The sequence below is a fragment of the Brachyhypopomus gauderio genome, unplaced genomic scaffold, assembly GCF_052324685.1.
Source record: "Brachyhypopomus gauderio isolate BG-103 unplaced genomic scaffold, BGAUD_0.2 sc34, whole genome shotgun sequence".
Lineage (NCBI taxonomy): Eukaryota > Metazoa > Chordata > Actinopteri > Gymnotiformes > Hypopomidae > Brachyhypopomus > Brachyhypopomus gauderio.
The window spans coordinates 2,775,149-2,847,237 of NW_027506866.1; the positions used below are offsets into that span (position 1 = coordinate 2,775,149).

General features: G+C 41.9%; 2 protein-coding genes across 4 annotated transcripts; one reads left to right on the plus strand and one right to left on the minus strand.

The window, feature by feature from the left end:
• Positions 1-14,135: 14,135 nt before the first annotated feature.
• On the minus strand, positions 14,136-47,245 carry yes1 (YES proto-oncogene 1, Src family tyrosine kinase). 2 transcript variants are annotated; one of them, XM_076984735.1, is made up of 12 exons: positions 46,738-47,245; positions 33,609-33,899; positions 31,742-31,841; positions 29,709-29,807; positions 28,791-28,894; positions 26,873-27,022; positions 24,228-24,383; positions 22,708-22,887; positions 22,113-22,189; positions 20,068-20,221; positions 19,396-19,527; positions 14,136-16,549 (listed from the first exon to the last, which is right to left on the minus strand). In XM_076984735.1, exons 2-12 carry the CDS (start codon positions 33,889-33,891, stop codon positions 16,341-16,343), a joined length of 1,644 nt encoding a protein of 547 aa, XP_076840850.1. In that variant the 5' UTR covers positions 33,892-33,899; positions 46,738-47,245; the 3' UTR covers positions 14,136-16,340. The 2 variants fall into 2 exon arrangements, with proteins under 2 accessions (XP_076840850.1, XP_076840849.1); XM_076984734.1 differs by having other exon boundaries at positions 46,745-47,244.
• A 7,003-nt stretch (positions 47,246-54,248) lies between these two features.
• Positions 54,249-60,185, plus strand: adcyap1b (adenylate cyclase activating polypeptide 1b). 2 transcript variants are annotated; one of them, XM_076984830.1, is made up of 5 exons: positions 54,249-54,608; positions 55,007-55,111; positions 56,070-56,204; positions 56,645-56,749; positions 57,263-60,185. In XM_076984830.1, the coding sequence occupies exons 2-5, from the start codon at positions 55,008-55,010 to the stop codon at positions 57,444-57,446; spliced, it is 528 nt and encodes a 175-aa protein (XP_076840945.1). In that variant the 5' UTR covers positions 54,249-54,608; position 55,007; the 3' UTR covers positions 57,447-60,185. The 2 variants fall into 2 exon arrangements, with proteins under 2 accessions (XP_076840945.1, XP_076840947.1); XM_076984832.1 differs by lacking the exon at positions 56,645-56,749 and having other exon boundaries at positions 54,257-54,608.
• Positions 60,186-72,089: the final 11,904 nt, after the last annotated feature.

The following is a 72,089-nucleotide window of genomic DNA, read 5'->3' on the forward strand; positions in this document are numbered from 1 at the left end:
AAATAGTTTTTTTGCTGTGTTGGTAAATGTAAGTATAAGAGTAGCAGTTGGCAGGAATTAATGAGGTGAAGAATGACTGAGACTGTGTAAGTTAAATGCAGTGATTTCTTTTCGTGTCTCACTGAAGACTAAAGCATTTATATTTACATCCCGCTCTGTAAATATGGGGCGGGGCGTCAGCGGCAGCTTTGGGCATGCTCAGTTCATTTGCAGTGTGGACGTGGAGCGGTGAGGGTCTGCTCTGAGTGTGAGACTGCACTGAGTGTTGTGGGTGGGGCTCACGGCAGCACCCGCCCCAGAGGACAGCAACTGAAGAGCATGTGTGTTCAGAGTCTCCAAATGTCTCTAATAACACCACAAAAAGTCGCTAGATTTGTTGCTAGTCGCTTTTTACTACAAAAAGTCTCTAGAGGGTCTGAAAAGTCGCTAAATATAGCGACAAAGTCGCTAAGTTGGCAACACTGACACGGTCCCAGTGTCTACGTCACCGATGGCTCTATGCGTGTAAGATCTGTGACGCGTTTCCGCTACACACTATACCGGCAGCCCAGTTTCCAGGGGGGTATTCCAAGAAGCGGGGTTCACAAACTCTAAACTTAACCCTGAACTCGGAGTTGTCTTACCCCGATCTGACATACTCAGAGTTTTCGGTTCCAAAACGGCGGATCGGAGTTAAAGTAATCAGGGTCGCTCAACTCTAAGTAGGTTGACCCAGACAGAAGCGCGTTCACGCGTAACTATGAAAGGCATTCTTAATGGAACGCAGATAAATAGGATTTATCATGGACTTAAACGCAAAAATCAGCCGAACATCGTATTTCACACCACTGTAGCGTGAAGTATTAATGACTGCGTATGCAGAATATTTAGATATTATTAAACGTAAATGTAATACTGCGGTAGCTGCTAGAGAAAGGCAGTCAGCATGTCAAAAAATTGCCAACAGAGTTAATGCATGAGTGAAAATGATATTTTTATATTTAGCAGAAGGGTGCGATTATATTATTATTTTCTCCACCTTTATAATACTGTATTGAATTTTTAAATATTTTTTTATTGAACACTTACTAACTCCAGGTCTAATCTGAGTGGTGTGAAACACACATGGCATCAGATTAATGGAACCTCATTAATTCCTGCCAACTGCTACTCTTATACTTACATTTACATTTAGGCTGAAACGGAGACAAAAACCTCCGTTTTTAAAAATCTCCGGCGTTGTGTGGACAGGGCCTTAGATACCTGAAGATCAAGTGCCAAATGTTCAAATTGCCTATTCACTGATTTAGAAAGAAGCACCTTCACATCAAACTCAGGCTTTAGAAAGATATCAATACGTGACATGGCACACCGAACCATCACAGACACCTGCACTTCACACGAGTCAGACACCTGCACTTCACACATGAGTCAGACACCTGCACTTCACACATGAGTCAGACACCTGCACTTCACACATGAGTCAGACACCTGCAATTCACACGAGTCAGACACCTGTACTTCACACCTGAATCAGACACCTGTACTTCACACCTGAATCAGACACCTGTACTTCACACCTGAATCAGACACCTGTACTTCACACCTGAATCAGACACCTGTACTTCACACTTGAGTCAGACACCTGTACTTCACACCTGAATCAGACACCTGTACTTCACACCTGAATCAGACACCTGTACTTCACACTTGAGTCAGACACCTGTACTTCACACCTGAATCAGACACCTGTACTTCACACTTGAGTCAGACACCTGTGCCTCTGCTTCCTTCAGACTCTTGATTTGCAAGTCAAAAGCAAAATTTACTTTCATCAGAAACGAGGATTTTGGACCAACGAGCAACGGTCCATGTCTTTTTCTCCTTTGCCCAGATAGGATGCCTCTGACATGTCTCTGGTTCAGGAGTAACTCCATATCAGGAATGTGACAGTTGTCTCTTTCCTGGAGGCGTCTGTATACAATGGCTCTAAATCACCAGCCTCAGGCTACTTGTGAAGCTCTCCCTGGTTCTTGAATCTACTCTTCTTCAATCAGTCAATCAAAATTCATTGATATGGCACTTTTTACAACAGTTGTTATCAAAAAGCAGCTTTACAAGTGTCCAAGCCCCCAGTGAGCAACCTATGGGCAAAACCTTGAGAGGAACCAAGACTCGGGGGGGGGGGGCCTCTGGCCGATGCCGGTCACCACAACAACAATTAAAGAGAGAAAAACAAAGAAAAGATGGAAAGGATAAATAATTCTCATCTTTGTGAGAATTTTTGATATTTTATATAAAAAAGCCTTATATATAAGGCTTTTAGATATTAGGTTTACAGAGCAGGCTATGGGCTGGTTCCTGAACTACTTAACTGACCGAAAGCAGTGTGTACAATATGGGGGTCAGACTTCCAGTTTTTTTTAGATATCTCCAGGGGGGTCCCTCAAGGTTCAGTTTTAGGTCAAACTCTTTTAATTATTTATATTAATAATCTGGCCCATGATCTTGTAAATGCATCTGTGCACTTCTATGTTGATGACACTGTAATTTACTGTCATGCAAAATCAGTTGCTCTTGTTTTTAAGTACCTTCAGTCTGCTTTTAACACCATTCAGTCACAGTTATTACAACTTCGCTTGGTTATAAATGCTAAAAAAACGAAGGGAATGTTATTTTCTAACAGAAAGAAAGTACATTCTCCCTTACCCACTATTACAACTGCACAAGGATTGCAAATTGATTTTGTAACATCATATACATAGCTTGGTATCACTATTGATGAGGAATTGACTTTTATCCCCCACATTGAATGTCTTCTTAAAAAGCTCAAGTTGCAACTTGGTTTCTTTTTTAAGAATAAGTCTAGCGTTTCTTTTAGAGCTAGGAAGCAGTTGGTTTCGGCTACCTTTTTCAATAGGATAGATTACGGAGATATAAGCGATATGAATGCCTCTGCCTCTTCGCTACGTATGTTGGACGCTGCTTACCATGGGGCTATTAGATTTATTACAGGTGCAAGATCCCTTACTCATCACTATACCTTATACCCCTTAGCAGCCCCGTCGACAGGGGGGGACAACCGGGTCTGTTGTCCCGGGCCCTAGGGCCAGGGGGGCCCATCAAAGAGCCCAGCAATTTATTTTTTATTTAAAAAATACTTTCTTGTCCTGGGCCCCAGCAAGACTGTCAACGGGCCTGCCCCTTAGTAAACTGGCCCTCGTTATATAACCGCAGGCTTTTACATTTTTACTTATTTATTTATAAGTCTATTCTTAATCTGGCACCGTCTTACCGTTTTACCTTTTTTTCTCGTAAAGAGCAATGTTACAGCCTTCGCTCCCAGGATTTTATCTTTTTTAGTGTTCCTTCGGTGCGGATTTAGCTTGGTAAAAAGGCGTTTTATTTTTCTGGTCCCTCCAGCTGGAACTTGCTTCAAAAGGAATTGAAGCTGTCCAGTTTGGTCACATTTAGGAATTTTAAAGCTCTGCTGAAAGTTCTAGAAAATAGATTTATAGATACCTGCACTGTAATTATTAAACTGTGTAAATATGCTATGTTTTATGTTTTTATTAGTTATTTAGTTACTGTTAATTTTTTTGTTATATCTTGTGTTATGTTTTATGATAAGTGTATGAACAATTTGTATATTATTTAATTGTTTTTTTTTTAGCTTAATTGTTGTTTTATATTGTATTGGAAACTTTTGTAAATAAGACTCCAAGTCTCAATGGGACAACCTGTATAAATAAAGGTCTAATAATAATAATAATAATAATAATAATAATAATAATAATAATAATAATAATTGTGTGTATTTATATACATGAGTTCTCTATGTAATTCCTATTCAGTCCTAGACTTCCTGATGGTTGGTGTGATGGAAATTTGATGATTTCCATTTATGTCAGGCTTTCTTAGTATACATTAAACACATTAGATATAGGTGTTAGAGATCTTTTTACATATACGTGTGTTAATCATGGCACTGAAGCCATCCTCGTGACTTCAGTAGGCCTCAGATGTGTGTGTGTGTGCTCTCTGGATGGCCTCGGCTGAGCCCTAATCTGATGTTCCTCTGGTGTTCCTAAACTGACCTCGCTGGAGACGCCTAATCTCTACTTGGAAGGGACTACGGCGACACTCAGTCTGTCATGACATCACGAGGATGCTGAGCGTGGAGGGGACATGCGTCATATGCATCTGTCAAATCAGTGTTAATTATTTCATGTATTGTCCAATCACATTTGGTTGATCACCTCGTGGACACTGTGTGTATTGATGATTAAACGTATAAAAGATGAGAGTTCGGAATGGGGAATTAGCTCTCTCTGTGACAGACACCTGGTGTGTTTGTAACGGAGATCTCAGGGGTTAATCCATGCTTTGTTAAAATAAATCATTGTACATTGTATTATCTAACCCAAATGCTTCTGACTTTTATTGTGCTCACCATTTAAGGGTTTCAGAATTTCTAACACAGTTGGTAACAGTAGTCCAGGGCCGCGGAGATACAGCAATAGCAGGGGAGAATTCAGGGTGGTGAGAGGGTCCAGTGTAGTGGGTTGATCCTTCATCCATAGCTGGTTAGTCAGGACAGTGGGTTGATCCTCCATCATATCTGGTTAGTCAGGGCAGTGGGTTGATCCTCCATCATATCTGGTTAGTCAGGGCAGTGGGTTGGTCCTCCATCATATCTGGTTAGTCAGGGCAGTGGGTTGGTCCTCCATCATATCTGGTTAGGCAGGGCAGTGGGTTGATCCTCCATCATATCTGGTTAGTCAGGGCAGTGGGTTGGTCCTACATCATATCTGGTTAGTCAGGGCAGTGGGTTGGTCCTCCATCATATCTGGTTAGTCAGGGCGGTGGGTTGATCCTCCATCATATCTGGTTAGTCAGGGCGGTGGGTTGATCCTCCATCATATCTGGTTAGTCAGGGCGGTGGGTTGATCCTCCATCATATCTGGTTAGTCAGGGCGGTGGGTTGGTCCTCCATCATATCTGGTTAGTCAGGGCGGTGGGTTGATCCTCCATCATATCTGGTTAGTCAGGGCAGTGGGTTGATCCTCCATCATATCTGGTTAGGCAGGAGGTGGCCGGCCCAGGATGGATCTCGGGAAAGGCTCGTCTCTCCTCATCTCAGTATTTCGCAGGTAGGCGGGCAGTCATATGGAAAAAGAAAACAGGGAAAATTTGCTCTGTATGGGATCATATGTGGGACTTTTTGATGGTCAGTAATAGTAGTGGAGATACAGCCATAGTAGGGGAGAAAAGCAGGGGACAATTAGCTCTGTATGGGATTATGTTTGGGACAGAGGAATTAAAAAAATTTCTGGAGTGTGGCAGCAACTCCGGCATTAAATGATTATAGCCTAGCTAAAAGGCAGAACCAGAAGGTAACACAGTCTTGGGAGCATTCTGAGACAATGGCATCCATCCACTGCACTGTCAACAAACTTGAGTGACCACGAGCAGTGACAGCACGACAGCACCAGCGCCCCAGTCTACGATAAAACCCTTCGTCTATGAACTCCTGGATCTGTACCTTTATCTAAGGGGGGATATTAATTATCAAACGCTAAACTTAATAAGTGGGTTTTCAACCTAGACTTAAAGAATGTGACTGTGTCAGAGTCCCGGACGCATTCTGGAAGGTTATTTCAAGAAAAAGCTCTTCCCCCTGCTGTTACCTTATTAATTTGTGGAACTAATAAAAGGCCAGCACCCTGTGATCTTAGTGGACGTGGAGGTTCATTATAGGAAATAAGTTGCTGGAGGTAATCAGTTGCTGGAGGCTGCATGTGCTGAACTAGACAAAGAGCAGAGGTGTCAATTCCAGGTTCAGAAAGTAAAAGTCCTCACTAGGATTTTGCTCAAGCTTGCTAGATTTTCTAATTAGTGGAATCATCACAATCCAGGAAGCCTGAGCAAAATCCTGGTGGAGGACATTTACTTTCTGAAGCTGGAATTGACACCTCTGACAAAGAGTATACACTGTGTTGACTTTGAATAGTAATTTACTCAAACTCAATATGAGATATTCTAACAACTTAAGATTGTATATCTTGAGACTGTAAGCCATATCAAGAGGCTTCAAATATGTTACATTATATGTATTGAATATAACATACATGGCGGTTTTACTTAATTTAGTTACTTAAATTCTGAACAATAATGAACTTTATGATGTACATTTTTAGATGCACATGTATTTGGTAAAGTGAATTAGAGATGTAATGCTCTATGCCTCAAGATGGCAGCAGAGCTAGCTAAAGACGTGGTTAAAACGCTGGACAAGACAGAACAGGGGTGAGTTTCCCGATAACGAACGATCTTAGAGATTTACGAACGTTAGGACGACATAACTTTAAGAAGGTCAAATTTACGACTGTTTCTTAGTCTCCCACTTTATGAACGAGTTCTAAATAGTTCTATAGATCTCCGCCTCTGCATCTGCACTGGAAAAGCTCAGCTAGTCCAAAACCGAACCACCAATTTACATACATGCAGAGGCGGTCTTTGCATAAAGGCGTTCCTAGGCAATTGCCTTGGGCCCCTCCCACTGCAGCCCACTGTAGGGGCCCCCTGACTAGCTAACTTAAGCCTGGTTTCTACTTTCGCGAGTGACCGTAGCGCGTCGCACATTGGAAGCGTTTATACCAGGGGTGGCCAACCCGCGGCTCTTTGCCTGGTTTCATGCGGCTCCCCAGCCGGTCCGCGGGCTCACCTGCACAAACGGGGCGACACACTGCTACATTTTCGTGGTGCGCTGTTAGTTTACAAGCCTAGCGAGCCGCTAATACTTTTTAAACCGGCGTAGTGGAAAACACGCATTTGACTGTCTTCACAGCTAAGAAGACAGTCAACAGATTACACTCGCCCATGTACGATGTGGCTCTTTGCCGTAACACAGTAAGAAAAGTGGATCTTGGTATATGACGGGTTGGCCACCCCTGGTTTATACTTTTCGCGTGCAGTGTTCTCCGAAACGATATGTGGTAGTATAAAGAAACACCCCTCAAAACAGGGGAATGAACATTTACCTGACCAATTTTAATGTTGCTTTGTGTTTCAGGTTTGAATGTGCTGGAATTTAGGTTAAAGTACTTGAAAATGCTTGAAATTGTAACTACTTCGTTTCACAACAAATAGCTGTCTGACTGAACAGTTCTCTTGTATTACGTTAACAAATACGAGCCTCTTGTAATTCCAGGACGAAACATGAGAGAACGTGAAGACGTTAAGATTGGGCGTTTTGAAAATAAACCACCATTAAATAATGTGATTAAAAGCGAATTCTTTCTAATCATTTCGAGTATATGTATAAATATTTAACATTTAAGTTTTTCATGCTGAGAAATATTGAACTGGACCTTGAAAGTGACGTACAAGTGCTTTAATTCCACCTTGTAAAGGTGTATGAGCCCAGCAAACATGAGTTTGTTCATTGCGCTGAGGCGCGCCGCGCGTGAAGTTACAAAATTCGAGAGGTGCCCTCGTGCACGGACGGAGCCACAGCGATTACGTCATTTTCGCTGCGCGGACCCTCGCGCTGCGTCAAGTATAAACCAGGCTTTATTTCTCGCATATTAACGTTAATGGGCCCCCTAGCTAAATTCGCCTAGAGCCCCCAAATTGCTAAGTCCGCCACTGCATACATGTTTTCATTATTATAACAAAAGTATCATTGTAATTTTGCCAATCATAAAAACTAACAACTAATAAGTGTTGAAATTTCAAGTATAAGAAAAAAATTAAAAGAACTCTCAAACTCTTACCTTTGCAATTCTGACCGATTGTAGATCAAGGCTATAAATAGGGCACACAATTTAGGGACTTGGACATTTTTTTCAAAATTATTTAATCACATTTAAAATAGTTTTATTAGATGCAGCACAATATAACTAAAAAAAGATGCCTCAATTGTCAAATTTGATCAAGCCAGTCCAAAGATATTCACATTTAAATCGGCCCTATTTTTTTAATGCAATTAACCTAAAACAAAAGGAAATCTTGTGATCAAGAAATGTGTGCTAGTTTTAGCATGTGGCCATTGCCAGGTTCGCGGTTTTCACGCCAAATTGGGCTTGTTTGAAAATCCAGCCGCGGGTAAAAATTCTGGGGTCGCGGGGTGCGGTTTTTTGGGCTACTTTTGAGCTGGGCTACCGCGGGAGTTACAAGTCAACACTAAGAATCGATGGCGATATAATACTTAATTTGTCTCCATTTTAAATACTCGCCATCCCCCTCCCCGTCAATAACTTTGGGCTTTGGGCTAGTTTAGGCTGCTGAAGGGCAGGTTTTACACTGACTTTGTGCGGGATATTTTTGTAGGACCTGGCAACCCTGGCTAGTTTTAGCATGTAGCTAGTCCGTGCCCGGCGTCATCATGGTTCATCGGACCAACACGTTGTCTTGGGAGCCTTAAAAAAACTACCTTATACTGTACAGACTGGGATAAAACTTCAGGAAACAATAATCAAGAATATAATGTAACGGTCCACATATCTATTAATATCTTTTGAACAGTCCCACAATGTTTTTGAACGGTCCAAACGCGAAGTTAAAATTCAAGCAGGCTCAAAAAGAAACAGGAGCGCAAAATGAGAATTCTTCTAAAGGAATGAGAGAAAGTGGACATTCAATTATGTCATATTATCAAAACTCTGGGAAGAAGCTCCTACAAACCGATGAAAACAGCAATTTTTTTTACCGCGCGCTTGCGATGACTGATTTCGCTTAGACAGCGCGACCGGAGAAAAATGGCCGCGGCTCAATCATTGTCATGCGGAAATATTCAAGTCCCTACACAATTAACAAAAGTAGGCCTATACTATTTTCAAAAGCTCGAGTTGAGAAAAAACAATAATGGTGATGATATTGCCAAGAATATCAGTGCATATAGTGGCATTAAGAGATCGGGTGTAGAGGTAAGGAAAAAGTGGCATGACTTCTCAGCACTCAGAAAGGAAAGGGCTAAGACTGGTGAAGTCCAAATGTCCACAAGTGCCCTTACTGAGGAAAATGCACTGGAGACACTGGGCCCCACTGGTACTGAAGGGATACCAGGGGGTATAATGTGTCTCTGGGTGAGTTTCCATCTACCCTGAACCTACATACCCAGGACAACCTTCACGTAGCAGCAGTCCTGAGGCATCTCCAGGGCCTTCCTGTGCTCAGAGAGATCCACCTGGAACACACCACAAAATACCTGTGGGTGCAGTGTGGACCTCATCGCTCTGGAACAGGAAAGGCTGCCAGGGGAGATACTTAACAATAGTAAATGTGAATATACTGAATTTTCACTAAACCATAAAATAATTCATTTTGTGGCACTGACATTTATAATTTTCCTTCCAGATCCCAGTACTAGTTGTTACGACCTATCTAGGCTCTAGGCCGTAACAGGGGTGTGAAGGGGTGGAATACGGATGACAGAGGTTCCAATAAATATAAAGTATGGTGTATTTACAAATGTTCACAAACAATATATTTACAAGACAAAGTGCACACTGGTACAAACGTCAGAAGTGACCCAGGCCAAAACAACTAACAAAACCATACTAGAAAGAAACAGACATAACTATACTAACAGGGTGAAACAAAGGACAACACTACTCTGACTCCCTATATACAAAACAGATACAAACCCACAACCCAAACAAAATGGCAGCCACTTCCTACTCACCGTGTGCACACACAAACCACCAATATACATATATTTATCTATATATACAACTCTATACAATTAGTATTCAAGGGGCACGCAAAATCCAAATCCAAAATACAAATCCACAAGGTCATACACAGTATATCAATATCTCAAATTTCACAAAATCTAACAAGTTCGGCAAAGCTGAATCACAACCAGGGATTGTCCTGTTTCCTCCTTTTATCCCAGGAAGCCGAGGGCGGAGACTTCATGTTCCCAGGGACATCAGGGATTCCTGGAGTGGAACATGGACCGGACTCCCTGTAACAGAATTGCTTCACCCAAACACATAAAAAGACAGGGTCATAACATAGTACAGACACTGGGTAGTTTTCACAGAAGATGGAAGACCTTTTCATTAATTTATTTGCACATTACTTGAAAAATAAGTAAAGTAAAACTTGCACCACAATAAATGCCTCAGTGTATGTTTATAACAAATCTAACACACACAGATCCCTTAAATACTTACACCAAAAAGTTAAATACTTTATATATCTTGGCAACAGCATTCCTTTTTTGCCTTTGGTGGTCCAGGCCTGGTAAAGTCGTGTCCTTTCTCCTGGTAACTTTACCAGAACATTTCTTTCTTCTGTTTCCTCATCTTCCTCTTCTTGAAGGTGTATGACAGCTTGCACTGTAATGTTGTGCAGAATAGCACATACAACAATTACAGCACAGCTGTGTTCTGGAGAAACTCGAAGCCCACCTGATTTATGGAGGCACTGAAAACACATTTTCCAAATGCCCAAAGTTCTCTCGATCACACATCGTGTTTTGCTGTGTGCCATGTTGTATCTCTCCTCAGCCTCAATCTGGGGATTTGATACAGGCATGAGTATATAGCTTCGTAGTGGATACCCACTGTCGGCTAGGACATGTCCACCATCAAATGCACCGTCCCTAGCCATCTGACACACTCCAGAATTGGTCCAGATGAAGGAGTCTTGAGTACTCCCAGGCCACTTGGCCACAATGTCCATAAAGAGGCCTTGGTGGTTGTATAGTAGTACATTCAAAGTGGAGCCTGTAGGTCAGGCTCAGGGTGGGAGTGTGTGAGGATCAGAGTGTCTGAGGTGTCTGCGAGTGTGTGAGGATCAGAGTGTCTGAGGTGTCTGCGAGTGTGTGAGGATCAGAGTGTCTGAGGTGTCTGGAGCCACACTTTGCCTTGAGGTGCATGAGGCACTTACTGCTGTGCTCACTCAGGCATTTAACTATGTGAGTCTTCATTGGATTCAGAGATAAACACACACAAACCTGTTAAAATAATTTTACACGCACAAAATGTGGTTTTACACATTTTGGACATGCTGAAGCTAAGATTTGGAATAGTTTCAGAAAAATAACTGTTCCCCAAATTCCTTTAGACCAGGAACCTGGGCAGAGATGTTGCAGTCAGCATCTGTGAAGTCAACCGAGGAATCTTGCTTTCTGGTAATTTAACATACTTAAATTATTTGTATTCATTAAGTACTTTAAATGTTTAAATGTTTGCTCTTGGTATGAAGGAACTGTTACCCTCAAATAACAGCATTATTAAAAAATGTAAAAAGATAAAAAAGAAATCAATGTAGAGGCTTACAGGTCCATCTCAATAAACTAAATATCATCAAAAAATATCTCATTAATATCAGTAATTCAATACAAAAAGTGAAACACATATGTTATATAGATTCTTGACAGCATGATCTGCACTGGCTACTTTATTAGGTACACATGTCCAACTGCTCATTAACGCAAGTGTCGAATCAGCCAATCACATGGCAGCAACTCAATGCATTTAGTCATGTAGACCTGGCCAAGACGATCTGCTGCAGTTCAAACCGAGTATCAGAATGGGGAAGAAAGGTGATTTAAGTGACTTTGAACGTGGTGTGGTTGTTGGCGCCAGACAGGCTGGTCTGAGTATTTCAGAAACTGCTGATCTACTGGGATTTTCACACACAACCATCTCTAAGGTTTACAGAGAATCGTCCGAAAAAGAGAAAATATCCAGTGAGCAGCAGTTCTGTGGGCGCAAATGCCTTGTTGATGCCAGAGGTCAGAGGAGAATGGCCAGACTGGGTTGAGCTGATAGAACGGCAACAATAACTCAAATAACGAGTTGTTACAACCGAGGCATGTAGAAGAGCATCTCTGAACACACAACACGTCAAACCTTGAGGTGGATGGTTTACAATAGCAGAATAACACATGGGGTGCCACTCCTGTCAGCTAAGAACACGAAACTGAGGCCACAATTCACACAGGCTCACCAAAATTGGACAATAGAAGATTGGAAAAACGTTGCCTGGTCTAATGAGTCTCGATTTCTGTTGCGACATTGTGATAGTAGGGTCAGAATTTGGCATCAACAACATGAAAGCATGGATCCTTCCTGCCTTGTATAAACGGTTCAGGTTGGATGGTGGTAGTGCAATGGTGTGGGGGATATTTTCCTTTCACACTTTGGGCCCATTAGTACCAACTGAGCATTGTGTCAATGCCACAGCTTACCTGAGTATTGTTTCTGACCATGTTCATCCCTTTATGACCACAGTGTACCATGGCTACTTCCAGCAGGGTAATGCAGGAATCATCTCAGACTTGTTTCTTGAATACAACGATGAGTTCACTGTCCTCAAATGGCCTCCACAGTCACCAGATCTCAATCCAATAGAACACCTTTGGGATGTGGTGGAACGGGAGATTCACATCATGGATGTGCAGCTGACAAATCTGCAGTAACTGTGTGATGCTATCATGTCAATATGGACCAGACTCTCTGAGGAATGTTTGCAGTAACTTGTTGAATCTGCCACGAAGGATTAAGGTAGTTCTGAAGGCGAAAAGGGGTCCAACCCAGTACTAGCGAGGTGTACCTAATGAAGTGGCTGGTGAGTGCATTTCAAGTGTTTGTTTCTGTTAATGATTATGATGATTATGGCTTACAGTCAAAGAAAACCAAGTCATTATCTCAAAAATCTAGATTATACAAGACCGCTGAAAAAATTATTTTTAATTAAAAAATGTTGGCTTACTGAGAAGTATGTACAGTAAATGCACTCAAAACTTGGATGGGGCTCCTTTTGGACGAATTACTGCATCAATGCGGCATGGAGGCGTCAGCCTGTGGCACTGCTGAGGTGTTATGGAAGCCCAGGTTGCTTTGATAGCACCTTCAGTCTGCATTGTTGGATCTGGTGTGTCTCATCTTCCTCTTGACCAGTAGTGAACCGTGACCATTTAACCTGAGCCCGCTCCCCCCCAAAAAAAATTGTTTCCTTTCCTAATTAACTGCAATAAATAAAAAACGGAGTCGACAGTACAGCTTTAAAAACGCAATAAACAATAACATCTGTACTAGATAACTTAAGCAAAATAAGGTTCCAACAAAATAAGGTTCACAGCTCCGTGTTCCTCGGGAGCGGAATATGTAAACAACACGCACGAGGACATCAAAGGAATGAATCGAAACTAGCTAGCGGTGGTACGCTAATGACAGCTAGCGTTGCCACAGTGGGCGGTAATTATCATACAGTTAAGCCCGCCCACTAATTTTACTGTCATTTGAAACTGGTATTGCGCTGAATTATAACTGCCAGGCCCTCTGTAAACGAACCGCGGGCATCACAGTGCTGATAGGGGGAGACACAGGCTCACAGGCTTCCACTTAACCCCTCACCTTCCAACACAGATTGAATAGACTACGGTTGAATAATTTATTTGCTTATATTTTTGTAATATAGGGCATAGAGGGCATAGAGGGCCCTGATGGTTCCCCACTGCTCTTGACAATACTCCAATGATTCTCTATGGGGCTATGACAGGTGAGTTTGCTGGCCAATCAAGCACGGTAATACTGTGGTTATTAAAGCAGGTATTGGTACGTTTGGCAGTGTGGACAGGTGCTAAGTCCTGCTGGAAAATGAAATTTCCATCTCCAAAATGTTTGTCAGCAGAGGGAAGCATGAATTGTTCTAAAATGTCCTGGTAGACGGCTGCGTTGACTTTGGTCTTGATATAACACAGTGGACCTACACCAGAAGATGACATGGCTCCTCAAACCATCACTGATGGCGGAAACTTCACACTAGACCTCAAGCTTAGATTGTGTGCGTCTCCACAGGACTCTGCGAATAGCCAGAGCTTCTTTAGCCTTTAACCTCTTGTAGTATCCTCCATATGGAGGAAGTCCGGATGGTCCAGCACCAAACACTAAGGTGAAGATGAACCTCTTGGGCATACCAGGAATCAAAGTTCCTGCTGTGATCCACTCTGTGTAGCTCATGGTACGCTTGGCCTGCACAAGCAGAGGACAAGGTAAGGCTGAGATCAGTAGGAGTATCACGTGTGTTACATAGCTGCATAGGAACAGACGCATCAGATATGGAAACCTCCTTGAGGGAGGTCTGTGTCCTCAAGGGCTGATTTCCCAAAACACCCACTCATCCCAAGTGTTACATAACTGGAGATTCTGGGGTTTTATTTGAGCAACTCAAGAATGTATGAATTATATTTGAATCATAACAACAAGATCAACATGAGCATAGGAGGTCAATGAGCATGGAGGCAGAGGCATGTTAAAAGCATTACGTAAAACTTTATTTTTCACTGTACAAATTCTTCAGACTAGTCATTTGTGGCCACCCCGTCGTCACACACCTCCTCCACTCTGGTTCACGCCTGCAGCAAAGGCCTTGTCCAGTTCTCTTCTTTCAAAGAACAAAAGAGAGATTTATCACAAACTTGTCCATAGCCCTTTTAAAACCCCAAAGCTCACAGGGGACAAGCGGGGGAGGGGTGATGGTGTGAAAAGGGGCGGCATTCTGGTGACAAAGAAGAAAACTCTTAACCCTGGGGCAAAACGAACTTAATACACAATAAAACCGCGGCCTCTCTCCATACCAAATGAGTGGATATTTAAACAAATAAACTCATCTTTACCTTCCTTTCACACAGTATTAGTGTTTGACTTATATCAAGTGCAAACTAACGCAAAGACCAAATTAAACAATTACTGACACCATACAACCACATATACCATTTGTATCGCTCCATAAAACTGTTGAGGTAAAAACTGTTATCAACTGTTAATAAACTACCATTATCTTGTGTTTAAAGCACCTACTAATTACCATTTACAGATCCATAACCAGGCTTGGTATCTCATTTATTTTACACCATGGAAGGAAAACATCAAATAAAGGTTGTTAAAGCTCCTGCTGCTGTTGGATTGGAAGTAAAACCCTTTGTGACAACAGTAACGTCGGATCAGCTCTGGGCCAAACTCCTGGATGTCAGTATGTCACAGTGTGTATGCCAGAGCACATCTGCCCCCAGAGAATCACAGCGCATTACTATACCAATTTCAAACAGCAGAGGGCAACAGTGTTCCAGAAAATTGGTACAGCATCAAAAAGCTGAGAAGGTGGTTAAGCAAGGGAGTTTCAAAGATACAGTATTGGTCTGTTTACAAACGTATCTCCATGATGCAGCCGTGGTTCTCTTCCAATATGAAACACAGGGACCACATTTCTGCTTGAAACGAGTGGCTAACAGTTCTAAATTTTACTGTCACAAAACAGGATGGATCAATGGCTTATGAAACCAGACATTTTTAATGTAGTGTGAAGATGTGAAGATGTAAAGAATATCTATTGATATGTCTTTACAAAAAGTTGAACTTAAAATGATTTCCAATAGAGGCATTATCCACATTGTTTAATTGCAGTGTTTCAAAGACTTGAAAGAACACACACTGCTCCTATTATAAATATGCTTTCACAAAATTTGCAGTTAGCTGAACTTAGGGCTATTTGTTTGCTGGCACACAGTAGATTCATGAATATGAATCATGATCATGAATAGCTCATGAATAGCAATTCTGTGCTCATGATGTATCAAATCACCAAAACGTAAAAAATAAAATAAAATAAAAAAAGAATGAAATCAGTACATCAAAATCATGATTTTATGGTCTAAGCCATTGACACTGACAAATCATACCCACATATCTTTCCCACTAGTTTAACTTACAAAATCAAGCTCTGTTCTCCGTATAATCTCTGCTCACTCCACACACACACATTCACCAGCACAAATATCCTCGCTCTCTCGCTCTCTTGCTGTTGCTCTGATTGGCAGCATAGCTGACAGTCTTATGCAAATCATTTTTCAACCACAGTTATTGGTCACTTTAAACAAACATTTGACACTAGTTTTAAAAGACAAACAAATAAACAAATGGAACTGAAACAAAATCAAAGGCAATAAAATCAACACGATTAAAGTTTTGATCTGAAAATCAGAACTACTTATTGTTTGGGTAAAAAACTAAAAATAAGGCAGAGGGCAAAACAAAAGACCAAGAAAAAGAAAACAGAAAACTATTTGTGCAACTGTGAACCATCCATCAGCACTGAACTCTTTCCCCACTGATATGAACCGACAAGCATACTCCCTTAACAAACTTCCCTACACACGTACCCCCAGTTTGAGATAGGCTACCAAGGTTGTAAATCAAAAGGCCCTAAAGTACCTTTTGTACTGTAGCAAACATAAAGGAGTTAAAAAAAGAGAAGTTCCATGGGGAACAAGTGTGCAGAGAGAGTGCAGGGTGGGAAGCAGTGCGGTGGTTTGGGACGTGGCCAGCGGCGGGTGAACTGCTCTACAGGTTGTCTCCAGGCTGGTACTGTGGCTCCGTGGCGGTGAAGTAGTCCTCCAGGAAGGACTGGATGTACTCGAAGGTGGGGCGCTCGTCAGCCTCCTTCTTCCAGCACAGGAGCATCAGGTCGTGCAGCGAGTCGGGGCAGCCCTGCGGACACGGCATCCTGTAGCCACGCTCCACCTGCTCAAGCACCTCCCTGTTCACCATACCTGGACAAACGGGCAACACACACAGATTTCTGTTGGAGACGTGCTCAACATAAATGCACACACAATCAAGCCTGCTGCAAGCACACACCCTTGCACACCTACACAAAAGCCAGTTGCACAGTTACAGGCCCAGCAGGCCTACACAACCCGGCCAACCTCTACCCTGTTCTGCACATGCAGCAGTTAAACAGTGTGATCCATTACAAGCTACTAATCACTTCTCTCAATCACTAACAAGAGTAATTACACAACTCATTACTTTAAGTTACTCTCTTGAATATCAGTGTAAACCTCATGTACAAAGGCATGTTGGTTTAGCCACATCTAAAAGTGAAGTTTTTTTTATTTACCAGTCATTTTATCTGGATAAGCTATGTTTTGTGTGGAAGGCATATTTATATCTTACCAGTTATCGATTATGTATTTTGCTAAAGTTATTTCACCATTTCAACTGTGGTATAAAAACAAAGATGCTTGAGCTTATTATGTAGAAGTGTATTCAACTAAGGATTTTCATAGTGGAATCTGACTCGTCAGATGTTCCCTTTAGTCGACTAATAGTCGAACCAGGTTTTTTTTAATCTAGAGAACCGTAAACTGGATCACGTTCTCATTCACTTTTTTTCCCCACTTCAAAGTAAAAACCTAAAACACTCAGATAAATGAATAAACATGGTAGGTTGGTTTTATTCAGCTTTTATTTATTTTTTTATGAAACGTTAGAGAACATTAACAAAAAAAAAAGTCACCGTCAGTGCGCATATCGAACTGTCGGACAGTCACTGTGCAAAATGTCAAAAATATTTTAAATAAAATATGCCTGCCTGAAAATATTTTTTTAATCGCCACACAAAAGCAAAAATTATAAGTAAAGGTTCAAGTAACGGGGTTTAAAAAGCAAACAACAACAAAAAATGTTTATAGGCCTACTTGCCGAGACGACCGAAACGACAAACAGCTGAACTGTTTTTTTTTCACCGTATGCGTTTTAAATGGTATGCCATGTTGGTTGTTGTCGTGGGAAATGAAAGACGTTGATGACATAACTTGCACTTTACTTTCTTTGATTCATCTTTATCTTTTTCGAAATACTTTTGAAGTTTTTTAGTAGCCATTATAATCTCGGCAGATGCTGCGTATTCTGCGTGTTCAGCTCCGCTCGTTTGGATTGTGCAACTGCAGGGTGTGATTTATTAATGTGTAGTAAGGAAGATGCCTATTGTTAATGCGCACACAATTTAAAAATATTTATTAACCGAAATTAGGATGATTTTATTTCACAAAAGGCTATATATAACGAAAACAAAGACATTTCATGTAACAACTAATGCAGCATCCTTGGGCACCCCCATGCAGTTAGAATGGTACATTCGACTATGACGTTCATGGTCGACTAGGGGGTTTAGTCGACTATAGTCAAATCAACTATTGCTGGTCAGCCCTAATATTATGCCATGGGTGTCCAATAAAATTTAAGGAAGTTACATTTATCAAAACGAAATTCAATTTAATGGTCAACTTCTAAATGTCAAATAATCAAATAACTGAGTCATATCAGTGATGCATTCACTAGTTAAGCCCTTTGTCCTTTTCAATGGCCCACTTTTATTTTGTATTGTTCCCATGTTTTCTTTTCATTGCAAAAACATGGTTACATTACACTTTACCTGTACATTTACCTTATAAATATTTCTGAATTCCTCTTTTTCAACAAATCAACTGATCACATAAAAATAGGTGTAGTAGGTGATAGGTTTGGTCATTATTAACTTCAATAGATGGTGATTGAGTTCTGATGAAGCATTAGCTAATTCTAACTGTAAACCTATAAAGGCCTTTCTGATGAAATAACTAGTGGGCAGAGGACAGAACTCCCTAGAGCACCAACCACAGGGTGAAGCTCGTTTCTGACCTGCTGTTTAGTTACTTGCTCAACCCCCTAATGAGTGTTTAGCAGTAAAATAAATGATCATCCTGTTCCATTACTCTGACAACCCCAAGTCTCCACTTGGCGAGCCTTCAGCTCGGCCCGTCCGGTAGAGTTCTGAATATACCTCACTGTGTCTGCAAGGAGCTCAAGTAAAACGTCTGACTGGAGGTTTTGCATCCAAGGTAAAAAGAATAACCATGGACTCAGGACATGAATGAGCAGCAGATTTGAAGAGTTCATCAATTATACAACAGTCCTAATGATGCAGAACTGATTAGAGCCAAATGTGCCTTGGGGATGTGGTGTCTGCCAGTGAAACGGATGAGAGGAATGAGAGGTGTGTTAGGAGGAGCAGTGTGAGAGTGGGTGGGGGGGGGAGAAAGACAGACAAAGAAAAAAAAAGGAAGAAAGAGAGAGACAGAAAGAGGGAGTGAGAGAGCAAGAGTGGCAGACTAATGAGTGTAACCCAGTTATTGAAGCAGCGTAGCAGCACGCCGGGCTGGGCGGGAGTCCTGGGGGCGTGTGGTGTTCTGCGGTGGGAGGGCCGCGGGCTGCTGTCACAGATGGCAGTAAATAAGAACTGGTGCCCAGAGAGTCTCAATACCCTCCTCAGCCAGATGGCTGCCCCTGCTCGGTCATTACACACACAGCAGTACCCAGCGGTTCCAGCAGGGGGTGCACAGGAGCACGCCATATTATAGACAGACAGGCCATGCCCTTGAATATGGGTCAGACAGCCAGCCTTCGTTAAGCTGTCTGGTAGCAGAGGTATTAATTAAAGCAGCAGCTGCACTATATGGCATAGTGTGTTAAAGCCTATGACCAACCAGCATGTCGTCATATAACCCTGAGCTGGGATGGCACTGGGTCTGCTGAGGTGGTGCGCTGTAGGGGTGCAAGGTTTAGAGAAGCTCACCTGGGTATGGTACTCTGCCCTTGGTCACCAGCTCAGTCAGCAGGATGCCAAAGGACCAGACGTCAGATTTGATGGTGAAACGGCCATACAGCGCTGCTTCAGGTGCCGTCCACTTAATGGGGAACTTTGCTCCTACCGGGTCACAGAGACAGAGAGGTCAGAGGTCACACAGGCACCTGCTTGAGGAGCGTCAGTACAAAGAAATGGCACAAGCTATAACAATAAAACGTTCATTTTGATTGGGAGCATTAACGAACCCCAGTCACCTGTTCTCTGGAGAGTTAAAAGCGTTCTTGTTTATTTGTATAATTTTTGTCCAACACTTTCCAGACTCATTCCCACCATCTTTCTTAAAGGAACAGACGTCACTGTAATTACTATTTACGGTCAGTCTGGAGTTTACAAGTCTGTAATCAGGGAGCTTTCTTGATCCTGCCTGCATCAAGATGGTCAAGATTCAGGTAGTTCAGGTACCAGATACCGCTGTTGCCCTCCTCCTATAGCTGGGTTGAGCGTATGTATTCTTATTGTTAGATGTCTACCACATCTGGGCCACTCCTTGTTTTTCCCACCCAAAAGATGCGGTGACTGGAGCTTGAAAAGTCTTTGCACTCGCATGGAGGATTTTGGCCAATCAGGATCCTCTAAATATGAAGCGCTAACCCCACCCACCCTGTCTGGCGGTGTACTCGTTGTCCTCGATGAGTCGTGCCAGACCAAAGTCCGCGATCTTGCACACCAGGTTGTCCGCTACCAGGATGTTGGCCGCCCGCAGGTCTCTGTGGATGTAATTCATCCTCTCAATGAAGGCCATGCCGTCGGCAATCTGAAAGACACACAGTGTATGGGGCTGACAAGCCTACACTCCTTTGACATGGTGGATGAGGGACAACAGATCATTGGCCACATTTGAAGGTCCAGCAATGCTGTGTTCAGACAGATTGCCAACACTGAAGAGAGATATTAGCATTTAGATTATATAGGCAGTTCCAGGCAAGAACACCAAGCACACATTACAGGTTTTATTAAGCACAGTGTACAATTAGCCTCAGCTATAATATGATGATGTGAAAGTGGTCCAGGCATTCTGGGGAGCAGCTCCCAGGAGCTGTGAAATGGTAAGAGGGGGAGTAGGAAAGTGAAGTTCTTTTCAAAGAAGTTCACAGCACATCCCTGACAGTCCCCTGAGGAAATGGCTGAACAGGGCAACAAAGCGTCCTCTCCATAAGAGATGATAGGGACACACAGACTGTGTGAGTTAGTGTGAAGGCTTAATAAAACTCACAGTAGAGACTTTGAGAGGAGGACTAAGAGCGAGAGAGCAAGGCGGAGTGAGGGAGAGCTAGAGAAAGAGAGAGAGCAATAGAGAGAGAGCGTGTTTTGGAGCAAAAAGCTAAACTGTGTAGACACATTATAGTGAATTGGTCCCTGGGGAGTTTAAGTGTTCTAAGATGAAGAGAGTTCCTGAGAGGAGACCTGGAGGTGGCAAGATGCCATAGCAGATACTGAATAGATAGGACAGCCAGACTGAACTGAACGCCACTGACACACATGCTGCCCTCATGGACCTGCCAGACATTCCACTACATTAAAACCAGAGAGTGCTGACTGACAACAGAAAAAGCAGAAAACAGCTGGCTCCATATACACCACGTCAAAGCCGCTGAGAATAGAGGAGAGAGAGAGAGAGAGAGAGAGAGAGAGAGAGAGAGAGAGAGAGAGAGAGAGTGTGTGTGTAAGTGGTGTGCATTTGTGTAAATGGTGTGTGTGTGCGCAAGTGGTGTGCATTTGTGTAAATGGTGTGAATAGAGGAGAAAGAGTGTGTGTGTGTGTGTGTGTGTGTGTGTGTGTGTGTGTGTGTGTGTGTGTGTGTGTGTGTGTGTGCGCAAGTGGTGTGTGTATTTGTGCAAGTGGTGTGTGTATTTGTGCAAGTGGTGTGTGTGTAAGTGGTGTGTGTGTAAGTGGTGTGCATTTGTGTAAATGGTGTTAATAGAGGAGAAAGAGAGAGATTGTGTGTGTGTTTGTGTATGTGGTGTGTGTGTATTTGTGTAAGTGGTGTGTGTGTGTGTGTGTGTATTTGTGTAAGTGGTGTGTATTTGTGTAAATAGTGTGAATAGAAGCGAAAGAGAGTGTGTGTGTGTGTGTGTATTTGTGTAAGTGGTGTGTGTGTGTGTGTGTGTGTGTGTATTTGTGCAAGTGGTGTGTGTGTGTGTATTTGTGCAAGTGGTGTGTGTGTATGTGTATTTGTGCAAGTGGTGTGTGTGTATGTGTATTTGTGCAAGTAGTGTGTGTGTGTGTGTGTGTGTATTTGTGTAAGTAGTGTGTGTGTGTGTATTTGTGTAAGTGGTGTGTATATGTGTAAATAGTGTGAATAGAAGAGAAAGAGAGAGAGAGTGTGTGTGTGTAAGTGGTGTGTGTATTTGTGTAAGTGGTGTGTGTGTGTGTATTTGTGTAAGTGGTGTGTATAGTGTGAATAGAGGAGAGAGTGTGTGTAAGTAGTGTGTGTGTGTGTAAGTGGTGTGGGTGTGTGTGTGTGTAAGTGGTGTGTGTGTGTGTGTAAGTGGTGTGTGTGTGTGTGTGTAAGTGGTGTGTAAGTGGTGTGTGTGTGGGTGTGTGTGTGTGTGTGTAAGTGGTGTGTGTGTGGGTGTGTGTGTGTGTAAGTGGTGTGTGTGTGTGTGTGTGTAAGTGGTGTGTATGAATGTGAAGGATTTCGTTACCTGTGCTGCCATGTCCACAAGTTGTGGAAGCTTGAGGTATTTACCTTCACCCTCCTTTAGGAAGTCCAGTAAACTCCCTGGAACACACACACACACACACACACACACACACACACACACACGGACGCACGAACACACACGGACGCACGAACACACACGGACGCACGAACACACACGGACGCACGAACACACACGGACGCACGAACACACACGGACGCACGAACACACACGGACGCACGAACACACACGGACGCACGCACACACGCACGCGGACACACGCACGCGGACACACGCACGCGGACACACGCACGCGGACACACGCACGCGGACACACGCACGCGGACACACAATGAAGTAACATTAGAAAAACAATCCACTCAGAACATTGCAAACATTCTGAAGACCTGACATTACAATACTATTACAATACTATTACAATACTATTACTCCCAACTCCATCAGAACAGCTGACAGCAATACAGCTCAAGATGCCAAACGTTTCCTGCGTCACGTGGGTTTGTGCTGCACTGCTGACATGAACTCAGCTGTCCCTGACATAACAGCAGAAACCATCTACAGATCCTGGACATGTTACCTTTGCCCATGTATTCAGTGACGATGTAAATGGGTTCCTCAGACACTACAGCATAAAGAGGCACCAGCTTATCATGCCTGAGTTTCTTCATAATCTGGGCCTCCTGAAGGAATGCCTCAGGAGACATGGTGCCTGGCTTCAGGGTCTTAATGGCCACCTTAGTGGTCCCATTCCAAGTGCCTAAAGAGAGAGAGAAGAGATACAATTACATAAAGTATTCAAAATCAGAATGAATTTCATGTCACTTTCAATCCTAACAGTCAGTGAGGATGTCTAGTCCATATTTTCCTTTCATCTCAACTCGGTCTCTGTTTCTCTCCACACAGCCTTTAAGCCTGTAGTATCATTTCACCTGAACCATCCATCAAATAACAAAGATGATTGGTCTGTCCCGGCACTCAAGTGGTGGAAAGACCCCCCGACAGCGGATATCTGGATAACCTCAAATGAAGAAAGAATCCCCTCTTCACTTAATTTACTGTCTACTAAATGTATTAAAATCGTCAAGTCTAGAGACCGCTGCTACTTCTCAGTGATGTTCAAGCAAGCTCCTCCCCCAGCCTCTTTTTTTAATTGGCTCATCGTTTCCTGGCAGAGTGCCAGAGTGCATGTGCCACTCCCTGCACGGAGCGGTGAGAGAGAGAGAGAGAGAGAGAAACTCCCCCGATTGGGTAACGTTCTGCGACATGCTGCAGCTTGCTGTAGGCCCCGCCCCCAGGGCAGTTGGCAGGGAGACTGAACCAACCCCTACTCCACTAGAGGCAGCAACACTAAAGAAACAGCCGTAAGCCCACATGGTGAGTGTGGCGGTGTTTGTGTTTTGGATGGGAGGGGGGGATTATTGAGCTAGTCTGGCGTGTCAAATTGATCAGACCTTGTATAAGGAGAAAACACACAAGGCGCCTTGTTATTTTGACATATTCCTATTCCTATGTTATTTTGAGATAATTTTTATCTCAATTTCTAAGTTTTGCTTCAAATGAATTTCTTTTTTGTGCACACTCAAAGTGGTAAAGTGTTTTTGTTGTTTTACATTGCTCTCCATTTTCTCACCTTACTTGCACCAGACTGCACTGACTGTAAACAAAGAGTTCACATGTGCAAAGGTAAGGTTGGGACTAGCCTTTAAGACATTTTTGCATGTTTGTAAGCCGTGTGACACAATGTGTAGTTTCCGTCGAGCTGGGAAGGCCCACCAGGCAGCAGGCGTTGAAAGCTCATTAACTAGATGGTACTTTCACTTTAGAGTAAAGGTACCGTTGTGGTTCTCATTTGTATCTGAATGGAACAGGGAGACTTGGCTTTAAATGTTCACGCTAGTGAATAAACGAGTCAGAGTGTCCACACAAGTTACAGCCCTCTTCACTCAGTGAGCCCGTCTCTCACACTCCAGGTTAAAGTGTTGTAGTGGACAGCCCAAATATTTATGAATTCAGCCCTCCATGGTCTTTGAGAATTCTTGACTAAACGCACTTATAATGCATAAGGTGCATGTGTGCTTGTGCGTGTATGACACGTACCCATCCAGACCTCTCCAAAGCAGCCTTGACCCAGTTTGAGCTCCAAGCGCAGTGATTCACGGGGGATCTCCCAGGCGTCCTTAGCCAGGCCCTGGGTCTGAGGCTTTACCGTCGGACACACTGTAGTCAGTCTGTAACACAGGCCGTCCGCATGCTCTGTACGCACAAAACACATCAGTCAGGCTACAGTCAGCAAATACATGCAGGAACCAGCATGCATACACACTCAAAAATCTGACAAATCTTGTCATTAAATAAAGAGCAATGTGATATTTTCACTGTGTCCTAGTCATCTCCAAAAACGCCCTCAGTCCTCAAGTAAACGCCCTCAAGTAAAAGACAGTCAGTGATAACTTGATTTGCCCATGTTAAAAACTTTATGACTGGATGCTTTGAATGTCAAGCTGTCATTAGCTAAAGATGATGTTTTGGTTAAGGTAAATTAAGAATTAAATTAAGAATGAGTTTGTTGAAATAGCTTTCTTCCAGTTAATGAACAGTACTTTTTGAAAAATAAAATGTAGCATGTTATTCCCAAACATTTATCTTATTTTACTCAAAGACAATATCAGTAAAATCAGTAAAAAGATTTAAACACATTTAAATAAATGTCTTACAACAGCCCAACAGACTGGCCACGTAACCAGTTCAGGGAATCTAAGTGGTCTTAGTGTTCACCACTGGCTGGTCGATAAAAGTATTCCACGCAGCACGCCAGTGCAGTCGCTCACGTCAGTCAGCCGCCAACACACGTGTACTCACACCTGCTCACACTGAGTGGGTCTGACCACCAACACACGTGTACTCACACTGAGTGGGTCTGACCACCAACACACGTGTACTCACACTGAGTGGGTCTGACCACCAACGCACGTGTACTCACACTGAGTGGGTCTGACCACCAACGCACGTGTACTCACACCTGCTCACACTGAGTGAGTCTGACCACCAACACACGTGTACTCACACTGAGTGGGTCTGACCACCAACACACGTGTACTCACACTGAGTGGGTCTGACCATCAACACACGTGTACTCACACTGAGTGGGTCTGACCACCAATACACATGTACTCACACCTGCTCACACTGAGTGAGTCTGACCACCAACACACGTGTACTCACACTGAGTGGGTCTGACCACCAACACACGTGTACTCACACCTGCTCACACTGAGTGAGTCTGACCACCAACACACGTGTACTCACACTGAGTGGGTCTGACCACCAACACACGTGTACTCACACTGAGTGGGTCTGACCACCAACGCACGTGTACTCACACTGAGTGGGTCTGACCACCAACGCACGTGTACTCACACCTGCTCACACTGAGTGAGTCTGACCACCAACACACGTGTACTCACACTGAGTGGGTCTGACCACCAACACACGTGTACTCACACTGAGTGGGTCTGACCACCAACACACGTGTACTCACACTGAGTGGGTCTGACCACCAACACACGTGTACTCACACTGAGTGGGTCTGACCACCAACACACGTGTACTCACACCTGCTCACACTGAGTGGGTCTGACCACCAACACACGTGTACTCACACTGAGTGGGTCTGACCACCAACACACGTGTACTCACACCTGCTCACACTGAGTGGGTCTGACCACCAACACACGTGTACTCACAGAGTGGGTCTGACCACCAACACACGTGTACTCACAGAGTGGGTCTGACCACCAACACACGTGTACTCACACTGAGTGGGTCTGACCACCAACACACGTGTACTCACACTGAGTGGGTCTGACCACCAACACACGTGTACTCACACTGAGTGGGTCTGACCACCAACACACGTGTACTCACACCTGCTCACACTGAGTGGGTCTGACCACCAACGCACGTGTACTCACACTGAGTGGGTCTGACCACCAACGCACGTGTACTCACACCTGCTCACACTGAGTGAGTCTGACCACCAACACACGTGTACTCACAGAGTGGGTCTGACCACCAACACACGTGTACTCACACTGAGTGGGTCTGACCACCAACACACGTGTACTCACACTGAGTGGGTCTGACCACCAACACACGTGTACTCACACTGAGTGGGTCTGACCACCAACACACGTGTACTCACACCTGCTCACACTGAGTGGGTCTGACCACCAACACACGTGTACTCACACTGAGTGGGTCTGACCACCAACACACGTGTACTCACACCTGCTCACACTGAGTGGGTCTGACCACCAACACACGTGTACTCACACTGAGTGGGTCTGACCACCAACACACGTGTACTCACACTGAGTGGGTCTGACCACCAACACACGTGTACTCACACTGAGTGGGTCTGACCACCAACACACGTGTACTCACACTGAGTGGGTGTCTTGTGTTTCATCTTCCACCAGTGACCACTGAAGAGCTGTGGCTATATTGAAAGTAAATTGAATGGCTGCATTTCCAAGTACAAAAAGCTGCATTAATTAAACATAAGAACAAGGCACCTCCCCAAGGCACCTCGCCCTGATATTGATTATTTTAAGTTGAAATGTTCCCCACCTGAAAAGGGGTCAAATTTCAAACAAATTTTAGCTGCGGTTAAATTACTAAATCCTTAAAAAGGCCTATTCCTCAATTGAAGTGTAATAATATGCAAAGGATCGCTGCAGTACCTGTGTAGTGTTTGACCAGTTTCTGCAGTGTCTCAAACTGGGCCCTGGTAGTGATGTAGTAGCCACCGTTGTCAAGCTTACGAATCTTGTAGTGTTTCACATTGTCTCCCTTCATATCATCCCAGTCTCGTATAGAGAGAGAGTAGGCACCTGTTGACACAAGTCATTCACTGAGTCATAGATACAAACCTCTTACACAAACCTACATTCACAAACCACACACTCAAAGCATCCAAACCTTACCCCCACCCAAACATTCACACCTCACCCCCAAACCTCACCCCCACCCAAACATCCACACAAACCATCCAAACCTCACCCCCACCCAAACATTCACACAAACCATCCAAACCTCACCCCCACCCAAACATCCACACACACAAACCATCCAAACCTCACCCCCACCCAAACATCCACACACACACAAACATCCAAACCTCACCCCCACATCCACACACACAAACCATCCAAACCTCACCCCCACCCAAACATCCACACACACAAACCATCCAAACCTCACCCCCACCCAAACATCCACACACACAAACCATCCAAACCTCACCCCCACCCAAACATCACACAAACCATCCAAACCTCACCCCCACCCAAACACCACACACACAAACCATCCAAACCTCACCCCCACCCAAACACCACACACACAAACCATCCAAACCTCACCCCCACCCAAATACCACACACACAAACCATCCAAACCTCACCCCCCCCAAACACCACACACACAAACCATCCAAACATCACCCCCACCCAAACATCCACACACACAAACCATCCAAACATCACCCCCACCCAAACATCCACACACACAAACCATCCAGACCTCACCCCCACCCAAACACCACCCAGACCTCACCCCCACCCAAACACCACACACACAAACCATCCAAACACCACACACACAAACCATCCAAACCTCACCTCCACCCAAACATCACACACACAAACCATCCAAACCTCACCTCCACCCAAACATCCACACACACAAACCATCCAAACCTCACCCCCACCCAAACATCACACACACAAACCACACCCAAACCATCCAAACCTCACCCCCACCCAAACATCACACACACAAACCACACCCAAACCATCCAAATCTCACCCCCACCCAAACACCACACAAAGTACACACAAACCATCCAAACCTCACCCCGACCCAAACACCACACAAAGTACACACAAACCATCCAAACCTCACCCCCACCCAAACATCACACACACAAACCATCCAAACCTCACCCCCACTCAAACATCCACACACACAAACCATCCAAACCTCACCCCCACCCAAACATCACACACAAACCACACCCAAACCATCCAAACCTCACCCCCACCCAAACACCACACAAAGCACACACAAACCATCCAAACCTCACCCCCACCCAAACACCACACAAAGCACACACAAACCATCCAAACCTCACCCCCACCCAAACATCACACACAAACCATCCAAACCTCACCCCCACCCAAACATCCACACACACAAACCATCCAAAACTCACCCCCACCCAAACATCCACACACACAAACCATCCAAAACTCACCCCCACCCAAACATCACCCCCACCCAAACATCACACACACAAACCATCCAAACCTCACCCCCACCCAAACATCACACACACAAACCATCCACACCTCACCCCCACCCAAACATCACACACAAACCATCCAAACCTCACCCCCACCCAAACATCCACACCTCACCCCCACCCAAACATCCACACACACACACACACACACACACACACACACACCCCTCTAAAGTAAGGGAGGGCATGGCTTCTCGTTCTTAAGGTGGACATCTTGTTCCACTTACAGTCACTACTAGCCCATCTAAGGTTTCAAATATAAAAACCATGAGCAGCCTTCACATTTCTCCTCTCACCTTTCGTGGTCTCACTCTCTCGGACCAGGAAAGTGCCCCTTTGGTTCCCAGGTACCAACAGCAGTCGCTCAGCATCTTTCCGCCCCATTTTCCCAAAGTACCACCTGGAGGAAGACCACAAGAACATGAGAGGAAGACCACAAGAACATAATGCTACTCTTCCACCACCTGGAGAAAGACCACAAGAACTTCAGAGGAAGACCACAAGAACTTCAGAGGAAGACCACAAGAACTTCAGAGGAAGACCACAAGAACATGATGCTACTCTTCCACCACCTGGAGAAAGACCACAAGAACTTCAGAGGAAGACCACAAGAACTTCAGAGGAAGACCACAAGAACATGATGCTACTCTTCCACCAGCTGCCATCATGTCCTAGCTGAAGCGTGACAGCCTGACTTAACTTTACAGTATTGGTTCTATATTATAATTATAATAATAATAAAAAGTAGGAGTCTTCCACTGCACTGCAGAGCCCAGCAGTCTGACTGGTGGTGCATCTCCCCATGCAGAGCCCAGCAGTCTGACTGGTGGTGCATCTCCCCATGCCAAAGGCCAGGAGAGCTGCCACAAGGCACAGGTAACTAGAGGAGCACACAGCCTTGTTTCACTGAGGTGGCTGGACAGAATCCAGCTGACAGCCTCCTGAGCGTGAGACAGCAAAAGACACCAACAGACAGAGGAAGAGACTGAAGACAGGATGGATGTGTGTGTGTGTGTGAGAGTGAGCAGGAGAGAGACAGAGATCTCCCTTTGTCTGTCAGTCATGTGTAATCCTGTGTGTTTATGAGCAACTGGGGTTCGTATGACCTGCATCACGCACTCGCAATTCCAGAAGGGAGGAGCAGCTGATTGGATGAGTGGAACAAAAAGAGGCGGAGGAGGAGAAGGAGGAGGTAGAGAAGGAGGAGCTCTTACTCTTCTGCCTGTATGGAGTCAGCAGGGGCCACATAATTGCTGGGAATGTAGCCCTTCTTGCCTGTGTTGATGGAGCGGGCCTCCCACCAGTCTCCCTCTCTGTGGAGAAGATCCAGAAACAGAATTAACATACGCACACATGCACACACACATCTACACACACGCGTGCACACACGCACACATCCACACACACAAGGGATGGGTACCGAAATGCGGTACCAATATGATATGGGTTCCTGTGTGAAGTGTTATCTGTGCCTCATGTCAGCAGTTTGATGAGAAATAATAATAAAAAAAACATTAAAACATTTTTTTTCTTCTTACACCACATCAGCCAAAATAAAAAAAATCGGCAGTTCACAATGTTACTTCTTTAGTTTAGAACAAAGCTGCCATCACTGCAAATTTAGCAAGTCAATTATAAAAATCTTTGTAATTGTAATTAATCTTTTGTAATTAAACTCTCCTTGTTTGCATGCACATAAAGACGCTACAAATGATATTTGCGATATCCGTTGTTTCTATGGATAAAAAAATACAAATTTTTTATTATCGAGAAAAATAACATGCTATACCGAAGTTCACCTCTGACTATGTTACTTTGAAGTATTACTTTGTTCCTGGTCATAACTACCTTACATGAGAGATATTACACCTGCACTCCACTCACTGCACTGGTTACCTGTCAGTTTTAGAACAGATTTTAAGGTTCTAGTCATGGGTTTTAAATGTCTTCATGATCTTGCTCATCTTTACCTCAGTGAAATGATGATTAGATATGTTCCAGTCAGGTCTCTCAGGTCTTCAAACAGTAATCTACTGGTGATTCCTAAAAGCCGATTAAAGATTGGTGAAGGTGCTTTTAGCCACTATGGCCCAACGCTCTGGAACTCTCTTCCTGAAGAGCTCAGAGGCATTTCATCCCAGCATAGCTTCAAGAAGAGTCTCAAAACCTTCCTGTTTAGATCTGCTTTTAGTTAAGAAACTCTCCTTATTTACTTTATTACATTATGTTGTCTATTATTTTATAATTTGTCACTTTATTTCATTATTTTATTGTGTTTGTTTCCTTTTTATCTTTAATTTCTTTTAATATTTTAATTCTTTTATTTTTGTCTTATCTTTGCTTCCTTTTAATGTTTCTTTTTTATTTATTCTTTAAATCACTGAGTCACATGTATGTATGAAAGGTGCTACACAAATAAAGATTATTATTATTATTATTATTACATCTTATATAGCCCATCTTACTGACAACCTGACTTATTTCCTTTTTAAGAAGATATTTGCCAAATATTCCCTAATTATGTCTAATTAGGACAAAAAATTTTTTTTCTGTGATTTATCTGGATGTGAAGGCTATTTCATATAAAGCACATATCCACATTCAACAAGGGTTATTTTAATAAGATGAGTATAATTTTGGTAAGGCCAACACAATGCCTGCTGAAATGATTCTCCCGAATATCATCTGTGGTGTCTTTATGTGCGTGTAAACCAGGGGGAGTCGGAATTGACTACATGTTGACTACATGGGGGCAAGTGGAAATATGAACTTGATTTTTGGCCGTCAATTGAAATATCTGCCGTCTGGTGCTCTGAAACGGATGCAACATTACGGCAGGTCACGTACGTTGCCATTGCTAGCAAATGAACAAAACACTTGTACTGATACACTTGTACTCAAATACGGTTCAAAGCGATCTGAAGTGCATTTGCATTTCAACACGATGCAAATGGGGGACGCATCTGATACCAGTTCAAACATCAGCACTGTACTGGAAATATCACCACCAGCGTCTGGAAGTAACACAAAAAAACCCAAACTATATTGTACTCGTGAACAGGCAAACATAGAGGTGCTGACGGCCCAGACCGGACCAGACATGAACACCCAGCTGTGCTGTGGACCGGCCCAGATGTGCTGTGGACTGACCAAGAACCCAAACCTAAATGCTATTTTGCATAAATCAGTTGGTGTTGCTGGGCGTCCTGTGCAGAACACAGGCGTGATATTTTGTGGTGGGACTCACGTGTTGTTGATGATCTGAAAGCGGTCGCCCTTCTTGAAGGAGAGGTCATCGGACGTCCTAGCTTCATAGTCGTACAAGGCCACGAAGAAGGTCACGCCACCTAGCCACGTCAACGCAAAACTATTCATGTCGTTTCACAGCTCAAAAGAACAATAACGTGCCCGAGAAGAACTGAAAAGCAGGCGTGCAATAAAATAAGCAATGACTGAATATTTTTTAAAAGCAAAAACTATATCGAGTCCTTTAATTCCATTATCATATAATTAAGGCATCAGGTTCCAAGATGTTCACATAATACAATTTAGCTCAGTATTTATAGAATACTATAAGGAACACGCATCGATTTCTTACTATCTAATTACAGAGCACAACCAGTTACTAATCGACTTTCCCCTAGTTTCTAATGATATAAACAGGTGATGTCTCCTGAAGTGATGTTTGAACATGGTGGAGGTAGACCAAGGCTGTTAGCAAAGTTGTGAAGATCGTCACTGTGGTGAAGCCATGGCCTGGATTAGCTAGATGGAAGCAAATATTACCCAGCGCTGGATCCTTTTGGTGTTGCTGTATTATTAGGCTGTTGAGCTGGAGAAGCGTTAATGTCTCTTTAAGCAGTTACACGAGGTCTGCTGGGGCAGGTCCGTCTGTTCTGGACAGGGCTTTGTGGAAGCACCAATTAGCTTAACATCACTGTGTCCGCCTCTCAAGCAAATTCACATATATGGCTGACAGGCTTCTGAAAGCCTCATCTGAACATGTTCCTTCACAGTTCTGAACTTTCCCTCACAGACCAGCAAGCTAAATTACGAAACTAAGCTTTAATCTCCGCTTGTATGACAAAACGACATAAATCCACATATGCATATGCCTGCAACACTGACAAGTTTATAGAATGGAGACGATTTAGTAATCGGAAGTCCAATTGGGGCAGACAGACATGACATGGCAGACTGTCTTCTGTCAAGAAGTCACATCAGAGAAGCTATTCAGCATCTTGTCAGAGGAAACATAGTACCACACAGAAAATGGAACAAGATTTTAGCTTTGCCACTCAAGAACTGTAATTTGTAATTCTATATGAGCACAAAATAAGTGTGTGTGTTCACAATTGAAAAATATGGCCACTTAAACTTTAAAGTATTACTAGTAATTATGATTATACCACAGTTAGTCTCGACCCTACAATGTGATTGGCTGAGAGGCGATCTAGGAGTGCCATTATTAGCCGATAATGCACTGTAACCGAAGCTCTCCATGTATTACTCCGCCACATACAGGTAACCTAGCAATGAAGCAGCATTTACAAGCCAAACAGCGCAACTACAAACAAGCAGCAACATTATCAAAATGAATTACAGGGAGTTCGTTAAATCTATTGGCTTCGAAAGCATTTGTTTCAATCTGAAACTGGAGGATGACCAGCCTGATTCCTCCAATGAGCCAAGGTTTGTCACGCTTACAAACAATGATTTGGATGAGCTGGAAATGCAGAGAAACTAAGTTAATACCGTAAAATCCATTATCAATAAGTGTTGTACTTTATTTTTAATAAATACAATTTTATCAACAGTTGTTTTGTGTAAATTTACCTCTATAATATTTATTGAGTAAGGCTGTTTCAGTGTTGTGTAAGTTTAGCAACGAGCCATTGAATGGAACTATTTTAATTGGCGGAGTGTTTTTAACAGTCCTCTTTAACTCAAAATCTTTCAATGAACAGCGATAATGGAACTGTGGTATAATCGCCTGCGGCCTCGTGCCTACGACCGCAGCACAGCAGTGCCAATATTACACATTACAGCACTCCCTCTCGTGTATTATTGCGTAATTACACAATTCCATCATACTCCTCTTTCTCAAAGCTCACCTGTGACTGCACCAGGGAAGGGGTTGCTCACGGCAACCGCTGAGAAGGAGGAGGCGGCCCCACCAAACGGTGTGATGGCGGAGGAGGAGCCACCAAAGGGCGTGATGGTGGAGGAGTGGCTGTTGAAGCTGTTGCCAGGGCCCTTAGGGGCAGGCGATTGGCCCATCTGGGTGGGATCTGGCCCATAGTGGCCCATGTGGGAGGGGACAGGGGCGGGGTTGGGGGCCTCTGGGCGGTACTTCAGCGTCGGCCCCTTGTCGTCTTTGCTCTTGACACAGCCCATAGTCAAGCCTGAGGAGAAGGCACACACACACACACACACACACACACACACACACACACACACACACACACACACACACACACACACACACACACACACACACACACCAAGTGAAGTCACAGCGAATAAGTCAAATCTCTTTGGCCTTTCCCATTTAAAGCACCCATTATGAACTAATGAAGGGCGCACACTAGGTTGATGTAGGCAGGTCTACAGGGAAACAGGGGTGTGAAGAGAAGGAGTTCAGGACCAGTCACCTCAGGCTAGGCGAGGATGACTGGTTACTAGCCCTCTTCAAGCATCCCTCACCAGAATGTCCTGTTAAAAATGTTCTGATCTTTAACAGATCTTTTACGCACAGATGTTCCACACTGAAACGGTTTCACCCTATACGTGTGCTAGTGCTTTGTCTAGAAATCATGGATGCAACTTTAGCTCAAAATGACTATTACATTATAAAAAAACACCATCAGCTTCAGCTAAAACAGGAATAACTGGAAACTGTCTTGTCTTGGAAAAGGTCTGAAATTGGGCAATGGAATTTTAATGTTTGACTTTTTATAGACGTTCACAGTTTTACGAAGTAACTATCAAAGGTGACAGCTGGCAGGAAAAAAGCAAGTGGAATATATATAATTACAGGAAAGGAAATAAGACCCCTAAGTACACAAGGCATCTCCCCTTCCTCACACAATAAATCATGGCTATTACAGCCCCTACCACACCCTCCTGGGGGTGGGGTGTAGAGAGCTATGCTGCTGACCTCAATGCAATACCAGCGAGTGACTTCACACACACACACACACACACACACACACACACACACACACACACACACACACACACACACACACACACACACACACACACACACACACACTTCCATCGGTATGGTGAGGGCTCATCAGTGCTGCTTGGTGGCTGAGGGGGGATTTGATAAGATTGCTTGGGAGATGAGGGTGTCGTCGGCACCACATGGCAAGAAACACATGTTTGTGAATGAGGAATGTGATTGAGACCTTGAAGGAACAGGTGGCCCTGAGAGTGCTATTGGAGACGAACGCCCCCACCCAAACGCCCATGCGCACACTCGGGCACACACTCACACTGCATCTGAAAAACCAACAAGTGGTTTTCTAACAAATTGACATAGAAACAACCCACCACCCAAAAGTGCAGAAAAAAGATGTGAAAACAATGAGAAAACAATGAGAACCTACTGCACATGAGAAACATAATAGGGGCTGAGCAGTGATACAGCCCTGACTGACTTCAATTCAGCAGAGGAACATGTTCCACCATGTCTCCTATCTAGACCTCTGTGGGAGAATACCTCTCTCATTCCCAAAGGAGGGGGGAGGACAATGAGTGGTTGGTAGCACAGAATGAAACCAACTCAGAACAGGACACAACTTGTTTCCTCTTAACTGAAACTCACTCAAGCTGCACGGAGTTGAGAGGACACCCAAGCAGGAACTCCAGAAACATTAGGGCATGACAGGCTGGATCTCCACATCTCTTCTGAATAACCAGAACATTATTTTCACAAAAGTTGAACTACAGAACATAGCTTGGCCCTACCACTGAATCTAACCATGGAAATTTAATTCAGCACCAAGGCAAAAATATGGTTTCAGGCTCCATCAGTCTTCAGCTCTGAGCACGTGACATCTTAACACAATTGGCGCTTTGAGAAAAGTGCTTCTGAGCATGCGGGTGACCAGTACAAAGCTGAAGAAAAAGAGCTTTGCTTACAAGGGCAGGTCATTTATTTTTCCTTTTCAACATTCACACTGAATATGGATAATAGTGACTCAAGTTTCCATGCATGCACACTGGAGGAAATGTAACCAGGTTCTGAAGCAGAACCTCTCAACCACTGGAGGAAGCAGCAGGAGTTTAGTCAGCGAGTCCCACAACTTTCCGAGACCAAATCCATTAGCCCAAAATTTGTTCCAAACTCAATAATTGCTCTGCTTCTCCTTATTGGAGATGGGAGCACATACAGTGTCCCCAGATTTGGACACCCAGAGCCCCTGCTAAACGAACCCTACCAAGATACGTACCAGTGAGAGCAGCAAGGGCACGAGGAGGCCAAGAAGAGTGAAAAGGGTTGATGTGTATCTGAGCGAAGGGTGAAAGAGCCATCATAGCAGAAAGAACCATCTGCTGATGTGAGGACACTGGTACACAATAGCAGCTCTGTTCCTTCAGCGGGGAGAGACGTTAGCTGTGTGTCCACATCAGGGACACGGACGGAGGGATTACTTTTACACTGCACCAATTAACTGGAGTTGACTGAATCCAGCATGCTCTCTCACACACACACACACACACACACACACACACACACACACACACACACACACACACACCTACTTGTATGTAATATTAAAAGGTCATACAATGTAAAGCTCTGCACCAAAACAGGTCTACACCATTTTGATTATGTACCACCATGTCAATCAATCAATCAATCAAAGTTTATTTGTATAGCGCTTTTAACAACTCAAGTTGTCGCAAAGCAGCTTTACAGGGTTTACAAGGTTAACAATACTATGGGTCCAGAACCCTAATGAGCAAGCCAAAGGCGACAGTGGCAAGGAAAAACTCCCTATGATGGTGGGGAATAGGAAGAAACCTCGGGAGGACCAAGACTCAAAAGGGAACCCATCCTCCATTGGGCGGCCCGTTAACACACAATGTCAATGAAAATTGATCATTCCCACAACCAAAACTTGCTACCACGCCACCCACATCTATACATACGTATTCAAATAACACACTTGAAGTAACATTAAGGATCGGTGATGACCCAACCTGACGTCCCACCACTGAAACTCGCCATCCCGTGGCATGGCTTAGCCCATCAATTTACAGGCTGGGTGTGTGTGTCTTGAGGTCACCTCATGACATGTGGAACACCAATACTGATTCCTCATTAGACTGGCCATCACACCAGCACATTCACTACGGGCTTCTTATAGGAAACAGAAAACACACTAAGGTCTATGGCACCAAAAAAACGTCTAAAAAAGCGGAAATCAAGACCTTGCTGAAAAAGCAGGCATTATAATTTCTTTGAAGTCATCTGGAGTATCTCGGTCCTCACAGCGTAAGGTACCTGGGGTTGGTCTCACCACATGGTCGAGCTCCACCAGGCTGGCCAGGCGATATGGCCCCCAGGCTCAGATCGGATCCTTCACGCTCTGTAGTGTGCACTCGGCTAGCGGGGACGTCCGAGATTTATTACAGTGCTCATAACACAAAGACAAGCAATGGGATAATATAACAAGGACTGTATTGATCAGATTCAAAATCCCCCCCGGCTTGTGCCATATGTCTTGAAACACAACAGGCTAAGTGCAACACACGGACAACTGATAACCCCTCTTGGCACTCCAGTAGACTCTTTTGGGTAGTTGCTGCAAGGACTGAGAATTGGGACAGTTTTCATGAATATCGATATTTTTTTTGTTCACAAGGACTGAAATAATAATCATAAAGAAAACATTATTTATTTATTTTAAATGTTATAACCACCATAAAACATGATAGTTCAGGAACAATTACTGGGACAGTTTAAACAAACAGCAAGAAAACATTTTTTACATTCTCATTCTGCTAGTGGCAACATTTTTAATATTATAGCATGGTCAATATTTATTGAGTCATGGTCATTATTTATTGAGGAGTTGATTTCCCTCTATTTTTTTCCACTGGAAAACAGTTTTATTAATATATTTAGACTATAAACAGATTGAGATACAGTTTTTAAGCACTCGCCACAAAAATGCATTAAACAATCATGAGTTTGTGGTGGACTGCTTCTCTTCATATGGTAAATGCTGCCATAGATTGCTAATACATACTGTACCATCTGTCTGCATGGGATTCTTCCAGTAGGAGTGATGTGGCTCTTATAGCAGACAAAGCACTGTGATTGTACTTCCCATCACATTCATAGTCATTTATGGGTATGAGGACTGACGCTTCATTCTTGTGTGATGAGGTTAGCAGCCGGCTGACTGCACCTCTACCCCACATAGGAATTAACAAGTTAAAGAAAATCAGCTTAGTGTACCAACTGTCTGATGTCCAACAGCTGTACAAAATGAAATATCTATGTGAGAACAAATCGGGTGATGATTCTATATCCTTTGTAGTTAAACACTAAGACCTCTGAACTAAGGCAAAGTGAGTGGGACCACTGCAGTAACTCACCAGGACAAAGAACTCCCAGTTCAACATAAACCAGATGAAATATGAAAGGAACGTTACAGGTTACTGAGAAGTGAAGAGCTTTCTCAAAAAGAGGCACCTAAAAAGGAAGTTATAATGCCTAATAATGTACAAGCAGACTGTACTTTGTGTCAATCTACGTAACTGATCAAACACAAGGTGTGGCTACAGTGTGATCACTAGCTGGACCAACAGCATGGTTGTACATTAACACTTGTGTGTGAGTCATATCTCCTGGCATCAGTTCTCTGATTCTGACAGCAAGTGATTTAAGAAACAGGAACATTTCATTTCACAGGACACTCACAGGAGCTAGTTGGGAGCCACTGCAGTACACAAAACATTTTCTTACATCCACCAACTTTTGTTATGATATAAAATGAACTATAAAAAACAAACTCCACCACTACTACTTGTTTCAGAGTATGGTTCATAAATACCATCCTACCAATCTCCACAGCCAACACCAGAAGAACCACACCATGTTTTACAGAAATAGTTTCTGGAAACAGGTATCAGTATTTATTATCTACTTTGATTTATAATATATCAGCTTCGATAATTATAGGTTTATCATGCAGATAAAAACATTTACTGTAAAAATTTTGAAAGCTAACCAAACTAAAACCTACTGAAACAAAAACATGATATAAATGTGTGCATGATAGTATCATAGTAACAGTTCAGTATTACTTTCCATAAACACTTCAATAGGAGCAAGCGACCGCAGCTAGTAATACCCACGGAAGGAAAAAGTAACATGTGAATATAAACAAAAAAGCTGAGAAAGTATACCAAAATTATGACATTTTCTCGAAACAATGACTACAAAATAGAGATCACAATAATGATTATAATAATGATATAAATTTAATATATATAAAATTTATATATTTATAAAGTAATTCTCTTTAATAATAAACTTAAAGATATATGCTGATTTCTGGAGTGGTCTTCCACAGTACAAAAGGTATATACATCAAGCACAAGGGTTAAATTAGTGTTGGGTGGTATACCGGTTCGCACCGAAAACCGGTGTTTATTTTTGCTATCATAAGAATTTTTCATAAACCTGTTTAAATAACCGTCACGTGTCCGGAACGCTGCACGGTCGTTAATTGTTTCTCACGGGACGCTTTTGTATTGCTGCTGCTAAGCAAACATTCCATAGAGCACAAATTTGGCTTGCTGAAAACGAGGGATGTTCTAAACCACAAATTCTACCAAACATTGAAGTAAAAGATGATGCCCCAAAGAAACTTTTGCCAAAGAAGGGAGTAGTGTCTGTTGTCAGGAAGTACCGTATTTTCTCGACTATACAGCGTACCTCAATATAAGCTGCCCCTATAATGTTAAACAAAAAAAAGGAAAAGGTTATATAAGCAAAAAAGCGGCTAAGCTATACGCTAAAAGCCGCATATATCTACTGAACTGAATACATTTAACTGAACTGATCAGTTTCTGAACGGTGCCTGTCGCATTTCATGTGCGACAGTTTTGGCTTTCAGCCGGTGTTCTGTCGAATTCCGACTCCCTCTCGTTTATCCGCATAAAGACGCTACAGATGATATTGTCGATTTATGTTTCTATGCATAAATAACACACAGTGGCTCAAGGGTGTTAATTATTTTAAATAAAATACACACTGGCTATACCGAAGTTCACCTCTGACCTAGGGCTTTCGCGGTGTAAGAATTTCCACTGCGGTAAATTAACAGGGCTCCACACCGCGATATGCGGTATTATCGCCATTTTTGTTGTTTTCACAAACATATCCTGATTTAAGTGCTATTATAAACACGTTTTTATTGCAATTGTTATTAAGAATATTATATTTTTATAACAAAGACGACACAGTTGTAGGACAAATTAAAACGTCCTTATTGTTAAATGCAGAGCACGTAAGGCTAATGACGCGCAATAAGAAGGCTCCTTTACTCTTTCATGGAAACAAAGTCCAGCTTATAGCCTACGATTGATCTACGCTGTGCAAAGAAGGCAAAAAAAAACTTGAGCACATGAGATCAGAATTCGTTAAAAAAAAGAAGGAAAACGAAACCCTTTCTTTAGTAATTAAGTCTAGGTTTAGTCTGGCATTATCATGTCCTTGTTATGTGCTAGGAAAACCAACATGTTCACCTTATGTGGTTTCAGAGAGGATCTAAGTGGGGTAACAATGTTTCCGGCAGCACTAAAAACTCTCTCTGGTGGTGTGCTCGTTGCACAAATACACATGTACTTGCGGGCCACTTTAGAAAGCAGAGGAAATCTAACCTGGTTGTCGCGCCACCAGGCGAGGGGATCTGCGTTAGAGTCTACGGGCTCGTGTAGGTAGCGCGTGAGCTCGGAATGTGCGTGAGCTCTTAGTTTCCCCGTTTCACAGCAACCTTTCGCGCACAGATTTTGCATATTGCCTCGTCTAAATTGTCTGGCTCTCTCTTTTCATTCGGTTGAAAGCCGAAATGCTCCCAAACTGGAGAAGTCATGTTTGGTTTTGTGACCAGAGTAGCCGCCATTGTTTCCATAAAAAGGCAGACACTCAGAAGCAACGGACACGAACGTTTTTAAATAGTAATTAACATCCACCGCACACGCAGCGAAGTGGCTTATGTGTAAAACAAGAAGAACCTTGTGAAAAAAAAAGAAAAGGCGAACATCGCGGTGTGACGGTTGCTTGAAATTGCCTGCGGTTGGCAGGTGAATACCGCAGCCCTACTCTGACCACATGACTTCGCAGTATTACAGCAGTATTATGTCTAAATATCTAGTTAGGACAGAACTACAGTGCTCAATGAACTAAGTTATAATCACTGTAACTCCCGAATATCATCTGTAGCGTCTTTATGCATGTGCAAACGAGGGGAGTTGTAATTCGGCACAACACACGTTCGTTTGAAAAAAATTCTCCGTCGTACCTGCTGCTTGCATGTGCTAAATGAAAATGAGCACTTTCTTCTTTGATTTAAAACTTTGTCCTACCACCTGATTAACTTTCTGTTCCACCCCTGACGGGTGAAGAAACATCTGCAGAAAAGCCACACCTCATTATAAGTCGCATGGTTCAAAGCGTGAGGGAATAGGTAGCGGCTTATAGTCCGGAAAATACGTGTACCAATTGCGGGGGCTCCGCTGTGGCGGGTTGAGGTCGCGTTCCGCTCTTCAGCACTGTTTGCAGGGTTCATCCACCTTTACAAGGTGGAATTCAAGCACATGTACGACACTTTCAAGGTCCATTTTCAATATTGTCCAGCACCTTCAGCTTAATTAATTTACATATTTATACAAATACACATATGGTCGAAATGATTCGAAATAATTCAAAATAATTAATTATCACATTAAAAGAGATTTAAAAAAATAAAAAGGTTTTGTATTTTTACTGCAACTGTCATGCTATATGATTCATTCACTACTTTAGTACTACCATTTGAAAACTGATCATGTGAGGCCATGCAAATCTGTATTACATGTAATACTGTAGCGTCGGTCCAAAGGGGGACGGCGCTACTTCCCATGAGCCCCTACGGCTCTGGTATTGGTTCCTGTTATGTGTAATGTTGGTGCATGTATTTATTAGTTATGTATTTGGTTATGTGTGTTATGTAGCTTGAGTCCTCCCTTATTAGTTTATGTAGTTGTACTGTATGAGTTGTTCCCTGCCGTGTGTGTGTTGTCCTGTTGTTAATGCCATTCCCTCATGTATGTATGAGTTTGAGTTTGTTCTGCGTGATCACGGCTTCATACGTGATTACGTCGTTAAGGCAATTAAAATAGAGCCTCGTTGGATCAGTTTCCTGCTTCTTCTTCCTACGCCACGCCACAATACTTAGGTGGAGACATTTTTCTAATAGTGGAATAGTGTACTCTTAACCACTCTACTGCAGTAATTCTTTTCGTAATCAATGCAGTTAACACATCACGCATGAGGGGGAAAAACCGTCAAATACCGTGAAACCGATAAAATTTTGACAAATACCGAGATATAGAATTTTGGTCATACCGCCCAGCACTAGGTTAAATAGACACAAAAAAACACTTACCAGTCGAAGGCATTCATGTTTATGTTTAACGTTTATGTTGTGAGCAAGGCACTTTTTGATTTGCAATCTTATGATCACAGCATCCATGGTACGGTAAAATCTATATTATAGCACTGCTGTATGAACATTAATACCAGCATAACTAACCAGCCCTAGCCTAAAACTAATCAACTGTGTCTTAACAGTGATATCAGTGAGACACAGAACTAACATCCCTCCCTATGAACCCTGAATAAGTCACATTACAGTGATTACTTGACCCAAATTCTAATGAAGTACTCATCTTTAGGCACTTTGGTATGAATGTCAAAAATGAACACCGACAGTTGCAAGATTATCTGTTTAGTGTTGATGAAATAATATTAGGAGGCTTTGTCAGAACTGCCAGTGACCGTATGAGAACAAACTGAGATGCTGCTCAATCCTGCATGGCTGGACAAAGCCCGTTCTGAATCTCTATTACAGAACACAGCTGTGGCATCAGACAAATGAAGTGTGTGTGTGTGTGTGTGTGTGTGTGTGTGTGAACTCCAACACACATTAGGAAGTCCATTGCAAGGGGAGAAGACTGCTTCCAATTAAAACAAAGAATGACAGCATGGTGTCATAGTGACAGCTGTTGTAGATGACAATGCAACCGCAACTGATTATAAAGTCCAATGGTGAAGCCATAAAGTTTGCCACAGCTGGGTCATTGTAAACTTTAGGCCAGAAGAGGCCAGAAGGCTGTGGTGCTCTCTCTCTCTCTTTAGCCAGTGCCAGTTTTTCATGTTTGTTTTATCTGGTGTTTACCTGGCGTCTTACTTGCTGCCAGGATCCATCCACAGAGCACCTGGTAATGGACGCAGGAGGCTGCTGGGCTTTGAAGAACATCGCACCCCACGAAGCTGCCTCAGATCTCCAACACTGAGTGACTGAACTGAAGTTGCCTCCGAGCTAGTGTAGCTCCAATGCAGAGTGTTTGACTACGCTGAAGTACGTCAGTGTGAAGGTCTGCCCAGGGAACACTGGAGACATCAAGGGAACTGAGAGGACAGTGGTATGATGACCAGAGTTCCCAGCCATACAAGTGATCACACAGACTGCTCAGTAGACTTTTGTTAAAATGTTAAGATGGTGCCAAACATTCAAGAGTGGCCACCAAAAGCAGCTAAAGCAAGTTCAAGCCCAGTCTGGATATCAGCACCAACTAAGCAGACATCAATTACAATGCTGTTGAGATAGCAGAATTGTGGGACATTAGAAGAGTCCCTTCAATATTAAAAACAGCACTGATGGAGGCTAGAAGCCTGATAGGAGATAAATGTCCTGCTACTGCCAAAAGACTCTTGTCCCTTGTGCTTATATAAGGTAATTATATCCCTGCCCTTCAGGTCTTGTCATACGTTTCTCTTTGCCAAATGTCTAGGATGTACACAACACACACACACACACACACACACACACAGGGATGATTAGGGTGCCGTATGACATGAGCTTCAACCATTAATACAGCAGAAGTCACCCTTAAGGTTGAAAAGCAACAGTCTTTGCAGGCAACATCATGCTGAGTCCTGCATCATTCCTCTCGTCCTGAGAGGAAGGGTGTGAAGAACTAGGTGCGGGACTATTAGCAGCGTTAGCGTGCGGGACTATTAGCAGCGTTAGCGTGCGGGACTATTAGCAGCGTTAGCGTGATTCTGGCCTGATCTGAGCATGCTCCCAGACACAATGTCAACTTTACTTTTGAAATGATAACATACAAGATTTTGGCTTGAATGAATGATCTCATCCAGGTAAACACAAAGTAAGAAACTGAAGGCACTATTTCACCCAGTAAGGTCAGCCAGGTGGAGACCAGTGACTGCTAGATTAGATATCTAACTGTGCAGTTGTCCCAGACCCAGCAGGGCAAGCAACACTGTGCTTTTATACAACATCCCAGAGAAAAGCTTCTGAGATTCTGCTCAGGTCTGCTAGCAGCCCCACACATACTGGGGTCACTGGTTCCCCAGTTAGGCTTACAGAGGAGTCGTTTTATAGAACACATACTGCACCATCATTCAGAATATTCAGTGAAAATATTACAATGTAAAACTGCAGCACAGCTTCTGGGAACTGAGTGAGGGAAGAAAAAACAAAAAAAGACCCCACACCAAACTCTGAATCCTCAATTTCACTGTGGACTCCCTTGCACGATTTCACACTTGACTTGCACCCAACCAGACTCAAACCACTGGTGTAGCATCTATGCCCTGATAATGCTGTATTTGTAAATACAGAGTCTGGCTGCAGCTGGCCACAGTACTTTTAAGTGCAACTCTGTAATTGTGCTGGCATGCTTGCAGCACTGCGGAATGGCCTAATCGCCATGGCATCCTGCCGCTGCAGCCAATCAGAGCCAAGAAGGGGTTTGGTGTGGGGGGGGGGGGGGGGGGGGGGCTGTATGACTTCCTTCCCGAGTCCATTCATACCACAAAAGCCACCTGTTGTGCCTGTCAAAGGGTAGAATGAGGGAGTTAGGGAGGAGAAAAAAAGAAAAAGGAAGGAAGAAAAAAAATGAAAGAAAGCTAACCAAGTAGTAATCTCTTCCTATTGTCATGTAGACGCTTGACTAAAGCAATTTCTCACGTGTACCTGGTCATCTGAATCATTCTTCAGAGCCCTTCAAAACCTCATCCTTCAGAACCTCATCCTTCAGAACCTCATCCTTCAAAACCTCATCCTTCAAAACCTCATCCTTCAAAACCTCATCCTTCAGAACCTCATCCTTCAGAACCTCATCCTTCAGAACCTCATCCTTCAGAACCTCATCCTTCAAAACCTCATCCTTCAAAACCTCATCCTTCAGAACCTCATCCTTCAGAACCTCATCCTTCAGAACCTCATCCTTCAGAACCTCATCCTTCAGAACCTCATCCTTCAAAACCTCATCCTTCAAAACCTCATCCTTCAAAACCTCATCCTTCAAAACCTCATCCTTCAAAACCTCAAATGTTCTAAACTGCCTCAAATCTTAATGGTGTTACCGGTTTCTCCTGTATGCAATCCAGTTACTGTCAATGAGAACTCCAGTTTGGCACTTCCATGGAGCAAAAACAACTTGTGAGGGCATAAAGCACCACAATTAGTTGATGAGCTCCATCAGCAGCAATGAAAAAGGAGAAGTAGGTGGTGTGCTGGTCTCCAGGACTGGACATGAGGGGAAGGAGTCGAGTCCCTCAACAGCTGTCAGCATTTCAAACCAACCATTTACCGCAAGTGGAGAGCTAGCCAGACGAGTCTACTTCATTAGCCAATTAATACCTCCTGTCTAACTGAAGTGCTGCTCACACAAAAAGTGTAAAGACTTGCTGCTTAGGGTCAAGGGCAGGGGAGACTGTTAGAGCCCTCAGAAGGACTGTGGGTTTAATCTTCACATCTCTCCGTTTACAACACACCACTGCATATGACTCAGTTCATCCAAAACTGTGTTTTCAGATCTGTTAACCATAAGTCTCTTAAATTGAGCTCCACGAATGTATTCTTCCCTGGTCAGTGGCCTCTTCTCTCTTACAATATTCATCATCAGTATCTCAGATCACATACTCATTAGAACTCAAATATGGTTTGGATAAACTGGAAAAAATGCAAACCCACATTGTCCTTGTATCAAATGATATAAACAGAGGGAAACATTTCAGAGCCCAGAAAGTAGTCAAAGGTCAACATTTCAATAAGGCAAATAGAAACTGATCCCAATAGGTAAACGTTATGCTCACAGTATTGTAAGTCGGGGGTGATTAATCCAGCACTTGCTCAATCTTGGAGACATACATAGGTTTTTGAGGACGGAAAACTGATGTATGCTACTACATCACTACAAGTGTTGCTGTATCTGTTGTGTGCCAGAAACGTTGGACTTCTTGAATAACAGAAATGTATAGATAGATAAAGCTAAGTGCTTGTGCATGCGACAAAAGAAAACTCTGTAAAATGTATAAATCACTGCAGATTCACACACTCACGTGTGTGAGATTATATATATATATATATATATATATATATATATATATATATATATATATATATATATATATATATATATATATAGACACACACACCGGATCAAGCACGACCACGTTAATGACGAAGCAATCAGTCCTACAATACGTATCAGCATCCCGTTGGTATAATACCAGACAATAGTTTAAAGTAATCTTTGGAGTACTTTAAACGCATCAAGACATGTGAATGTGTGTATGTGTCCTTTAAGGCTGAAAGACACAATAACCAGAAGCGCACACAAGGCGTCGGTCGTTCACTAGGCCTGGCCATGCAGATCGGACATGATGTCTGAACGGAAACTGAGATTTCATCCATGAACTTTGAAGAGCCACGTTTCATTACCCTGATCAGTCTTCAAACTACACTAATGCAAATGTAGTGGCCGAATTATTCAGTAAATGCTCTCGATACAATGAAAACGACGGCGAGCCCGCCGGTTCCTGTGAGGGAGACGGTAAATAAGTCCTGTGGTGTTTCACCTTTTCCACATAATCACAGAGCTAGGCCACTTTATCGACGGAGCCGAGCGGAAACTCACTTCTCACCTTTACACGAACCAGTTTCTTTTCTTGCGGTTACATGCGTCTTCTGCCCACTCCAACTTCAAATAACGCTTCAAGGAGGCGCTACAAAGTGTTTCTTTCTACAAAGTTAAATTTTCAGACTGTCCCATTCCTCGTCCATGCTTCAAACAACACTCCATGTAACCAAAGAACTATCTGTTGTGTTCGGTTGAGGTAAATCCGTGAAGTGGGATATAAATCCAGTAACGTCACTTGATATTTGCTGCAAACACTGAAGCCAAAGGAAAAGAGTAATGGAGCCCAAACACTGGCGAACAGACCCTTTAAACCGGAACCGGTAGGACTGACAAAAGACTGGAGCACCGCGGACGGCCGGTTGGTCCTCCCTCCGTGCCGACTTGGTTTAACTTGCGGTAACGTATCCAATAATTTGGCTGCCGCGGGGTTTTACTAACTGAGAGAATCCACAAATAGTGAGAAGAAATGATGTCAGTGATTTGTAAGCGCAATTTTGCGCTCTAACCAAGTGTGCATAATGTAACGTTTGTCGTGTTACTGAGCTAGGGTTTAAAGTGATGTTTGGGCGCCCCCTGTCGGTGGGATGCATGTCTGCAACTCAGACGCGTTCAAACTGGCCTTTATGATGCGTGTAGATCACCAGGGCCCTCACCATAACACACTTTATTACTTACACTCCACAGTAAAAGTCGCTGACTTCCACATATTACAGCGGCCAGTTCACCCTTAAAACGATCTCTTGACATTCAAGACGTTTCGCTGAATATTCTAATTTACTCAATATATCATAAAAAATATTGTTGGCTTCTAGTTACATGACTGACCAAACAGTAACTTGATCGTTTTTTATATTCTCAATGCTTCTTAGACTGTTTTTTTCCCCTGTGGTGTCGTTGGTGATATTTGAGTAGGCCTGTGTAACCCTGTGTGTGCTAGAGTAGCTAGAGTTCTAATCACAATTGATGTATATGTAGTGTTATTATTGTAAAAGAATAATTTGGGATTGTAATGTAAAATTATATATATATATATATATATTTACATACATATATATATATATTGTCAATTGTGATTTTTACACCCCAATCGAAATTTGTCCTCCGCTTTTAACCCATCTGTGCAGTCAGAACACACACACACACACACACACACACACACACACACACACACACACACACACACACACACACACTAGTGATTACTAGGGGGCTGTGGCTCACAAGTGCCCAGAGCGGTGGGCAGCCCGAGCCCAGCGCCCGGGGAGCTGTTGGGGTTAGGTGCCTTGCTCAAGGGCACCTCAGTCATGGCCTCAGATCTGGGAATCGAACCCACGACCCTCCGGTCACAAGACCAGTTCCCTAACACCAGGCCATGACTGCCCCCAGTTTGTAATGTGAATGTTAAATATTTGGTTGCAGTGCGGTGAACCTACGATTGGAACAGGATTATAACCCTCTGAATATTTAATTGCTTGTTAATAAAAAACTGTTATACTGGCAACTTTATATGGTGTGAGTGTGTAAGCAGGGTTAATAACAGGCTCACTCGGACCATACTGGGAATGAAAGGCGGTGGCAGCGTTCAGGTTAGCTGTGTTGGAGTTGGGCAGCGCCCTCTAGCGGTAGCTGGCAGGATACACCTAACTACACCATAAGAAGAAAGGGGCGTGGAGTTCTTTACAGTACATATGCCTCGAATATATTCTTTCATTGTAGGTCCGTGGATTATTTTTAAAGACATGTACCAAGACTCGTATAAATAAAGCTATTTGACCAACCTAAGTCGTGTAATCGCCAAACTAAATTGTCTTATTAATAATGTACACGCATGGGACAAATAGAACCTATTGCAAGTATTCAGTCCAGATGTGCCATCAATATGTGCTACTACATGTTTTAAAAACATACTGTGAGAGATAGGCTATAGTTTTATTTGACTTACACAACTGCAAATGGAAACCCATAAGGTAGCATGTTTGGACGGTGTAGCACACTCGTCAGAACACCTTGCTATACTATTGTAATAGTATTATCATCTATACTATTGTAATAGTATTATCATCTATACTGTTGTAATAGTATTATCATTTATCGCGTCATCTACTGGACTCGAACTATGACTCACCTGTAAGACCGACGCGGTACAATTAGGGACTTTAACCACGTAGGCCTGTCGCGATAATTACATTATCTTATCATACGATAATTTTTTTAACCGCGATCATTTTTGCTGATGTCGATAATTGACCATTGGGTTTCCGCTCAAATTTGTTTACATGAGAATAAACCGCAACTACGTTAGATTTCAATAACGTCATAACAGTGCCTCCACGCACACAGGTGGAGATGTGTTAGCTCGTGGTATTTGAGGCTAATAGGACTCGAAATAATTCGCTTTTTATCACATTATTTAATGGTTGTTTATTATAGTGACCGTAGCGCGCGACTCCGCTCACCTCGCGCGAACCTCCGCGAACGGTGAAAGCGTTGTTGTTCGAAACGATATGTGGTAGTATAAAGGAAATCCCCTCAAAAACAATGGAAGGAACATTTACCTGACGAATTTTAATGTTGCTTTGTGTTTCAGGTTTGAAACGTGCTGGAATTTAGGCTAAAGTACTTGAAAATACTTGAAATTGTAACTACTTCGTTTCACAATAAATATCTGACTGACTGAACAGTTAACAAATACGAGCCTCTTGTAATTCCAGGATGAAACATGAGAGAACGTGACGTTCTAAGATTGGGCGTTTTGAAAATAAACAACCCTTAAATGATGTGATAAAAAGCGAATTATTTCGAGTATATGTATAAATATTTAACTTAATTAAGTTTAACGTGCTGGGAAATATTGAAATGGACCTTTAAAGTGACGTACAAATGCTTTATGAATTAAACTCCGCATAGCCCGAATATGAACTCCGCAAACATGACTTTGTTCATTGCGCTGCGGCGCGCGAGCGCGAAGTTACAAAATTCGAGAGGTGCACGACCTCGCGAATCGACAGTGCGCGAGGCCACCGCGATTACGTAATTTTCGCCGCGCAGACCCTCGCTCGGCTCGCGATGCGTCAAGTTTAAACCAGGCTTAAACCCGACTTAACTCGCTATATAGCCAAAGAGATGCTGCCGTTAAATACAGTCAGAAAACATTTATAAACATGCTGCAAAGATTTGACATGCAGTATGAACTGCCAAAGAAAACCTGTATCTCCCAAACTGCCATTCCAACCTTATATAATGAAGTGAAAGATGGCGTTCTGAAGGAGATTAAAGACATCTCATTTTACTCTGCCACTACAGATATGTGGTCAAGCTCAAATATGACCCCATACATGAGCTTTACAATACATTACTGCCAACTGGTGTAATTGTATTATTATGCTACTATATTATTATTGTGGCACATTGTCTTAAAGCTCCTTTGGGGAGCCCAGAAGCAAGAAAAAAATTTATAATGGCACTTTAAAATGACAATATTATCGTTTATCGCAATAATTTCTGGGACAATATATCGTTCTGAAAATTTTGTTATCGTGACAGGCCTACACTTAGGACTAAAAGCTCACAGTACTGACATATTTCAGTAATAACATTGCTGGCTTACTTCCAGTTACACGACTAGCTGTGACGGGCGGTGTGGCAACAAAAAGGAAGCGATCACGCCAAGTCTCAGGGAAAAAGGATGGTTTAATAGAAAGTGTGCAAACCTAAAACCCGTGCACTATCTCCAAATTAAGGATATAATGACCAGCGGTCAACTGGTACAAAGACAAGACATATATAGGCAAACAAACGACCCTCAGGTGAGACGGATCACGGGCTCCGCCCACCTGAGGGACGCACATGACGTCACCAAACAACAACAACAACAGCCGCTGTGGACAGAGGCGGCCGGTAGGGGGCCGCCTCACCGTGACACTAGCCATACAATAATTTGATCAGTTTTTTAATAAACACTTAACAATGTTTCTCTGACTGTGTTTCCCCGGTCGTTTATTTTCATGAAACTTTGTGATATATGAATATGTGCAAGTCGGGATTGCGCTATTGCAATGACGTCAACACCGGGACAAAGACTCATCTGCAAGATTGAATGACTTGTGGTAAATGTACTTTAAGGACATGTCCTGTAAATGTACTTTAAGGACATGTCCTGTGAATGTACTTTAAGGACATGTCCTGTGAATGTACTTTAAGGACATGTCCTGTGAATGTACTTTAAGGACATGTCCTGTAAATGTACTTTAAGGACATGTCCTGTAAATGTACTTTAAGGACATGTCCTGTGCAAATAGCTACTTGAAGTTCTGTTCTGATGAGAGAACTTATCCGGACATATGTTCACATAATAATTTTATAATATCTATGTGATGTATAATAGATTCTCGTGGCATACCACATATCAGTATAAATTGCATGGGAATGGATACTCGATTTAGACATTACCATCTCACAAAGATCCACAGTTTCCGCTGCTCTAAAGATTTGATGGAAGAAATGTTTTAAATGATGTGTCCTGGGGTAGTATAAACCAATACATTTCGATGTCTAAATTCCTGGTTCGCTTGTCTGTAATCGTGCACACGGGCTATATTTACTCCAAATGATTATATTTAATATAGGCCTAAACGCTTATAGTAACATTAACTTGGATTTGAAAATGAGAAGGCTTCGCGTAGAATTAACCTGAAGCTACCAGAAGTGTCGCTGCTCTCAGAAGGTCAGAAGGTCTTGGCTGGTCAGAAGGTCTTGGCTTCCTCGAGATTCCTGTACTTCAGGAGAAGCACCAACGCCTCCCACCCATAAACTACAAGGAGATGTTTACTGCCCTCTTAATCCTGAGAGATTAATTCTGCCGTTAAATGGGTTTAAAGGAACGGGGACGTTTATTGATGCTGTAGCACAGAGTCCATAAGAATGACTGACATGGCGGATTCACACCGGTGTAAAATCACAACTATTTGACATTAAAAAACGAAGCAACGAAACAAAATAAACGTACGTATAACTAATTTGATTAAACTATAATGGAAATATAGGCTAGCTAGTACAAGGTGAAGATACAAGAAGGGTTGTGGTTGTCGAACTTGGACATGCTATCTTTAATACAGCTTAGAGACGTAAATACAGCAATGTCACAACATGGGTAATAATAAATGAAGGAAATAAATTAAGCGATGAAGAACACTGAGCTTGGCGATTTCTGCTTAGAGTGAAACTTAAAAAGTAATGCTATTAGTGAATAGAACAAAATAATGGTAAATAAAACAAAATAATACTATTAGTAGCTAAATTACACTAAATAATAGCCTACTATATTACACTTGTAAAATTATAATGAATAATTGTGTAATAATTACTCATCAGTTGATAAAGACGTTTTAGGGGGGTATTACTTCTTTAAACCTGTCCAACCATGCAGCAATATTATTGCTAATCTCAAATGAATCCCTAAGAATCAATGTTTCTGTTAAGACATTTGTTGTTTCCAGTAGCCTGTTTTAGGAAACGTATATGAAAGCCAACAGTAAGGTGGAATTTGATACCTATAGATGGTGCATGGCCCTATAACAGAGTAGATATTATTAACATGTATTTCTAATGGTTGTGTGTATTTTTAATGCAGGTGGTTAGATGATGATTTCTAGAATCTCTTAAGCCTTCTTGGGAATACAAAGCCCCAGTACAACACTAGGAATGCTTTTATATTTTTAAAAACTAGGCATGTTTTTTATATGTGTATGTTTTATATGTTTTATTATGGTTCAAGTTACATATTTTTCACCCTTGGAAAGGGAAGCATATCTTGGAAAGGGAAGCATTAGGGGAAATCCAATAGATGTTGAGTAACTAACTCAACTGAAAGAACTCAAATAAAGACATCAATGTATCAGCAAAGAACAAGAATTACTATCACCAACATCCTGAGGTAAGCCTACATGTGAACCAGCGTCACAACAGCTGTGTGTAACATTTTTGACAGTGTGTACTGTAGCACGTATGACTCATTCTGAGCCATTTATAACACTCCTTCCTTCATCCTCTAACATTCCTTGAGAAAACTGAACTTGACGTACCCTTAATTAACGAGGGTGTGTAGGAACTGCATTTCACCAAGGTCACTGATTAAAAGGGCACAAATTAAAATGCTCTGAGGAGACAACACTGTCAGTTTTGATAACAATACAAGAACATCATATTTTTGGAGCAATTGTAGCATGTAAGATCATCCTTTCCCATAAGTGTGTGGTATTTGTACCAAATCAAGCAAATTAGATCACTATTATTCTGTTTTTATTCATTTTAATAGCATGGCAAGCAAAGTCCAGAATGCATTGTGACAAAGTCTAGTATCCTTTGCATTTAGTGCAGACTTTGAATGACTTTTAAACACATATCCAAACCGACACCCGGTTCACTCGAACTCTAGTGTTAATTACTGGATCCTACAGATCAATTAGTTCATCCGATAGATCAATAGTGTGGATAGTTATAGCCTACTGGATAGACCTCTTGCTACCAAATGATGCGACGTGTAGCCTCAAAACCAACTGCAGACCACAACCACACGATGGCGCTCTTGACGTGTTTAAATTAAGACAACATAGCGACAAAGAACCACGATGCGATTCATACTGGAGTTAAATCACCATCAGAGAGCGGGATGAGTGGGTCTGCTCATAGTGTTCGTCACGCCACGTCACAGGTAATTGAACGTCAACGTGAATTGTTCTATGGTCGTGCTTCCATTGGTCTGGACCTACGTACATTTCACGTGTGAACGTGAACTAACCAGTAAGGCAGTTTATATTCATTGCAGTTTATCAAATATATAGGTTTAAATACTCATAGCATTTGTAATAACATAGCTCATACACATAGTAATCAAAACAATTAGGCATTTATTTAGTACCTTTAAGTGAATGAATTGTGTATCAACAATTCTCCCGGTTTCTATTTTGTTTTGTGTCGTAGGCCTATGTGCCGTTTATGGACTTGTCTTTAAGTAAGATGTTTACCAATGGTAACCGATACACATGCGGTGCATGAAGGACGTCCTGATGGTTTATAAAAGTCGAAAAGATTATTATTTGCCTTAGATAGGCTAGAATCTTTGTCTGGTATATTAACAGACAAACCTTACATATTTCTAGATAAACAATAAATTTTCAGTTTTACGTCAAATGTGGACAGGTGTGGACATCTCTACAGTTCTGTCCTTTTCTGGCAACGACTTGTACCTGCTTGATTTATAGTATCATGTTCGTTGTCATTTGGTTCGTTGTGGGACATTATAATTAATGAAAATGTCCGTATCGAATATATTATGTTCTTTGTGACCTCGAAAACGCCCAGTGAAATATGATCTCAAATGACTGTCGTGTAAAGTTGAAAAAAGTTGCAATTTGTCCAATCCTTATAAATTAAGTTTTAATGAAAAGTTCCGTTTGTGGTGTATGAAAGTGACTTGTTCCTCGATGAGGAAGAGCTGTACTGTTATATTCCGGGAGGAAGGCTTGATGACGTCTATAGCATACTTAATGCGACTTATTGAAAAAAGGCAAGACTCGCTATTCATGGATAAAAATCCGAGGGAATCGGAGGGGGGAAAAGTTTTACAAAAAGATATGAAGACAAACGAATAGGCCTAAACGAACCTCGTCGACATTTTGTTTGCGAAGGTGATTTTGTTTCTAGTAGTTATTGTATAAAAGTGAAGGGCTCGGTTGAAGCGACAGGCACATAAGGAGAGGACGGTGGCGCTTGAGAGAAGAGGTGCCGTGAGAAGATCCATATCTCCCTCACACACTCACAGCCGCACCCCGACCGCACCAGACTGCACTTCTCCACCGACACTACAATAGGTACGTGAGCATCCTCGGTGAAATTCAACAAAAACGGGTTATTTGGGCTTAAACCATGGAGTCATGTTGAAGAAGCTCACAGCTCCGGATTTTCCTTTTTTAAATGATTGTCGGTTTTATCGTCTCATCGGAGGATTCATCGCGCATTCATGGCATTCCTTAAACTTTCGTACCTGAACTCGTCAATGGATTTTAGAAAATGAAACAATTGTTGGTGCTATGTGTTCTCCTCTGGAAACTATCACGTTATCACAGCAGAAGTTCATTCCGTTATAAAATATGACAGTAGAATTTCGAGAGAAAATATTAAATACACAAATTGACCATGTTTAAGACGTGTAACATGTAGCGTGAGTTTAAAGATATGAATTATGTAACTTCTTAATATTTCTTTTCAGCATGGCCAGATCTAGTAAGGCGACTTTAGCTTTGCTCATCTACGGAATCGTAATGCACTACAGCGCCTACTGCACGCCTATTGGGATGAGTTTCCCCAACATGAGGTATGTAGACCAGCACACCTTCTCTGGCGAACATTTTGTCCTTTTTTCTTTTGTTCTTCATCCTTTTTCATGCACAGCTTTTCAGGTGTTCGATTTTACCCCTTAGCAGTAAAGTAAGACAAGCAGGCAGTTTTTAATTTTAGGTTACCTCATGTTTTTACACCTGCAGACTGCAGACATCTACAATAGCCTCCAAGTCCCTGAGCGCTCACATTGCATTAGGAAGAAAACAGACACGATATGATGTGATTTGATCATCTCGGCTGATAACAACTCATTTGACTGCTAACTTGATATCGGGGTTACGATCGTTTTAATGGGCTACCAGTAACACCTCCGTTGACTGGATCACTAGACTAAGGAATATTTCTACCGGGACCAGCATCCGCAGAGCTGCTCCGGTATAAATGAGGCGGTATGAATGTAACGGGAGGCCCGTGAGGTGACGGTGTCGTGGCGTCACTCTGAGACACCAGCACCACCCATGCTGAGACTCCATCTCCACCTTTAATGTTGTAGTTCCACTGCAGCCTAATCGCCGTCAACTATTTAGGTGAATTATCTTTGGCTTTTGTACCATCAATTACCATTTTAGAGTAAGTTGCCTCTAACGTTTGTTTACTGAATTTTAATGGTTCTAACAAACTACGAAAATTAATTTTGTTCGTGAAAAGCGTTTTCTTCATAGTGTTTGCACACTACTAAAAATAGATCAAAACTAGCCAATAAAACCAAAATGTGTCTTCAGCACTAGCGTGGTTTTACGTCATCATTTTTTCCTGGGTTTCTAACTTTTTTGACATGTAAAATAAAACAATAAAATGTAAATAAAATTAAAATAAAATACATTTGGTTTTAAATCAATTTTCTTAAAGCCCACATCAAATATTTGGTAATGAATCGTGCCGCAGTTGCTACCTGGACATTTGATTAATGCGACACATTGTTCTCATTTCAGACTAGAAAATGAGGTATTTGACGAGGATGGGAACTCGTTAAGCGACCTTGGCTTTGACTCTCATCAAATTGCTATACGAAGTTCTCCTTCTCTCTCTGACGACGTGTACACGCTATACTACCCGCCGGAGAAAAGGTGAATAATCATTACTTACAAGAGATCAATCTCATTCCGTTTAATTTATGTTGTTCCGTTTATGTCTGCTTGTTTTATTTATTGGAGTTAATGTTTGTTTTTTTCTTTGTTTTTGTTGTTCGATAGATAGATAGATAGATAGATAGATAGATAGATAGATAGATAGATAGATAGATAGATAGATAGATAGATAGGTTGAAGGAGACAGACAGAGGCAGGCAGACGGATATACTGATTTAGAAAATGAGAGGCAGACGATCGATCGGTTGATTGATCAAGGGAGTTGAAAGTAGTGTTTGGTATCGCATCCTACTTTTGACTCGTTTGTCCGTGATTGGCATAAGACTAAATGGTGTGTAAACCATGAACGGAACGTTTTCTGTGGTGTTTCATCTCTTTTCTTCGGTCACTGATGATATGTGTTTGGCGTTTTATCTCAGAGCGGAAAAGCATGCAGATGGATTATTAGATAGAGCCTTGAGGGACATCCTGGTTCAGTTATCAGCACGAAAATATCTGCATTCTCTGATGGCAGTTCGTGTAGGGTAAGGGCATTTCTTTAAGCGTTTATCTGCAGTCATCTTTCTTTTCCCCTATATTCAGTGGAGGTGTATTCTCGTCGTCCTGTCTTGACTCTCCCTTTTTTATTTTTTTTGTCTTCGACACCTTTTCTTTTTTTTCGGTAGTGTCTTTGTCTGTGGGCACGCCTCGGCGGTCAACTGCATGGCTAATGATCAAAAAATAAATAAAATTAAGAAGTTATATTGACAACTCAAATATGATTCACCAATTGCTTTTATTATGATGTAGGTGAAATAATGTCGCGAGCCACTGCGTCAGAATACATTCTATTCTTATGCATAATTTATAAGGCTTGTCTAATGGTTATTGTCTCTATTTTTAAGTGAATTCGTTCTTATTTTTATCGAAAAAATGTTAAGTGTTTACTATTTGATGCTTTTTAAGACCAGAATGATCATTTAAATCTACAGAAACCTGTTACCTTGTAGCAATTGTGGGTGTTAGCCGGTAGCCTAATACAGTGAATATCTTCACAGTGGGGGGAGCAGCGAGGAGGACGATTCGGAACCGCTATCAAAAAGGCATTCGGACGGGATCTTCACCGACAGTTACAGTCGCTACCGAAAACAGATGGCCGTCAAAAAATACCTAGCAGCGGTCCTGGGAAGAAGGTACAGACAGAGATTTAGAAACAAAGGACGCCGTTTTGCTTATTTGTAGCGTCGAAAAAAGAGAGTCTCAGCTGCCCTCCCCTGTGTACATTAAATCCTACGATCAAAGTCATTCTAATATAACTGACTAATCAGTGGATCGCGCCTGTGTTCTTTAAACATGTATTTATGTATGAAGTAAAGCCATTAAAATGATTATTTTAATAATAACATTGTTTTTCTTTTTGTACAAAAGCACTTCAGACCGCACAGTTATACTTTGTGGACCAATCGTTTAGTTTAATGTATATAGCTTTATATGTTGAAAACAAAACAACAACAAAAAAAACATAGAAAAAATATATACATAAATATATGAAAATTGTGCACCTTGGACATTATGCGCTTGATATCTTTTCAAATTCATCATATGCAGAAAATAAATAGATTATAAAAAGACAATCAAAGTTCTGAATGTTATACTTATTTTTGTAAACAAATAAAATGATAGAGTTTTTATTTTATCCAAAGTTGGCCCAGGGATGTAGTGAGTATAGGCTTACTCTGTGAACCACAGGCTGTAGTGATTATAACATGGGGTCAGGGAGTGATACACTGTAGTGATTATAACATGGGGTCAGGGAGTGATACACTGTAGTGATTATAACATGGGGTCAGGGAGTGATACACTGTAGTGATTATAACATGGGGTCAGGGAGTGATACACTGAAGCCAGCACGGCTCCCTCCTTACGTTTTTGTGAGTTGTACCTTTCAGTCACCTGTCTGACTCACTGAAACATAACTGTCTTAATTGTGTTTGTGAATTAGTATGCCCAGCTGGAATCGACTGAAACTGGAATTTAGTCTTATATTGCTATCCTGTTCATGTTAAACTTGTTCTCCAAATCTCATTAGACGAATTTCATCTCACCAACATCTAATGCATGATACATAATGTATACATGCATGTGCAAGTCACCTCTGTGTGCCTCATGTAATCCACCTGTTCCATGTCCTTAAGAATGACTTTCTTTTCAGATACTTCCATTCCAGTAGCTCAGTCTGCTTGCTCTGTCTTTGTAAGAATATACAACATGGTGATACAGCCTATTGCAGAGTTAAACAAACTGAATGGAAAAGAACACACCCCCCCCCCACCACCTCCTTTCAGAAAAAAAACTGCATGATGTGATGGCCCTTTAAAATGTGCTGTTAAACTAGCATGTCATCCTATCAGTTTTTGGCATGTTTTTGATCTTATTCCTGGTTTTGCACCATTTCTGTCTTGTACTGCTATAATTTGTTTCTAATATTGTGTATTAATGTAAAAGTTGTGTATATGTTGGGGAAAAATAGTGAATGCAAGTTTTCTTTCCTTTTGTTTCCTTTTTATCTGTTAGGGTCTCGTGAATGTGGCGTAAAGCCTGAACACACACCCTTAGATCCAGAGCAGTATTGCTATAGAGACAGCGTTTCCAGCATTCCTCTGATTAGACCTCGTAGAGATTGTTTACCCACGTTCATTTAGCACCGCATTATCATGTTAATGTACATCTCTTTTTAAAAGTGTAGAGAGTGAGAAAGAGAATGAGCTCCAAAGAGATGTGTGGGGATGTAGAGTGTCCGACGTACCAGGAGCCCAGATGCTCAGACATAGTGAGACTCATTCACCATCTTTGGCCCATGTAGGTTTGAGTTAAAGATTCTTATTATGCAGCACTTAGATACTGAAACTATTTATATCTATCATCACCAAATGGTGACACAAATTGCCAAAAATATTTTCCTGTTCATACTGGCTTTAAACCATTCTTTGTGGTTTGTGTACAGTATTTTTCATAAAGTAGAAAATCAGGCCGTATTTGACACTAATTCAACCTTCATACCAGCCTGGTATTCCAGGCGTGAGATGTATGTAAGGCATGAATCTTCCTTCAATTTGGCATCATTCCCCAGGCTTTTTATGAGTGTGGATATTTTTATGGGAGCACAGTGTGAGAGTGTGTATGTGTGCATATGTGTGCATGCGCGTATGCGCACGCTTGTGTGTGTGCGTGTGCGTGTGTGTGTGTGTGTGTGTGTGTGTGTGTGTGTGTGTGTGTGTGTGTGTGCGTGCATGTGTGAAAGTGTGAGAGCATGTACAAGGTAGTGTGTGACCGACAGCATGGCTTTTGGCTCAGGTGCCTTGCTACAACGCATGACAAAAATCGCCACATAATATGGATGGCAATTTTTAGTGGCCCTACAATGCTGCAAACTATTAGCTTACATTTCACTAACTCCATATTTTGTTTATTTTTTCCTTGTTTCAAATTTGTTTGGACCAATATCTAATTACAGCCAAAAAAGCATGGTTAGCATTATATTGTGATTCAGTTTAATATTGAACTGGTGTAAATGGAAAAAGTATTAACTGTTTCTAGGCTGTTACAAGTTAAATGAATGTGTTATTGTGGCAACCAAAGTGTTTCTGTTTCACCTTTCTCAGTAAAAATTACTCATTATATCCCAACGTATGTAGCGACCCATGTAGCTTAGCTTGTGTTGTTTCTTGTTGCGTTGCCTGAGGGTTGTTTGACACAGCTAGGAGACCCTGACACCGTGCAGCCCCAGCCTGTTGTGTACATTTCTGAGAACGCCTAAAGCCTTAATGTCACAGTTTTATCTATATCTGAAATATTATGTGTCACAAGTGAATATTAGCAAAAGTGAAGTCAACATATTAACACATAACTCCTTAGGGGGGGTAACATTTTTAAATGTTAAAAAGTGTTGTAAGATTTGTATGAATAAATTTTTGTAAACAACACATTTTCTAATTGATGTCTAATCTTTGAAACAAATCACTGTAGACTGTCTTAGTCCATATTTACACCCTACTACGATCTTCTAAAATCTGTTATAAAGAGCACTTCTATTCGCCATTATAATAAGAGCCCTAATCCATGATGCTCAACTGACAGCAACTAGCTTCATTAAGATGGTAGGAGACGATAGGGGAGAGTGAGTGATGATCCACTACACAATGAGTTTAAGCATTCAACAATGTACACATGCTTCAGCACAGCTTTTACAACACAGTGTGGCATTTATTCCAGACATCTCAGCTGTTAGCATGTGTATAAAGCCCCCCACTCCACACATGCATTCATCACACTAGCACAGTGGCTAGCTGGTGTATGCATGTTTGCTTGTATGAAATTATAGAGCAATAGACACACATGGACGCGCATACAAAGCCTGATCTCTGAAGTATTCATATACGATTCCTGCATTAATAAATCTTAATTACTTCTGGGAGATTATGTCCGATGGAGAGAACATTTGAAAATATCATCTTAGCTCCCAGCCTCCCTTGGAGAGAGATAATTTTTGCTATGCTCTCAAATAACCAAGAGCCAACTATAGATATAGTGGTAGCTCATCTAAATGTAATATAATTCTTACATGTAAAGGAAATATGAACAGAATATAAGACAGAAAGAAGTTGTATGTAAGATTCTGCAATATTTGTTGTTAGATATACTGAAATTTAAACCTCCAATCTGCTATCATTCAGAATGAATCACAAGAGGTAGGTGAAATATGGTGCCCGTTGTGGCTCCTAAAAGCCCCCACCCTAGGGCTGATGTTCCCCTCGTCAGAAGAAGAAGAAGAAGAAGAAGAAAGCAATGCACACAAAGGTTCACAATTGAAACTTCAAGAACAGCAGAACGTTTATCCTATGTATGCACACAGAATGAACAGTAAGGATTTTCTTGCTGTATTGTGATACCTGATCCCAATGTCAAAACAACAATCCTGTGCAATGCGGTGATGATTAAAGGGCCACACTGAATACATTCATACTACACATGGCATATGTACCATACTACAAGCTTTCTTTCATCCTCCTCCAGAACAGGGCAATCCCCTGTCCCAGTGATGAAGTGTCCCTGACTCACCTGCCAGGGTAAAACATCCTGTCAGTCCTAGAGGGAACGCCAAAACTCTTTAACACATATCACCCTGTATTAGACGTAATGAACCTGAAGTGATCTTGCTGCCATCTTACCACTTACACCAGCAGTGAGTGTTTAGATCTTACCAGAATAGTCTCTCTCTCTCTCTCTCTCTCTCTCTCTCTCTCTCTCTCTCTCTCACTCTCTGTTTTACACTTCCTCTCCTGACTCCCCACCTCTCTGTCTTCCTCTCTCACCCTCCCCTTCTATCTCTCTCCCAGGGATGAGTCTATCAGTCTATCTCTCAGACTGTGGGCACACTTCAACTGAGGATATGAAAGACCACTAAATTATCCACATTAACCCGAACAGCTCAAATTTTGCACAGTTTTTTAAATGTATTAATTTTTAATTAATCTGGCATTAGGCTAATTATATGCATATTTTTACTCAGCCATTTACAAAATGGACCAACCAGTTTGTTCTGTTGAATTACAGGGGTGAATTAGCCAGTAATAAAATCAAGTAAAAACAATAAAATAGCCCCTCAAACATTCTTGCTTCCACCATGTTTTAAAGTGTAGAAGTAGAGTGTAGAAGATGATTTTGCTCTTCTGTTTAGATTTGCTTGTTGGTCACTTCCATATGCACAAATACGTTCACCAGAGCAGCCAAATCACACAATTTGTTAAATGCATATTCAAACAGTATGAGATCTTTTAAGAGGCCTATTCATCATTGAGGGGGATTTTTCCATGACGCCAGACTGGGCCGTCACTGGTAAACAAGCACAGCCTTCCGTTATGTAGCATTGCTTGCTGGGGACTTGAGGCTGGGAAGCTGGTGGCTTTGGGAGTTTCTCCACCCCATGGGACTGGGCCAAGCGCGTGGACGCAGCTCCTATTAGTGCATCTGATCCACCGCACCACACACACACCACATCCTCTCCCCCATCGTCAGCTAACCTAATCAGGGAGGTGTTGCCCAGCAACGGGCCGCAGAGGAGCGTGTGGTGCGTGCGTGCGTGCGTATTCAGGCACGTGTGCTTGGTGATCACTCCTGGACCTTGGGAAGGAGGTTCTAGTGAAACCTTCATTTAGTGCGTCTCGTAGTTTACTCGTGGATCAGTCACGCTTAGACACTGAGCAGGAGCAGTAAGAGGCATTTTCACCCCGAAGACTTCCTTTCATGTTTTTTGGTCAAAAAGTTAAAAATCCATATTTTAAAAGTCCTGATTTTAGCAAGACAGTACAGACCTGTCCCAAGTGGTAAAAGATCAAAGCAACAGGTAAAAAACGGTATCCTGCAGTCTTTTTTTTTCGTAGGACTTTCTTTTATCGCAGTCAATATACTCCCACTCATGTATATCACGCTTTCATTTCTTTTCCCACTTCTCCACTCACACTCCTTCATAGACGGCCATGTGGAGGTGAAAAAAGCAGCTGAGAAGCTCTCACTGACTGAGCTGTTTTTGTGAGGGGCAAAGAGGAAGAAGGCACATTGGCAGCAGAGTCTTCCTCTCCTCAATTAAAGCTGTGAAAGCAGCAGCCAGGCAGGCGCCATGCAGAGAGCATCTATATCAACCCTGAATATCGTCCCTCCCCCAACCCCCCACTCCTCACACCACGCCCCCTCCCATCACCCCCTGCACACTTCAATCCAGAGGTGCTGGAGCTGGAGGCGGGCTTTGAGAGGGGAGCCTCGCCCACGTCCCCGCCCACCTCCCTCCAGCCCTCTTTTCTGGTGTTCTCTTTTGGCTGGTGAAACATGTCTGGTGTCTGGTGTGCGTGGGCGTGTGTGAGTACACGTGTACACAAGAGCATTTCTGTTTGTATGTGAGTGTGTGCTTGCGTCCTCCCATAGGGAGTAATTTGCAGTCACACTGCAGTGTGTCAAAGGTAAATCTGTGGCCCTGGTAACCAGGGAAGGTCAGACGCAGGAGTCTGGCACAGGGGGACCTGACAGTATTTTTATATGTATGACTCTATTCTAGGCATAGGTGGACTGAGCTGCCAATGACTCTCTGATTTTCTTTTGGCATATATTGCTTTTGGAAACACCTCTATGTTCCCGGTGAAGTGTGTTCCTGATCTGTTGAACCATCATTCAAAGGCTTTTCTTTGTAGTTGAAAAGATTGTAGACATCCATTGTAGGAAAAAGTATGGTCTGCTGTTGAACTCAGCAATAACAAATAAATTTACCTACTTTCTCCTTGATTATGCAAACATATGTTTTAGCATGCTTATTATACTAACAAATGTTTGTTAAAAATTAATGAAAGCGAATACCTCCCAATTAGCATTATGCAAATGACAACTAATTGGTTTTTGCTACTAGCTGTCACTGATTCTTACCCATGACTGTAGGTTTGGGTGAGCTATTCTTTTGACTAATTTATTGCACATGTGTGCTGTTTTCAAGAAGTTTGCTTGCATTAAAAATTCTTTCATGTCTTCATCTTTATATATTTCAGTAACCAACACAAGGAGCACACGACTCCTATTAGAACTGATCGTGCTGTGCATGCACAGTGAACACACACAAACACACAGCCTAATAATACACAGGACGGAGTGAACATTTCTGTAAATAACAAGCAATCGTTTCTAAAAGGCAAATCAGCTTTGAGTGAAAACAAGGCAAGACTTGCCAGTCAGCACAACAGTCCCCAGACACCCAGACACTGGGGCTTCCAATAGCCGGAGTAAAAAGAATCACTCTCCAAATACTCCTGGAGATCACGGTAATTAACCAAATCATATTATAGTCAACAGTAATATCTGGCACTGGCTTCAGACTTTTATAATTATGCTACAGAGAAGCACACAGCAGCTGGAACATATTGGAACATTAGCAGGAAGCCCAGTGTTGCTAAGCTGCAGGTGTGTACTGAAACAGAGCAACTCTATGAAAGCTGTAGTCTCTGGTGAAGAACTAGATATGTCGGAGTGGTGGGGGTATGGGTTGCAGGAGATAGCTTTACAGAAGTCCACAACAATGAACGGTAACTATGGCCACTGGATGATTCACTGGGTTTAGATGGTCATTTATATATTTAGCTCTAAGAAGAACTGCAAAGTCTGTTTCCATATTAGGCAACCTCTTTGTCTGCAGATTTCTGGCAGCTGAGACACTAAAAACAGCAGCTCAGGTGCAGCGTGTGGAGCTGTCCATGGTGCTGATCCGTCATCCAAATGGGGTGAATTAAGATGAGGGCCTGTAATTGGTAAAAACCCTCCTGGTATCCTGGTGTGTCCAAAAAAGTACAGAAGCTGACCGGTTTCTTCCAGTTTTGTCAGGAATGGTACAGAATAAACATAGTAAATGTGAGATTCCATACCTGAAACGTATACTAACTGGTGGACAAATTAAAATATGAATCAACCAATCAATAAAGATCTGTAACAAGTGATTTAATAATATGGGGACATAAAGGTTGAATCAAACCATCCAAAATAAACCTGTATACAAAATATTATAGATTTTAAAAAGCAGCAAAATAGTCTCTGAACTCAGTTCAGTTGCAAATACTGAAATAGACAATGCCTTCTCTCTAGGCAATCCCAAAGCATCCCCTGGCATCTGCCTAAAGAGTCTATATCTACTTCATCATGCAGCTCTGCTAATGTTAAATCCAACCCCTGCCTCTAGAGCACAATATGTGTGTCACTGACATATCTTACTTGTTTTCTACTCAGCACTCTTGCAGATAAAACACTTCAGGCATTCGTCCTCTCACTTACAAACTTCCGTACTCGTGTAAAACTGCATCTTCTTCCTCGACTAAATCTGGTCTTTGGTGGTGACAAAGGCAGGCTGCTCAAGACACAAACATCCATAGAAAGCAGCATTATGGGAATTCCAGGAGCTTGTAGAAGTGTTGTAGAAAGTAGTAGAATCTACTCATGTCTGGGTTCTGACAAAAGAACAAACACAACAGAGGTACATAGCAAAATCTATATCGAACAAAAACAAAGCAAAAACAAACATTAACTCCAATAAACAAAACAAGCAGACATAAACGGAACAACATAAATTAAATAGAATGAAATTGATCTCTTGTAATGATTTGGTGTTTATTCACCTTTTCTCCGGCGGGTAGTATAGCGTGTACAGGTCGTCAGAGAGAGAAGGAGAACTTCGTATAGCAATTTGATGAGAGTCAAAGCCAAGGTCGCTTAACGAGTTCCCATCCTCATCAAATATGTCATTTCCTATCTGTCTATCTATCCATCCATCCATCCATCTATCCATCCATCCATCCATCCATCCATCCATCCATCCATCCATCCATCCATCCATCCATCCATCCAGGATCATGGATCCTGGTGCATGGTTTCATTTTCTTTTGTGAGTAAAATAAAACCAGCATCTTTCTGCTGGCCACTTATCCATTATCTCACCCATCTCCCACAATGCACCATTAGATTGGTTTCCCGAAAGGGAAATTGTGATAATGAATGAGACTCCTGGACTAAATACAGGAAGCGGAAGGAAATACATTTGTAGACTCACTCATGATTAAGGTACAAAACTCAACTGAACCTGCCATACAGTGGTTTCCATGTGGCTACAAATAAACTCAAACTGTCACCAGCAGTGCTGCAGGAAGAAGACCAGCGGAAGGAAGCAAACATTTTTAGTCAATGGGCTAAAAAAATCCTTTCTCGGCTTGTCAAACATTGCCGTCACAGTAGTCAGTTCGGGGCAGAAGTCAAGCTCAACCAATTACTCCCTTTCACACCGTGGTCTATAAATATTAGAAGAAGATGAAAAGAACGCTGGTGATAAACAGCTTGTCGTTCAAATAATCAGTCACACTCATTTTTCATAGCTCACTACATATGTTATTAATATGCACATAATATGCAGATACAAAATATTCCATGATAATGTCATTTGTAAGAAGAGTTAATATTTTTATATGTTTCTGCATTAACAAAGAATTACTATGTTGTGGCAAGAGATCACCTGAATGGGGTGCTGTAGTAATAACAGTATTAATAACACTGAGGAACTCACAGAACATCTTCAAAAGAACTGACATGAGGTTGAAAAGATATGATTGTTACCAAAACATGAAAGACAGACAAAAGAATGCATGTGAACTGTAGTGATGACCACTGCACCACAAGATTCCTCATTTACACCTGCAAAACACGCAGCCTTTTCCTCAGAGGCTTTTGCTAAGGGGTATAATAGCAAAACGTGCCTCTGCCTTTGAAATGTTTCCTACAGCCTCCCTGTGATGTGGGCTGTGGGTGTTCTCCCTCTCTAGGGATCTGTGGGTGTGTTGTCCTTATCTTCAGCTCTATGGTGGTACTCTGACAGGAAGAGCTTACCATATACGCATCAACAGACATACTGTACAGCGACATTGGCATTAAACATCGGTGCCAGTCACTCCAAACAGTCCCTTGCTAATTTTCCTTTTATCCCCCAAGTACCTTAACAGACCAATTAATGGCTCAAATGTAGAGTGGAGCTACTACTGTCTGTCACCTTACATAGACTAGTGTGACACATAAGCACAATAACATCTGCTACCAGGGTGTTGTGCTCTGAGCTATCCCTTAGTTGAGTCAATTATGAGCTGCAAATCTTTGCTAATCAAGGATTGGCAGTAATGGTAAAAGATGAATGAGATTTGTAAAAAGGTGCCGTAAAGATCAGTTTCTCCTCTCAATGCATTTACAGTAAGTACGTCTGGTGTTTAGATTTAATGACACATTCAGTGCACTGAGGAAAGCTTCCAAGAAATGTTCGTAAACTGTACGTAAACATTTTTTACAGCAAGCCTAAATCATGGCATCTATTAGGCTGTTTCATACATCAACTCACGCAACCCTGCCTAATGAAGAATACAACGCTCTCCCTGGGAGCCTGACAATATAGAGATTTAAATTACCATACAATATAGTTTATTTTAAAATAATGTTTACATATGGGACTGAGAAAATGAGAGCAGTAATGCATAAAATAAATGACCAAATTGTATTCCTAAAGGTAGTCCTTGTCCTAAGGGAATTATATTTTTATGTCATTATGTTTTTTTAGTTCATAACTAATCCAAAGAAAGCTAAATATTTTTGTTGCTTTAGCTTGTTCATTTGAATGCAGAAATGTGATGTTTTAAGTACAAGAAGATCACAAATGCGAGCAGCTAACTCGTGTAAATAATCATCGTTCATTAAGGACAGATATATCTAGCATTTCTGCTCCAATACATCCTCAAACACCATTTTAAAATTAAGAGTATTATGAACATTACTTTAATCAAGGCGATGCATCCACATTAAAATACATTTTCACTGATTTACTATACCTTTCATTTTAGCAACTATCAATAAGTTATGGGGATGTAGATGACAAACCAAGCAAACTTCACACCCTTAATTGAACTTATTACGGTAATATTTCAAGCAAGAATGCACACCACATGAAAGCACACAACTTTAATAAACCTCTTTTCCCTGCAACCAGCCCAAAATGACACATATGTGGGCTAGTTTGCATTGGATAACTAACTAGGAGCACTACATGCATTCTTATAATTAAGCAGTATAATGTTAGAAAGAAACATGACTAGAAGCTACATGCTACCAACACGTTCATGCCACAGTACCTCCCTTCATTTAACCCACTGTACATATCTACATGAATCAATAACTGTAGGTCTCTTCATCTCTCCTGAAGTGATGTTCAGCAAATTCATGGGTCTCACAATGCTGCTATCACTCACCAGCTGCTACGTAATGTTACCTAGATAGAAAAGGGGATTGCACATGTGGATTTCAAAAATGGGACTTGTTCAGTGAGTCAGATAGTAAGCAAAAATGCCTTTCTGGGTTGCCCTGGTGTCTGATCCAGCAAAACTGACAATATCATCTTAATGAATTTCAGTTCAGCTGCAAAATCCTGCTGCGTCAAGGACGTTGAGCCTATGTGAGACCTGCATGTGGATGAGGTGAGTCACAGACTCAAACCAATGCATAGTTAAAATAATGCCAGGCAGGGTTAAACAATCACTTAATAAGACAAATGTCCATGGTTAAATGTAGGAGCAAATATATTGATTGTTGGTTCATGAACAACACCCTTTGTCAGCAAACTTCTATTTTTTCACATGCTGTGTCCCAGGCAACAAATAAGACATCACAAACCAGGCTGTAGTTAACTCCATTTAAATTCAGGAGGTGGACTGAGGCTCGAATTTGCTAACACACCAGCTAAATTGATCTGGAACTAAGCCAAACCTTATCACTCAACTCAACTCATGTCTCATTTGAAGTATGAGAAGTTTTGTTCTAGCCATGCCAAAAAGTTGAAAGTTAATTAACTACAGATCTATGCATCCTGCATTAAGCACATTTTAACACATGTCCAGACAAGCCTGGTAATTGTGAGCATATGGGAGGTAGTTGCATTATTTACCTTGTCTTTGTCTTTAGGGAGTGCCACCAGTAGTGATCTCATCTCACATATGACAGACTTCCAATACATTGTGAATAAGAAACAGGCTAATGAGGAATGGTGCTCCTGATGTCAGCATGCAAGCTGATATATTGAATCTAAAACTGTGACTATAGCTCACTAGCTAGGTACACTTTGTTAGATTTTAAAATAAATTGTCCCTCTTATACTGACTAAGGCTTGGTCAGCGTTGCACATAAAGCAATAACTTTAATATAGTGAACTAGTATAAATCTGTCTAGTTGTATGCTAGTTTAGTCAACCAAATCCTGATCTTTGTCAGCAGAACTACACCAGTTTAATTATGTAATGTAAAATATCCGCAAATAGATGGGGAATAGAAGGGAAAATCCTCTGAATCTATTATTCCGTCAAATTGCAGTCATGGACAATGTTTTAATGTATTAAATTTGAAGCAAAAATAGAACAGTACTTAAAAAGTAAAGGAGCAGAATGTTCGTCTTTAAATGACTGAATAATTCCTCCCCCAGATTAATTAAATCAGGGTTCCATGTTCACACCTGAGGCCCCCAATTTAAGCCTATCAAAATATGGTGTGTGGTTCCACCCAGTACTTCACAGCTACATGGGGTCCTTTGTCGAGGTTTTCCCCCTCCCATATTAGGACGCTATCTTTTGTTGTGCGAGTCAGACACCAGATGAGCCCCCCGTGTAACTCTAATAGAGATGTGGGTGAGAGTGTGAGGGGGATGGCTGGCCGGCCACGTGTGTGTGTATGGAGGGCTGGCGTTGAATGTCACTTCACTGGTCTTGGGAGAACCTCACTCTCCCTTCCCCTTATTAACAGGCCTCCCGTGTCACTGGTGTCAGTGGTTAATCCCAGCGGCCCCTTGGGGAATCCCCCCTCCTTACACCAGTCACCCCAGTTCGACAGATGGGACCTTTTTCCAGCATACTAATCATGACCAATGAAGGATTGCAAAGGCACACTTTCTCTCTCTCTCTTTCTTTTGTCTGTGGGGAGTGGTGGGATGGAACATTGATGCAAGCGGTGACCAAGGAAGGGAGTCAGAAGAATTTCCAGCAACAGCCCAGTGTAAGCAAGAGGATGTAAACAAAGACATTAGTCCTGCCTACAGATGAGAAAGCTCTCAATCTCTTCTCAGAGGTTTCCGCCGGGTTTCTGAATTCTTACCAATAAACTCTGTACATTATGGGCGATGTCTAAAATAATATAAAAGCATTTCTGAAATGGATAAATCAGTTTAAAGTAATGCGTTTCTTTTTTTATTAAAAAGAAGTTTGTGGGAAATAAAATCAATCCAATATAGGTTTTGTGCTTCATAAGTTTAACTTACACCTTATTGCTAAAGAAAAGTCAGATTTTACATATACTTAAGGGCATATGAGCATAAAAGCAATAAAAAATGTATGTTTTGTTTCATGAAGTATGAAGAATCATTATTGCTCACAGTGAGTATTGAGCCCTAAAGAATAATCATTAGATATCCCTCACATTATCTAAATGCTCTCACGTTTAAATGCTGTCTCATCCCACACATACATTACCCCAAAGCTACCAGTTTTTATAAAACGTACAAACTTACTATATTTGAGTTCCCCTTATATGAAGTTAGTATTAATGGCATAAATAAGGGCACATCAAAAGTCATATTGTGGGTTTATGTTAGTGAGATACACTTCGTATGAAATGTTTGTTTAACAGATAAATCTGGGGTGGGTTTCCCGAAACGTTCTTAGCGCTAAGTACTTCGTAACCTCGTATGAAACGTATGAGGTTAAGAAGTACTTAGCGCTACGAACGTTTCGGGAAACTCACCCCTGACTGGGTTCTAGCTTATTGGTGTCCTTAGACTCAGGCTTACTATAAAAGTACAAGGCTTATTCTGTGGACACAACTATGCACTATTGGAAGTCACTGTATTGTAAGAAGCTGTAAATGGTAATATAACATATGTAATCTAACCTATAACCCATGCACATAAACTAAAACTGAAATGTGTCACAGATTTCTGTATGTAACACGCTCAAGCCCAAGGTCTAATAACACAGCCTACATAAAAAGGACTAAGCACTTATAGTCCTCAGGTCTGAACTCCATTCCTGCACACATAACAGAAGACACAGCCTTGAAACCTTGAAGAAAGCTGTCTCTCATATTCAGATGTCCACAAGAGAAGATATCACATTTGAGGTTACAGTCTCTGCCCTATTTGAAGGACTCAATTAATCCAGGCATGTCAATAACCCAGAAACAAATATACAAAAACCTCTATAATATATCTCATAAAATGCCATTACCCAGGATATAATTAATTCAATTTCAATTTAAAATCAACTACTGATCACATGCATATCATTTATCAAGCCCCATCTAATTTCTACCCAGACTGAATGAAACAAGAGTGAGATGAGTTGTGCTGCACGCACAAATGAACTCTATTGAACACATTCTTCATTACCGGAAGGTGTTTATAAAACCAGCAGACATATTAAGGGTTAATCCATAATCATAAACATAGTGTTAGGCAGGGCTGGACTGGGACAAAAAATCGGCCCTGGCATTTTTGGTTTAGACCGGCCCCTCATAATTAGTGGAGCACAACCAAATTGTAATTTATGTATGTGGGGTACGATGCAGAAAAATAATTTACAAATTACTGGTTCAAGTGATTGGATTTAATCTTAGCATTATTATATCACAATCACTTTTATGATTTTATTGAAATCATCTCTAATATGTATTTTCTGAATATCTCTGATAAAACAGCTCAATTCTAATTCTTCAGGTTAAAGGTGCTCCCTCCTTTAAACAGCTATAATATATATTTGTAATTGGCTACAAACAAAGCTGCTTTATGAATTAATGCAATGCAAACATGTCTTAAAAGCATTTGACACCATTTAACTCTTATTCAGTGTGGGCATATCTTTTTTTACACTTACGTAGTCATGCTTAAATTGCTAAGCTTTTATGTATCACATTTATAAATCTTAGCATAGAGAGGCTACAAATTCAAACTACTATGCAGCCTTTCAACACACCTTTAACCTAAATATCTAAAATGCTATGATAGCCTAAAATGGACACTTGCTGTTCATCCAACACTTCTCAGTCTTGACTATTTGCTATTTTATCAGAATAAGGGCGCATGGCTGCCAGACGTTTGGGAAGTATGTAAATTAATTAATTAATTAATATTGATACTCAGCCCCGTCGACAGGGGGGGACAACCGGGTCTGTTGTCCCGGGCCCTAGGGCCAGGGGGGCCCATCAAAGAGCCCAGCAATTTATTTTTTATTTAAAGTCTATA

Coding starts and splice junctions, on each gene's coding strand:
- adcyap1b (XM_076984830.1), top strand. CDS start 55,008: ATGGCCAGATCTAGTAAGGCGACTTTAGCTTTGCTCATCTACGGAATC. Junction 55,112..56,069: donor ATGAGTTTCCCCAACATGAG/GTATGTAGACCA, acceptor TTCTCATTTCAG/ACTAGAAAATGAGGTATTTG. Junction 56,750..57,262: donor CTGATGGCAGTTCGTGTAGG/GTAAGGGCATTT, acceptor ATATCTTCACAG/TGGGGGGAGCAGCGAGGAGG.
- yes1 (XM_076984735.1), bottom strand. CDS start 33,891: ATGGGCTGTGTCAAGAGCAAAGACGACAAGGGGCCGACGCTGAAGTAC. Junction 27,023..28,790: donor AGAGAGTGAGACCACGAAAG/GTGAGAGGAGAA, acceptor TTGTGTCAACAG/GTGCCTACTCTCTCTCTATA. Junction 20,222..22,112: donor TTGTGGACATGGCAGCACAG/GTAACGAAATCC, acceptor TGTGTCTTTCAG/ATTGCCGACGGCATGGCCTT.